Here is a 72,089-nt window from a genome sequence, read left to right on the forward strand (position 1 = left end):
AGGAAAAGATACATAGGGTGCCAATTAGCACCGAAAGCATAAAGCAAAGGGGGAACACTCATTATGAAAGCTAGACATAATGATACACTAACAATTATGACTAACACTACTAGATGTACATAATATACTAAAGATACTAACACTAATATACTAACATCACTAATATACAATAATATACTAACACTCTCCATGGTTACAATACAAGCCTTTATGGTTATGGTTATGTGTCTATGTTTGACAGTTTATCATTTGGACCTGTTCATTTCAGATAAAATATCAGTCTAAAAAATAAAAATAGTAAATGCAAAAATATTCCAATTTAATTTTTTTTTTTTTGAAACTATGGAATTTCCTTTATCCCTCATTTCTTTTACCACTTCAACACCTTCAATTGCTTCCACCACTCTCTCCCACATTTTTCCCTGTCACCACTAGCTTTTTTTCACCTCATGGTTACTCATTACCATTATCCTTCTCCATATTTCCCGCCAACTCTAGGCCTTGTCCTTCCCAATCTTCAATCATTGTTTCTCCAATCTGTAGGCACCCCGTCCTATCTCAACCCTTCAAGTCTCTCCCACTCGAGAAGCCGACTTTGCAAATGTGAACTATATCAATTACAACTATAGTGTCAGATTCAAATGAAAATTGTGTTAGTTTTCATTTGCACCTTACAGAGTTCACACCTTTGGGATGACAGTATGGGGTTATGAGATGAAGGAATTGGGTAGAGCTGGGCATATGTCGAGTTGGTCGGATTTAGGCCACGCCAATATTACATAATAAGAGATTTTATATCTATTCAAGTCTGATCTAGCCGTAACATTTGGCCTCTACATCTATCTAAGCCCGATCAAAAAATAATTATAAATTCTAAATCCATCCATCAGGCTATATGTTAAAAAAAAAAAATTAAAACATTTCATAATTAAATTTAATCACACATTACATTTCTTAAATAAATGTATTGATATCATTATAAATTGAAAGATTTTGTGTATAAATTGAAGAATTTCTTAAATAAATTCAATCACACATCACTACAAATATGAGTTTCAATAAAATCAGCAATGATAAAGTTTATATCTCAACAAAAAAAATATATATTTTAATGAATTATAATTAATTAATTTAATAGAGGGCTAGGCTAGGCTGGATTTGGTTGAAAATATAAATCTCAAATTCAGTCCATTAATACATGGTGTTTGGCAAGTTTTTCTCCTAGGTTTTTTTTTGATTTTTTCCACTAAAAGACAAAAATTTTGCATAACCAAAAAAAACACATCGAAAAAAAATATCACATCTAATCACATAATCATTTCGCTTTTTCTCTCATAAATATCACATCCAACCATAAAAAAACCCAAATATCTTCCCAAACACTAAAAAAAATTTCTCTAATAATATCCTATAACTAAAAAAGCCTACATAAAAACTCACTTTTCAAATACCTTATCAGGTTGAAAATATTAGCCCAATCCGACCTTTTGGACTAAAGCAATTTTTCCAAGCCCTACAAATATAGGGTTGCGACGAACAGACTGGATGGGTCAAAGGGCCGATGCCTGCCCGTAAAGTTGGGGAGTTGGGATTGTTGCAGTATCTAAGTTCTTGGGAAGGGAGGTTGTGGGGTAGGATAAGGTGGAAATGAGAAGAGCTAGGTAAGATGAGAGAGTGACAACCTGGTAAGGGCTTGGGGTTTAAGCCCCTAGGTCATGGGTTCAACTCTTCTCTGGGCCAATCTCCTGGGTGTAGCAACTGTTAGGAGGTTGACCTCAAGGATGCCTTATCAGCTATTTGGTGTGGGTTTAATTCTCCTCCGCTGTGCGATTCCTGACTTAAGCGGAGCTTGCCTTGGGAGGTCGGGACAAGCTTCCTGGTTCTAGTCTCTTACTTGGAACGGACAACAGGACACCCTGGTGATCTCCTCAAAGGGGCGCTGCCTTGGACCTGCGGGAGAGTGAGAGGATTTTCCTGTAACAAAAAAAAAAAAAAAAAAGATGAGAGAGTGACAAAGAAGATGATAAATGGTAGTAATATGGTGGCAATAGTAAAAATGAGTCGAAAGACTATGCGAGTAGGAAGAATTAAAAATTGTTGAATAACCTTAATATACCATATAACATTCCCCACTAATGCTGTGTTTGGTTGGGGAATTTGGAGAGGGATTTGTAAAGGGAAAGGAAAAAGGTGTATGAAACTATGTAAAATGTAAGTATATTTTATTCACATTTTACCTAACTTTTCCCTTTCCCTATCCAATTCTCTCCTCAAATCCCCCTACCAAACACAACGTAAGGGAAAAAAAATATAACACATTGAAGTAAATTACTTATTGTCTTTTAATTAGTTAATAAGATGAGTCAATATTATTTTAACGGTAAAAACTTTTAATATGTTGAAATCACAAAGCACAATTTAAACAATACAACATAGTAGATCAAGATTACTCAATAATTACTTAGAGCATCTCTAAGGAGATAGTTAAACAGGATTTGTTAGGCATTTTAGTTAATGTAAGTCTAATTTTGAGCTCCAATGAGCTAGCTATTGGGTTAGCTACTTTACCACCTTATTTTTTTGGTGGCTACAATTGAAGAGCTCCAGAGGCTCTCCAAACAATTATGTATGTATATATTTTAGATTTTTGTATATTTATGTCTTGAATTTTGGATTTTGGATTTTATATTATATATATATATATATATATGTGTGTGTGTGTGCATGTAGCAATTTTATATGTTTTTTCAATTCTGTTTGATGAATTACGGAATAACTTATTTTGTATTTTATATTTTTTTTCTTCTCATTCTGTAAGTTTTGTATGTTTGTATGAGCAAATTTATTATTATTACAAATTTATATTAGTAAAATATCAACAATTATTATTTTTTTATTTTAAAAATTAATTAAGTTAGTTTAAAGGGTGAATTACACTAATAGTCCCTATAGTTTGGAGTTTGTGTCATTTTGGTTCATGACTTTTCAATTATGACACATTTGACCCTGAATTTTGAATCTTGTTCCAAATAAGGACAATTGAAGATATCATTAGATTTTTCAAAGACAAAATCATTAATTTGATAAAATATAAACTAATTTGACAAAAATAAATGTCAAACAAATATTTTTGAATTTTTAAAAATTATTTCTACCCACTAAAAATAAAATTATGTAAAATTGATAAATATTTTAGACATTTATTTATTTATTTTACCAAATTAATTTTTATTATGTGTTTGATGATGATCATATAAAATTAATTTTTAAAAATTAATCATGTAATTTTTATTAATTTTTATCAATTTTACATAATTTTATCATTGGTGGATAAAAATAATTTTTAAAAAATAAAAAATATTTTTTTGACATTTATTTTTGTCAAATTAATTTATATTTTATTAAATTGACAATTTTGCTCTTGAAATTAAACAATGGTATCTTTAATTGTTCTTATTTGGAACAAGATTCAAAATTTAGGGTCAAATGTATCACAATTGAAAAGTCATAGACCAAAGTCAAACTATAGAGATAGTTAGTATAATTTGCCTTAGTTTAAATGATTAGTTAAAATAAAAAGCGTGATTAGAGAACACAATAGCTAAAGTAATTAAGTAAAATAAAAAATATATTTTTTTTATACCTTAATTAGTGAAAAATAAAAAGCATCATTGAAACTGCTCTTAGCAAGAACATACATTTTGATTTCAATAAATAAATATAAATGGCACACTACATATTTTTATATAAATTTTTATTTCTTTATTGTTTTTATACGAATTTGTAAATGGTCACTTTTCATTTTTTGTGTGGAAGTAGTACTTGCACAAAATCTCTCTCCCCAGTGGCCCACTCCCCACCATCCTCCTAGTCGTCCCCAACCATCTCTTTCAAAAGTCTCACCGTAATTTGCAAGTAAGAACTTCCATTCGTTGGTAGTTCCGCTGACTCCGTCCTCCACCACCCTCCTCTCTCTCTCTCTCTCTCTCTCTCTCTCTCTCTCATCGTCTCTTTTACGTCATAACCACAATGCAATCCACAACAAACCCAAATGGTAGACGATAAGCAAAGTCAAGCCCCTCTCTCTCAATCTTAACTCTTAAGTAATTCTACTTCTCTCTCTCTCTCTCCCCCATTTCTCTGCTTTCTCAGAACGCAAACAAAAATTCGAAACCAGAGCTCGTTAATGGTGACGACCCACATGGCGATTCTCTGGAATTTGCTCGTAGCTTCGTGGGTTTTGTCGATTGTCTTGGTGTGCACTGTAGATGCTCGATTCGTGGTCGAAAAGGAGAGTATCAGTGTACTCTCCCCTTTGGAGCTTCGCTCGAAGCGTGACGGTGCGATTGGGAACTTTGGAGTTCCTGTGTATGGAGGATCTATGGTGGGCGCTGTTGTTTACCCTGATAAGGGCTTTTCTGGTTGTAATCCCTTCGATGGTGATAAACCCTTCAAGTCAAAGTTTCGTCTTCCAGTTATTCTGCTTCTCGATCGTGGAGGTAAATTAATAACCTATATATATATACAGCTTTTTTTTAAATGTAAATATAGTAGCTTCTTTTATGAATTTGATTGATGGGTTGAATTGACATGGCCTTTGAATTGTTGGGTAGTTGTTTGTTATTGTTTTTATGTTTAGATTTGGCTTCTCTCCTGTTCTTATTGGATTGGATTGGATTGGAGGGTCCTGTCCCGACTCTGTTGGATGTACTGTGGGTCCACCTTGGTCATTCGAATTATTCACTGGTTGTGTAGATTGATCGAGCATGTAGCGAAATGATCATTCATGTAAAAAAAAAAAATCAGATTAGATGATTTGACATCAGTAGTAACATGATCGGAATGCTTTTTAGTCTCAGATAAATGTGATTGAATAATGTATTATCTATATTCAGTCAATATGATTTTTTATATGAATTAATAGATATAAAAAATGATGTTTCCAAGATGGGTAGGAGTTAGTTTTTCTTGTCTCACTTTGTTAACCAAGTATATCATTTGGGAATAGATGGGTATTTATTATCTCAGGGAATTAGTTTTTGGATAATTTTTATTTTTTGGCACTAATACTACCTACTCAGAATTTTAATACAAATATCAATGTGTGGTTTAGATTCATTTACCACAATACACCAATTAAATCTCAGTCACACTTCTCCAATCATGTAATTTTTAGAGTTTTTCTTATTTTTGGTATGTGAAGAAGCCGTTGGACAGTTCTTGATGCCTAGATGTTGCTACTCTGTTCTATACTCTGTTTCACCCTTTTTGTCCCCTTCTCACTAACTGCTTAATTGAATGAAAGCAGAATTTGGGTTTGTTTCTGTCTTTTGTGGGTGTCTTAATTTCTCAATCCAATTAATTGGGACAAAAGTCCTTTGTTTCTTACTTTCTTGCTTATGTGGTGAAGATCCGTTTATTTTAAGCTAGTTTTGTGAGGAATTGACAGCTGTATCTCATGTTCATCTCTCTCTCTCTCTCTCTCTCTCTCTCTCTCTTCCTCCAGCTTGTACCATTGACTTTTTTTGTGGAATCACATTTTTTAATTGCTCTGCTCATTGGAATATTAAATGTATAATGTAGCTAGTAGATCATATTCTGCAACGGGGGGTTGTGTGGTTTTTCCTTGGTGATAAATTTGTAATTTTGAGATGAATGCAAATTAATTGCTTCTTCCTTACACTTTAAATTGTTTAAAAAGATCTGGAGATATTATAGAGGAAAAAATGAAAAATGCCAATCTGGAGATAATATAAGAAAAAATCATTGGATTAACAAATATGATTTCCTTTTGTCCTTCGAAAATGAGAATTTAGAAAGAAAGTTGTTGATTTATTTATTTATTTTTATTTTAATAATTTCTTACACTCTCCAAACTTCATTTCCAAATGAATCACAGAATGAATGGTCTACATATTGTAGCTTCATGCCCAGTTCATTTTTTCCGTTCTCAACCCTCACTTGGCATTTGCAGCATGAGTAATTTATATAATTTTCTTGCCTTTTCCAGTGGATTAAAGGTCTCTTTTAATAGTGAAATTTCACATCAATCCATTATATTTTCTCTGATAACTATTGTTGTGGCTCATATTACAATCTTGTTGATAGAGTAGAGATTGCTATGACGGTCTGTTCTGTTTTGATAATTCAATAATATCAATTAGTATTTCGTATCACAAAAAATTGTAGTTTGGAGGGGTGATCATTGGTTCAATGGTTAAGACTTGGCCTAATAACCTTGGGTTATATGTTCAAGTCTTGGGACCACCACTTTGTGCATTATGCCAAAGGTTAGGTGTGTACTCAATCTTTTTCCTCCCAAACACACATTAATGTGTACTAATTGGGGCTTTTTTTCTTTTTATTTTTAAAGAATTGTAGTTTGGACATTCTAAATGACTTCCTTTTCTTGTTCTGCCTTGCAATGTTAGACTGCTACTTTGCCAAGAAGGTATGGAATGGGCAACAGGCTGGTGCTGCAGCAGTTCTGGTGGCTGATAGCGTAAACGAACCTCTGATAACTATGGATTCTCCTGAGGAGAGCTCCGAGGCAGATGGATACATAGAAAAGATTGAGATTCCATCGGCTTTAATAGAACGGGCCTTTGGTGAAAGCTTGAAGGCTGCATTAAAGAAAGGTGATGAAGGTGTCGTGATAAAACTAGACTGGTCAGAGTCAATGCCCCACCCAGATGAGAGGGTTGAGTATGAGCTGTGGACTAACAGCAACGATGAGTGTGGAATTCGCTGCGATGAGCAAATGAATTTCGTTAAAGATTTCAAAGGCCACGCTCAGATTCTTGAGAAGGGTGGTTTCGCACAGTTCACACCTCACTATATAACTTGGTATTGTCCTCGACCTTTTATCCTTAGCAGTCAGTGCAAGTCACAGTGTATAAACCACGGACGATACTGTGCACCTGATCCGGAGCAGGATTTTGGAGTGGGGTATCAAGGGAAGGATGTGGTGTATGAGAATTTAAGGCAGCTGTGTGTCCATAGAGTTGCCAATGAAACAAACCGGTCTTGGGTTTGGTGGGATTACGTGACAGATTTCCATATCAGGTGTTCGATGAAGAAAAAGAGATATAGCAAAGAATGTGCCGAAGATGTCATGAAATCGCTTGGTAAGTGATATCTCAAGAAATCATTTTGCATACAATTAAGTTTGTTTTTTGTTCTCTTAAGAAATTCTTAATGTTTGATTCTGATCCACCAGATCTGCCAATTGAGAAGATAAAGACATGCATGGGAAACCCAGAAGCCGATGTAGTAAATGAAGTCCTAAAGTTGGAGCAAGAGCTCCAGGTTCGTGCTTTCTCCGATTCTCTGTTTAACCACATTAAAGTTTTTTTTTTTTTTAAACTACTTTTTTTACTAGTGCATTTTCTGTTTGTACTTCTCTCGTGATGCAAAATTTAGTTAAATGATTTCAGTTGCTGTACTAGATGAACTTATTATTTGTGCTCTGATTTTTAAAATCTAGGTTGGACGAGGTTCTCGTGGTGACGTTACCATCTTGCCAACACTGGTCATAAATAACGTTCAGTACCGAGGTTCGTTGGATAATACACAATTCTGATCTATTATAGAATTATGCTATGGTTCCTTAATATCTCAATTAAGACATAGTTTTGCACTTTGGCTTTCCATATTAGTAGTATCAGAAAGATCTAACAGCCAAATATATATATATATATATATGTTTAATTACATGAAAGCTACATTGAATGAGGTATGGTGAGCTTATGGAAGGAAATTCTTCATTTTATGATAATCAGATTTTAATGCACTATGTTTATGATATTTCTAATGGTAAAGTTTTTGTTGGATAAATAGTTGTTAAAATCATACGATTCACAATTTGAATATTGCGGTTTGAGTTGATTCAAGCCTAGATTTGAGTTGATTCAAGCCTTCATTAATAGGAATTGGTTGGGTTAATTAACAAAGGCCTTGAATTGGTGGTGGGTGAATTGATGAACCGATTGACCAAATCATGATTCTGTCAAATGCTTCTTTATCAATTTGTAGTCTTTTTTTCTTTCTTCTTGCTCTTGTTCTTTTGTTGGAAAACGGTATTTTAAAGCCTTTTAAGGCTTTTAAGATTGTTCTGTACCATTTTTCCCCTCTCTTTCCCCTTTATTCAAATTTAGCTTTGGCTTCTTGTATGATGGACCTTGAATGCTTTTTCCATGTAATTTTCTTACTTTCTTTTAATTGTTTTCTTTTAAGTGAATTAATGCACACAATTCATGTTTTCCTACCTATTCAAGAAAGTTCACTGAATTTTACAATTCATAATTTGGAAACAGAGAATTTTCATTCACAATTCATATCTCGATTCAATGACCAACCTGGATGTCTTTGTTGAGGTAGAAATGAATGTTGTTGTTTTTCACACTACCCCAACAGCTAAAACACAGGGGCTTTGGAAATTGGAATCCATTTTGTTGTACTTTTCTCATGAACTACATAACTTGATCAATATAGTTTGGTATTGCTTAGTATTCTTAATACAATCTGTATTTCAATTTTTACCTACTGTCTTCTAAAGTACTTTTTCTGTCTTTCCTGAAGGAAAATTGGAGAGGACGGCTGTGCTGAAGGCTGTATGTGCTGGATATAAGGAGACCACAGAGCCTCGAATTTGTTTGAGTGCAGGTTTGTGTCGTTGCATTCTTTTCTAGTCTGTCCGATATGAGTAGGGCATGAAATTGTTGAAATTGAAATGCATTGATGCCCATTCTTATCGTCAAGTTGATGTTTTAATAGATCTTGAGACCAATGAGTGTCTCGAAAAGAATGGTGGCTGTTGGCAAGACACAAATGCTAATGTAACTGCTTGCAAGGTATGCAGAGTGGATAAGAACTATTTAATAGAAGCCACGTTTGACAGAGTATGATTTTAGAAGCACTTTTAGAGTTTCGATCTATTACTTACACGGGGATTTTGTCTTCCTCTAGGACACGTTTAGGGGAAGAGTTTGCGAGTGTCCTTTGGCAAATGGTGTGCAGTATAAAGGAGATGGTTATACATCCTGTGAAGGTAATATTCCCATGCAAGAAATGCTTATATATTTATATATATGTATTTATGTATGTATAACTTTTTAAAATACAAACTTCCTGCAAAAAAAACTTTCTAAACTCCTAGAATAACATAACTAATTGTAACCAAGGCTAACAAACTACTCAAATAGCCGCATGTTATATACTAGTGACTCATGTAATGGACTTTGTCATTCCTTTCTTGTTGCTCCTGTGTCAAAATGCCCAAAAATACATCACTCTTATCTTATGTATGGTATGTATTTCATGTGATCAATCATCGAATGTTACACCTGTTAAATTGTTTTCATTAGTTGTTTGAAAGTTTAATATGTTGTATTTTCATAAATAAAAAAATAAAAAAAACCAATACGTTGTGTGAACCAAAATCTATTACTCCATTAAATTATATGTCTATCTTATGAGTGCATTGTCTTGACTGCAATGAAAATTTACTCATATTCCAACAAGTCTCTCATTCAATGAAATCACAATTCGCATTGCTCCTTTCAGGATAAGAATGATACATTCTTTCTTTCTTTTTTTTTCTTTTTTTTTAATGGTTTGAAATTTTTTAACCTTTTTTTTTTCTTAATTAACAGCTATGGGACCTGGAAGGTGTACACTAAACAGTGGAGGTTGCTGGTCAGATACTAGAGACGGAAAAACATTCTCAGCTTGCTCAGTTCCGTAACGTTATCCATTCATTTTTTATTGTGCTAAACATGACTGTTGCTTTTTTCATTTCATTCTCTTTTCTTTTTGAGGTTTTCTTATCTTGCTAAAATATTGTGTTTATACAAAATAGGAGTCTGATCTCACTGGCTGTCGCTGTCCAAAAGGTTTTCGCGGGGATGGTCATACATGTGAAGGTGATTTTCTTTGTTCCATTGGGATTGTGAGACTCTTAAGAACATCATACAATCTCGTACATACACAATTCTAGATGTTTTGGTATTCTAAATCTAAAATCCATAATTTTTGTGTTATTTTAATTGTACAACAGACATTAACGAATGCAAGGAACGTCTAGCATGTCAGTGTGATGGCTGCACCTGTAAGGACACGTGGGGTGGATATGACTGCAAGTGTGGTGGTAACAAGTTGTATATAACAGATCAAGACACATGTATTGGTAAGAGAAAACATTTCATTGTCAATTTTGAATTTTTTGTGTTTCTTCCAAGTAACATTCACCCACTTTGGTTTAGTTTTCAGAATCTGTTTTCTGTTTTTTTTCCCAGAAATATTTTCAAAATTTTAAACCATTGCATTCCAATTAGAGATGTTGGCAAAAGGTCAAATTGAAAATTTTGTAGACAAACATTTGAAGATCATCTACCATTTCACCAAATTTTCCCCAAAAAATGATTTTAGTTACGTATTCATATTTTAGAAATGAACATTAATAGTTGGTGTTTTGATCCTTGTTCTTGTTAATCCATTGCACAGAAAGAAGTTCATCGAAATTCGGATGGTTCATTGCCTTCTTGGTCATAGCGTCTGTAGCAGGTGCTGGTATTGCTGGTTATATATTCTACAAATACAGGCTCAGGGTATGTCTGGTGAAAATTCAACAATCAAATGTGCGTTCAATTCATACATAGGCAATGATGATCAGTAACACATTTATCTAAAATCTTTCTTCTTATTTGCAGTCTTATATGGACTCAGAGATAATGGCTATTATGTCACAGTACATGCCGCTTGACAACCAGCACAATAATCAAGTCGTCCACCACGATGCTGAACCTCTACGCCAAGGTTCATCCGTGTAAGGAAGGTAGTTAATCGCTCTCTTTGTTGTGCAATTCAGTGTGGGTTTGGCTATTGTTTTTTTTTCCCCATCTTTAGTGATCTTTATAAAAAAAAAAAAAAAAAAAAAATCAAAAAAATAACTTTTCAATTTTAGGTCCTACGCCTTGATAGATCCTACGTCTTTATTGAGATTTTTTTTAAAATATTTTTTTTTTTAAAAACACACTTTTTGGGTCCTTCTAGACCAAACGAGTCTAAAAAGTAACATCTTTGACACAAATAATAAAATAAAATAAAATTGCTAAAGATAAAAAAGCAAGAAATAATGTTGTTTTTTAAAACAGAGTCCGTGTCTTTTTTAGGTACGTAACAGGGTCAGGGTCATTTTGCTAGTCTCGTCTCATGATGGAAACGCATATGCGGTTAATTTCTGTAGGAACAGAAGTTCAAGTAATCACTGCTGAAAGAAAAGCTTGAATGGGGAGGGTTGGATTTCCATGGTTGAGGAATTTCGCATCCATCAATGGACTCTGGTGAGGATGGCAGTGTCAAGGATTTATACACAGGATTTCTTCAAAAGACACTTCATTTCTTTCTTCTCTTCTTCTTCTTCTTCTTCCTCTTCCCATTTTCCCCCTTTTTTTTATTAAAAAAAAATTCCCTTGTGTAAATAAAATAATTGAGATGTAAATGAAGGCTTGTAGTTGAGAATTTATAGCAAAAAGAAAATAATAATGTTGAGGATTTGTGACAATATAAAAATCAAACTAAACCTTAAGTTCTATTATGTGTACGAATAAATCTAGAAAAATGAAAGAGGATATGTTGAATAAGATGCCATAGTCTCTTTGGCTCATGATTTTTAGTTTATCTCTGTGCACTTTGTGAAGGTTAATTAATATTGTACGCTTCACCACATAGTCACATATCTAGCAAGGATTTTATGCTAATTTGTTGTGAGCCGTGAATGTTGGTTGTTTTGTCAAATCACTGAAATATGTGTCTCTATTTACACATCACATTTTATCTCAAAACACACCAGTACTTAATTCACACAATTTAATAAATAATAAATTTGTTCAATACACTTCACAATGTTTCATTTTGACCCTTAATTACGCACTCCACCACCGCTGCTGTTGCCGCCACCGCTTGCAACCCAACTCCATCGATGGCGCTAGCACAGGCCCTTTTCCCTTCCTCTCTCTTCTTCAAGCCACCATTGCGATTTGTCCTGCAACCTCCTCCACTTCAGATATAGGATTTCAGAGAGTAGAGATTTAGGGTTTCAGAGGTGAAGGGAAAGAGTAGTGGGGGAAGGGAATCGGAGGAAGGGGACTGGAGAGGGGAGCTGACGGGAGAGATGTTGTAAGGGTGGCGTCGAGGGGTGGGGAGGATGGCACGAAGCTGGTGGGGGTGACGGTGTCATCAGTGGCACTGGCTAGAGTTTGCAGTGGCACCATAGATCTTTCACCTCCTCCGCATCGCCACCAAAACCCCTTTTCACAAAAAGCATGAGAGAGAGGAAGAGAGAGAGAGGGCGCGCGCGCGAGAGGTGCGATTTACCGGAAGGGAAGATTGCGAAATCTAAGTTATAAGAGAGTGCTTGCAAAGGAGGGAGAAAGTGAGAGAGGCGTTAGTGGCTGCGGGAGGATGTGGGAAAGGGGTTGACAACGGCAGGAGGTGGGGAAGTCACTAGCGGCGGCAGCGGCGGAGGAGTTACTGGTTAGGGTTTCGGAGAAGAGAGAAAAGAGAGAACGTAGAAGAGGATATTTTGATAATTCTTTTTATGGACATAATAGTAATTAATTTTTTTAAAAAAAATGGTGTTGGATGAATAAATTGGTGGTGTGGTGTGTGAATAGAGATACCCTTGAAATATGTGTTAGAATTTTCTTGTTTGTACTTAAATTTTTCTTTCACAAATTTGACTTTTTATAAAGAATATATAAGAAATGGCTAGTTGTACTATTGTAACAACATTATTAAAAAATTTCACACTATCAAAATTTGACTTTGATTATCTATTTTATTATTTTAGCATTTGGATATATGCTTTAAAATTTTTAATTATTGCATTTTTCATAATTACAATACTAGCATTACTAACAAATATTTTCCTCAAATCATTTCTAGTAAAAAGTACCAGATTTTGCATTGCAAGAAAATTTAAATTGTTTTTGTATAAACTGTCTTAGACTAAAAAATTAGCCCCCAAATTTTTTATTTTATTTTATTCTCTTTTTCATTCCTTTAATTCATTTTGTTCGTAAATATTTTATTGTACAGTATTTTTATTAGACAGAGATGATTACATCATAATAAAGACTCTCCTCATGCTTGGGTTGGTGAGAAACTGTGTGTAATATTTGTAGTGATAAATCTGAAACAATACATTGACAGCGATTGTATCATATTAATACAAAAAAAAAAGGTACTTATTAGATCGTTAATTTGCAAAATAAATAACTAAAAAAAATAAAAAAATCACTATAATTAGTAATCAAATTTAAATACAAGAAAGCAAACTTGTAAAAGTTCCTAGACAATGTAAATGCTAAAAGAAAACCTTCCTAAAATGTGAAAAATGTGAAATTGATATTATAAACAAATCACTTTGGCCAGAACCAAGGTTAGACTAATTGCAATCCAGCATGGACCTTTCAAAACAAATTTGATAATGTTAAGCTAGGCATGTATTTTAAGGTTTTGACATACTACTGTTTAAATTCTGTTAGCCATTGATAAAGTGCAAATTTTTTTTGTCATATATTAAAATTGCATTGAAAAAGCATGTAAAAAATATGTAAAAATATGAGAACTTTTAAAAATATTTAAAAAATATGTCAAGGTTATGATTATTTATTTGTTTTTACGATAGAATGAATTATCATTAGATTGACTCATAAAACAAACAAAAGATAAAAGAAAAAAAAGAGAGGAGAGATGTCGCACTTACTATTTGTGAGGTTTAAAAACAAATATTAAATCTCACAATGTTGAAATAATTATATTGATTTCTTTTTAGCAAGAGTAATAAAATAAACAAAATTAATGCCAATTGTGTATAAACACAAGAATAATTAAGAATAAATTACACAATTTACTGTAAAATGGTTGACAATATTATTTATTATTCATATAACTAACGAACAATTAACGGTATGTTTTACGTGAATTAAAACTTACGAGAAAAAAAAATTTGTAATATAATGCCCTATTTGGGAAGGAGTTTTTTTCTTTATTTTTTGGGCTAAAATAACACTAAAAGACAAAATAAGCCAAAATAATTAATAAAATAAATATCATATCAAATCCATAATTATTTCATTTTTTCTCTCATAAATATCACATCTAACTACAAAAAAATCCAACTATAGCGATCTCGGTTTTCCCCTTTCTTTATTTTATTGTATTCCGGACTCGGTTTCGTGGATGTATTGTTGTCGTATTCTCTTTTCCATCCTTTACTCTTTGTATTCGAGTTTTAGGTTGTGTTGGACGTGTTTCGAACAGGTTGGTTGAACTTTAGTCCCATTCCTTGTTGCCCAAAATTTTGGTGTTACGCTCAAGCGGGTCTTTTTGCACTTGAGCGGGTTTCGATTTTTGGTTGTCCGCTCGAGCGGACCGTTTCACGCTCGAGCGGAGTTTACACACTTCCAGCATTTTGTGTCTCTGCAAAACTTCTGTAGATGCGTTTTTTACGCTCGAGCGGATTAACTTACGCTCGAGCGGGTATCTTGGAGCTCAAGCGGGCTGTCTTTTGCGCTCGAGCGGGTGTGTTTTGCTTTTGTGTCTTGGCGCTCGAGCGGGTATTCTTGCGCTCGAGCAGGTCCAGTTTTTGTGCTTGAAGTTCGAGCGTCCTATTCTCCGCTCAAGCGGACCTGTCTGTATATCATACGGGACTTCACCTTTTTAGATCACTTTTTGATTTCCTTTCTCTCTCTTACTTTTTCAAAACTCCATTGGAGAGCTTCTCTCTCTAAAAACACAACTTCTCTCTAGGGTTTGATTTAGTAGGAGTGACCTCCTACCCTTTGGCCTCTGTAAATAGTGTAAAGCTTGGTGTGGGCTTTCTATCCATCCGAAAAAGTTGGAGTTTGGAGCATTTCTGAGTTTTGCTCCTCTTCTCCTTGGGTTCTCCATTTGAGGTAGGGATTTCCTTATTCTTTTACAATGCTTCATCTATAGATAGACATGTGGTAGTTTTGTATTGCATGAAAATCATGTCCATGTTGGGTTTGTTTAAAAATCATGAGAGGGAACCTAGGGTTGGTTGATTGGGAATGGATTTATTGTCATTGGTTATTCTTTGGACTAATGGGGAAGTAAAATAGCATGTTGTTGTTGAAATAAAGAAAAGCCCTAATTTGTATTTGATTTGAATAATTAAAAGAGGGGTTTTGTCCTTTGGGCCAATACTTCTGTATTTTGGGTCTCGAATGAGATTATTGTTGTTTGTTATTGTTATTTGAGCCTTTTTGGTCAATATTGAGAAAGATGGAGGAAAAACCCTAATTTAATGTTATGAATTAAATTGCATAGTTGGTTTGGAAAGATATGAAGGAATGGCATTGGGTTTTATTAAATTAAAGGAATGGTATTGGTTTTTTTTTTTTTGTGAAATGGGAAAAATGTTTTTGGAATAAGTGATGGAACATGTTGAACCTGAAAATGGGAGAATAAGTGTGAGAATTGAATCATTGTATCATGAGTGTTGAATACACATAGTTGGGGAAATTTAATTCGAAATTATCATGCCTGTGGCATTGTTGGATGTAAGATCTCATGAGAGTTGAGTCTTTATAATAGGAGTATTAAAATCTTGCATCTAGAGGTTTTGTCCTTGGTCATCGGTGGAGGATGACATGATTGTGTTGAATTGTCGTGTATGCATTACACCCGTGTTGGTTGAACGTTGTGTATAATGAAGTGCTATGATACATTATATATGTATACTTGTTAGGGAGAAGAGAGGGGTTGTACTCCAGTGTGTGGGAGGAGATAGGGGATGTACTCCACACACATATGTGTTCATATACTTTAACACATTACTTTTGTATCTGGATAGTCGATGTGTATGGATTACACTTGTTGGTTGTGATTCATTGTATTGAGATGGTTGGTATCATATACTGTGCTTAGAATGAGGGGTACCATTACCTTCCAGCTTGCGCCTGGAAAATGTGGACGAGGTACCATTACCTTCTAGCTTGTGTCTGGAGAATGTGGACTGGATGCTGTTTCCTTTCAGCTTATGTCTGAGGAACTTGGCTTATGATTTGTTGTAGGTGTATCTTTAGCTTACCATGCTTATGGCAGGTAGGGCAGAATTTTGTTGTTGTTACCTCAGTGTATCTGAGTGTATCATGAATTGAGATAGTTACTGTATTGGAGGGCCGAGTTGCCTCATCCGTTGACTATATACATGTTGATGATTTGTTATCTCCCTTTATTAAAGGCATACATGTATAGATATGAATGTATTGGAAAGAAACCAAAATGTCATTTTGTCTTTTGGAAAGTGTGAAGGAAACCGAGTATTTTGAAAATGTGTTTTGAAAAAGGCACAGTCTGTTGTATGTTTGGAAAACGGAAGAAAGTGATGGGCTTAGTGAAATTATTTCTTAAGAAGTTGTTAATGTCATGAAAGATTGGGAATGAGGGATAATGAAAAGAAAAGAAAGATGAACCACTTATAGCGTTGAATGAAATGGCAGTTTTTGAGAAAAGTCATACATATGTATATTTGTAAAAACTGTCACCTTACTATTCTAGTATGAGATTGGGTAGTCATGATTATAGCTATCTGTATGTTGTTATTGCTAAAGATCATGTTGAGATCCCTACTGGACTATATGTTCATCCCAGGTTGTTGAATTTTTTTTCAGGTGTTAAGCAGGATGTGCTACAAGATTGGGATCTTTTTATCTATTGGCCACGGGCCTTCTTTGTGTTGGCGGAATGCCATATATGTAAAAGGGTTATACCATTCTTCTTGAATCTTTAATGATGTAAGCCCAAAGTCAATTTATTTAAATATGCTCATGTTGTACTCACTTTGCATACAAATGAGAGAATTATTATTCACTTCTACGAGTTGAATATATGAGTTTGTTTCCGCATGTTATCTCTGAAATTAAATTAAGCTAATGAATTTGGTAATACTTCGAGTAATAAAAAGTGGGGCGTGACACCAACCCTATTTCCAAACACAATTATTTTAGTCAAACTAAAATAATTAAAAAGTCAAATAACCTACTAAAATAGTCAATGTTCAATGTATTTTTAAGGATCATTTTTTTATAAATCCTCTTTCTAAGTGTTTTATTCCATCTAACTCATATTCTTTTTAAATATTCTGTTAAGTCTTGTTTAATGTAATATGACCAAATCATCTTTTTCTAATTTTTTGTACATGTTTTTATTTTGAAACTGATACATAACAATAGTCTCTCATTTTATGGAAAAAAAAAAAAAATATCCCATTCATTCTAAAGAGAAAATCTTTCTCTTATTTCAAGGAGAAAATAGAAAATCTCTTCCTTATTCTAAAAATAAAATATTTCTTTTATTCCATGGAGAAAATATTCTCCTTAATCTAAAGAGAAAATCTCTCCCCGCATTCTATAGAGAAAATCTCAAATTATGAACATTGAACCTTTTTATAATTTGAAAATTTAAAAAATAATGCAAAAAAATAAAATATGAATGAAAATCAAAATGTAATGTGAATGTTCACAGTAAACAATAAACATACAACTTTTAAAAAAAACAAAACACATACTAAAATATAATGTGTATATTCACAATAAACAACAAACATACAACTAACCTTTGAAAAAATAAAATTCATATCAAAATACAGTGTAAATATTCACAATTTATAATTAACATACAACTTGCCTTAGAAAAATAATTCATGCCAATGTAAACATTTACACTGCAACGTGAAAATATAAAATAAAATTGAAAAAAGTGAAAATCGACTATTTCAATTGTTTAATGATAACAAAAATGATTGTTCAAGTAAAAGCATAGTAACAAAAACAACAAACATACAATTAATTTTTAAAAAAACAAAACTTATATTAAAATACAATGTAAATGTTCACAATTTACAATTAATATACAACTAGTTAAAAAAAAAAAAAAACTCATACCAATGTGAACATTCGCACTATAACGTAAAAATATAAAATAAAATTAAAAAAAATGAAAATCGACTATTTCGATTGTCCAATGGTCACAATAATGATTATTCAATTAACAAGTAAAGTAAAAAAAACAAAAAAACAAAAAACAAAATATAACTAACTTTCGAAAAAACTTCAGAAAAAACTAATACCAAAATACAATGTGAATATTCACAATTTACAATTAACATACAACTAACCTGAAAAAAACTAAATTCATACTACTGTGAACATTCACATTGCAACATGAAACAAAATTGAAAGGAAAAAAAAGAAGAAGATTATTTCAATTGTTTAATGGTAACAAAAAAATATTGTTCGAACAATAAGTATAATAACAAATAACCAATAATATGTGAACATTCACATCTTACAAAATATATAATCATGTCAATATCTATATTCCAACACTTATTTATAAGACTTTCAAACAATATGAAATGTAAACATTCACATTGATTGACAAAAAAATAAAAACAATGGCATCAATAGAATTAGAAATCCAAAAAAAAAAAAAAAAAATCAATCACTCTAAAAACAAAAAATATCACCCACATCCTCATCTTCATTATCATCTTTATTATTATTGCTATCATTACCAATTTATGGAATTTCATCATTTCACCAATTCAAAACAAACTAAACTAAACCCACCTTTAAAGAATATGTTTGTAGCAAAATTAATTGGATATAAACAAAATTTCGACTTACAACAATGGAGAAATATAGACTTTCGAAGAGAGAGCAACAATGGACGAACACAAAACTTTGAACACAAAGTGACAATGGAGGAACACAAAGTTTCACCTCAACAATGGAGGAACATAATATTATTTCACCACCATGTATAAACTAAAGTTTCCAAACCCTATTAAATAGAGAGTTTCGAAACCCTAGCACAATGAAACAATACCACAAATATGAATGAAACTAATTAAAGAGAAAAACGTTAATAATGGTAACTACCAAAATAAAGGTAGCAATAAAAAAGAAATGTGTATATCTTTTTTGAGTGAATTACTTGAAACACTACAAAAAAAAATTGATTTTTTGCGACGGTAAAATTTCGTCGCAAATACCCGAAACGCCGTCTCAAAAGGTTTTTTGCGACGGTAACTGGTTTTTTGCGACGGCAAGTAGGGGGTCACAACAAAGGGGGTTGCAAAAGGGTTTTAGCGACGGCATAACGCCGCCACCTTTATTTTGCGACGGCAAAAATGCCTTTTTGCGACGGAAAAATTCTGTCGCCATTAACGCGTGAAAATCTGAGTTTTTTTGAGACGGCACTATGTTGCCATCGCTAAAAAGGTTATTTGCGACGGCAAAAATACCGTCGCTAAAGGTTATTTGAGACAGCACCTGACGCCGTCGCTAAAGTACTATTGGCGACGACAATAACACCATCGCTAAAGGTCTTCCTTTTCAACCAATTCCCCTATCTTTTGCGACAGCATTACTACCGTCGCAAAAAACCCTAGTTCCATTTTCTTTTTGAGACGGTGTGTGTGGTGCCGTCTAAAAAAAAAAAACTGTAATAAAATTATTTAAAATATGAAAATAACCTGTATTAAATGAAAAATAACAAAAAAAAAAATCGATAATTACATAATAATATAAATACATACATAAACAAAAGTTGACACATAATGAAAATTCATAATGTTGTTCCATTTATAACAATACATAAATAAAAATTCATAACAATAAAAATTATCCCTCTACATAATGTTGCATAATACATACATAATGTTGTTCACAAATCAAAAAAACGTAAATCAAAAACAAAAGTTTTCGTCATGATTCTTCCGTGGGTTACAAAAACAAAAGTTGGTCATAATCTTTACACGCCCGCATTCCACAAGAAGCAAACTGCTATTTAGGAAATATCTGAAAATAACAAAATAAAAATAATTAATGACAACATAATTGTGTTAATATTTTAATTACAGAAAAACATAAAAAATTAACTACTATATAATTACAAAGATAGTTTAGTAAATAATTTTGGCTAGACGGAAATCCGGCCCTAACTCTCAAATCGAAAACCCGATTGGAGTCCCGTCTTCTCCCACAAGTCTCTCTTGCCTAGGCGGTCGTGTGTGCCAAGTTTCGTGCTAAACCGACGTCATTTGGTGATTTTGGGAGATCAACACCTCGAATTCAAGTTTCTTAAGGAACTAGTTTGCCTAAATCGAAATCTGGCTCTAACTCCCAAACTGGGAACCCGATTGGAGTCCCGTTTTCTCCCACAAGTCTCTCGTGCCTAGGCGATTGTCTGTGCCAAGTTTCGTGCTAAACCAATGCCGTTTGGTGATTTTGGGGCGTTAACATTTCGAATTCAAGTTTCTTAAGGAACTAGTTTGCCTAAAGTGAAATCCGACTCTAACTCCCAATTTGGGAACCCGATTCGAGCCCCGTCTTCTCCCACAAATCTTTCATGCCTAGGCGGTCGTGTGTGCCAAGTTTCGTGTTAAACCGACTTCGTTTGGTGATTTTGGGGCATTAACACCTCGAATTCAAGTTTTTTAAGGAACTAGTTTGCCTAAAGTGAAATCCGGCTCTAACTCCTAATCCGGGAACCCGATTCGAGTCCCGTTTTCTCTAACAACTCTCTCGTGCCTAGGCGGTCGTGTGTGCCAAGTTTCGTGCTAAACCAATGCTGTTTGGTGATTTTGGGACGTTAACACCTTGAATTCAAGTTTCTTAAGGAACTGGTTTGCCTAGATTGAAATCCGACTCTAACTCCCAAACCGGGAATTCGATTCGAACCCCGTTTTCTCCCACACGTCTCTCGTGCCTAGGAGGTCGTGTATGCCAAGTTTCGTGTTAAACCGACGTCGTTTGGTGATTTTGGGGCGTTAACACCTCGAATTCAAGTTTCATAAGGAACTAGTTTGCCTAAAGTGAAATCCGGCTTTAACTCTCAATCCGGGAACCCGATTCGAGTCCCGTCTTCTCCCATAACTCTTTCGTGCCTAGGAAGTCGTGTGTGCCAAGTTTCGTGCTAAACCGACGCCGTTTGGTGATTTTGGGGCGTCAACACCTCGAATTCAAGTTTCTTAAGGAACTAGTTTGTCTAGACCGAAATCCGACTCTAACTCCAAAACCGGAACCCAATTGGAGTCCTGTCTTCTCCCCCAAGTCTCTCGTGCCTAGGCGGTCGTGTGTGCCAAGTTTCGTACTAAACCGACATCGTTTGGTGATTTTGGGGTGTCAACACCTCGAATTCAAGTTTCTTAAGGAACTAGTTTGCCTAGACCGAAATCCGACTCTAACTCCCAAACCGGGAACCCGATTGGAGCCTCGTCTTCTCCCACAAGTCTCTCATGCCTAGCTGGTCGTGTGTGCCGTGTTTTGTGCTAAACCGACGCCGTTTGGTGATTTTGGGCCGTCAACACCTTGAATTCAAGTTTCTTAAGGAGTAGTTTGCCTAGAGTGATATTCGACTTTAACTTCCAAACCGGGAACCCGATTCGAGCCCCTTCTTCTCCCACAAGTCTGTCGTGCCTAGGTGGTCGTGTGTGCCAAGTTTCATGCTAAATTCGACTCTAACTCCCAATCCGGGAACTCGATTTGAGTCACGTCTTCTCCCACAAGTCTCTTAACTTAGAATATAAAGAATGCAAAGATACATTTTAGCTTAGAATGCAAAGATACATTTTATACCTAATCTTCTGGAGGTGGTGTATATAGATTCTCGTCTTTTGCAGATTCCCTAAATGTCCAGTGGCCACTCGATGCATCAGGAACCTATGATAGTCAATGCATAATGTGCTAATCATATTCGAATTTCATACATAATGTTGTGTGAAAATTGAACTATCAAACAATTTAATTTATATCGAAACTGTCTGTTGGGATTCACACTCGCCCCATGTGACACAAAGGCCATCATCTCAGCTCTCATCTGCTGTAAATGTATAGAGAACTCTGCTCGCAGCTCCTCCCTTAACTCATCCCTTAGCTCCGCACGAACCTACTGGGTGATCTGAATAATAGTCGATGGTTGGGGTGTTGACTGTGATGGCCCAGCACCATCTTTATACACCGCTCTCCGAGGCACAGTTCTCCCGTATGTGCGATAATATCCATGTCCGTCATGACCTATCAACTCATGGAAAATGGCATTCCTAGCCTCCAAAGTCCGACAATCCTCAGGTAGCATGGAGAGTTGACGATTAAACTCATCGTGTATTGAATAAGACATACAAGTATATGCCAAATTAAGATGGTTGACACACAAAAAATAAAAAATAAACTTTAAATACAATCAAAGGTGTTTGGAAACTACCAAGGTCTGGATAACCTCTGGGTCATCTTCTCTACGTGTTATAAGCCAAACATTCATCTTATCAGTAAACTCCCCCTTATTGGTCATCTACATTTTTTTAGAAATATAAAAATTAGAATCCAAATAATTTACAAATATACAATGTTTATTTTATATACAAAAATAAAACAATAAAATATAAACCTCATGACATATCTGAGCGAAAGTAGTACGCCCTGTGGTATGAGCTATGCCGTGAGCTCGCCGATTTTTAGCGTTCCTAGTTGCAATTTTCTATAACAGGTTCAACAAATGTAAGTATATAAATATGATTTGTATGTTTACATATCATACATATAACTTATTTGTATACCTCAGCATCGGAAGTACGCCAATACTCCACAAGTTCTTCACACTAGCTTGGCACAATGTGCAAAGGAACATCATCCTTCAGATTAGGATCAGAACTTCTAGGCTTGAAATACTTAGCCTTAATCTTATTCTTGTGATCCTTCCATATCCTGTTGCATTTTTTCATGCTGATTGGCTTGTACTCCTCTGGACATATATTCAAATTATCCTATAAAACACAATTTCAAAGTTTAAATAATAATAACACAATTTTGGAATTTGAATTTTTGGACTAAAATATACTTTTACCTTCACATCCTTCCAGATAGCATCAACAATATCATCAAGCACATTGTTCTAGTCAAGAAAAGTAAGAGGAACAATGTTACCATTCCGCACAATAATGCCAAGTTGAGTAGTTAACTTAGACACGTTATCCCCTATTGGGCAGTAATTTTCATCAAATTGTATGTCCAGCTTTGTATCAGTACCCCACTCCCTAATGCCTTTGGCACATCCTCTATCACGCCTAGTCGAGGTTGATAAATAACTAACATGACCTGCGAGATACAATAACAATAAACAATATGCAATGATAATAAACAAATGCAAATTTAAATAATGTGAATACAAATCGAATTCTTATACCTGAGGTGGGCTGTGAAGAAGTTGAAGGGTCTGCAAAATACAATGAGAATAAACAAGTTATATATAATGAGAATAAATAAATGTATGTTTAAATAATTTTCATACAAATCAAAGCAAATTTATATACCTACGGATGGCTTATAAGCTGATGACTGTAGTCGGGATGATAGCTGCTGTGGTGTCACTGATGGTGGACGCACCAATGGTAGGCGTGGAGGCTGAGTACATGGTAGCTGTTGTGGTGCCACTGATGGTGGTCGATGCGGTGGTACTAATGGCCCCTCTGATGGTGGTCACTGGGATGCCTCCTCTAATGGTGGTGCCAGTAATAGTGGTCGCTGCGATGGCTGGTCAGATGGTGGCGGCACTAATGGCCCCTCCAATGGTGGCCGATGTGATGCCTCCTCTGATGGTGGTGCTACTGATGTCCTGTTATGTACCACATCGGACATCATGCGCCGGGGATGATCAGGCTTCCTCTTCCTTCCCATAATAATTTGCAAGTAATATAACATTAATTGACATTAGAAACATAGACAATGGTTTGTCATCAACTATAATATGACATTAATTGAACTAATACAATTACAAAGACAAAGTAAATTAAGAAACTGATGATTAACTACAACTTTTGCCTTAATTGAATTACTGATGTTGATTAAATATCAGCCTATTTGAACATCAACTGTTTCCCCTTCTGCAGCTTCCCTCACCCAACCAACTTCTTCATCACGAAGCATTATATTTTCTTCCAATTGTTGGCTCATATATGGCTCGATTTGTGGATTAGTCGAACTCATATCAAATAAACCTCTTTGAGACATCTTCACCGCCACTTGCCAGTCAGGTTGTAACGGGTCTGCAACATACCAAACTTGCTCTACTTAGGACGCCAAGATGAAAGGTTCATTGGTAATTCGATCATCTCGGTACAAGAAATTATTGAAGTTCACCAACGTGAAATTGAAGACATTTTCTTTCTTTTCGTGAATGTTGTCGATCCAGTCACACTTAAACAACACATGTTTCTTCTCATTGGAATATCATATCTCAACAATATCTTTCAATTGTCCATAATAGTACATAGACCCCACACGAGGATTCTTGTCTTTCCGACTAGCATAACTTATGGTATCTGCCTTCAAAGCTACACTATAATTTTGTGTGGCTCGACGATCATCCATGGCCTTTACTCGATACCGAAACCCATTCAGTATATACCCGTTGAACCTCCTTGCCAGGTTATGAGGACCATTTGCCAATTGAATAATCTCTTCAGAAAATATGACATCAGTAGTCCTTCGCAAAGTTTGGACCTATTTAAAACAAAAATGTAAAATTTAAAATGTAGTTCGACTTAAGTAACTAGAATCTGTAGACTTAAATACATACATGTTCCTTGAACCAAATGTGAAAAGTTTCAAAATGTTCACGCCGAAGCTGATGATCGTCGACACGAGGCATTTTGAGCTTAAGTACTTCAAGGTGTTTGCTGTGTAGATTGAAAATTTATCAATACAAAAAATTTGGTTCAATATTCAATAAAACATAATAAAATATTGAATGAGTGACTTAACCTACTTTATGAATGGTTGAACCGCACTTGTATTGAATAAGATGTACCGCTGAGCTTGTACCCAAGAAGTATTATCAAAATAAAAGCTTATGTTTTCACCAATAGCATGACCCAAATTATCATCACCACTATAGTTCCTCACGGGTCGACTAGATTTGGTTTCCACATCATTGAGATATTGTGCACAAAAATTCATACATTCTTCCATAAGATATCCTTTAGCAATTGATCCTTCAGGATGAGCTCTATTACGCACAAATTGCTTCAAAGTAAGAAGATACCTCTCAATTGGATACATCCATTGAAACTGAATCGCTCCACCCAATAATGCTTCATCAGCTAGATGTATAGGCAAGTGCTTCATTATATCAAAAAAATTCGGAGGAAATATTTTCTCTAGATGACAAAGTGTTACAGCGATACAATCTTGAATATATTGCAAATCCGTCGCACGATTCACTTTGGAACACAATTGTCTAAAGAAATTGCTCAATTCAATTAAGGGTTCAATTACATTCTTCGGTAATGATCTTCGAATAGTCAATGGAATAAGTTGTTGCATTAGAATATGACTATCGTGGCTCTTAAGACCCCCAATACTTCTATTATGTGAGCGCACACGACGTGATATATTGGATGAATACCCGTCGGGAACTCTTACTTCCCTCAACACTTTCAAGAACAAATCTTTCTCATCCTTGGTCATCGTGAATTGTGCTAGTGGTAAATAGGTTTTATTCAACCCTCTTAACTGCAAATGTATGGGTTTTCTAATATTCATATCTTATAAATCACGCCAAGCATTATCACTATCCTTCGATTTTCCTGCAACCCCTAATATTGTCCACAACACATTGTCACAAACATTCTTCTCTATATGCATCACATCGAGGTTGTGTCTTATTAGATTGTGCTCCCAATATGGTAATTCATAAAAGATACTCTTTTTCTTCCAGCTATGGGTGCGATGTCCAGCTTTCTCCTTCTTTACTTGTCTTCTATGCCTCTCCTTAAGGTCATCCCTCTTGTATTGGGTTAAAATACCCTCAGATTCTAATTGTAGCAACATCTCAGTTCCAGACAACAATTTTGGTTTGAGTTTGACTTCCCGACTACCATCAAATGATACTTTATCCTTTCGGAATTTATGGCCACTAGGTAAAAATTTGCGATGACCCAAGTATGATTGTTTCCTACTATGCTTCAACCAACACGATGTAGTTTCTTTATTACAACAAGGACATGCATATTTGCCTTTAGTGCTCCATCCTGACAAGTTTGCGTATGCAGAAAAATAACTAATTGTCCACAGTAAAGCTGCATACATTTGAAACATTTGATTTGTTGATACATCAAATGTTGACACACCCTCATTCCATAGTTCTTTCAACTCCTCAATCAACGGTTGCATATACACATCAATCTTGTGACCAAGTCTTTTCGGGCCGTCAATAAGTACGGATAAAATTAGAAATGGTTGCTTCATGCACATCCATGGCGGCAAGTTATATGAAATGAGCGCAACAGGCCAAGTGCTATGAACTATGTTCATCATCCTGAATGGGTTAAAACCATCAGATGCTAAGCCAAGTCTTACACTTCGGCAATCATTACTAAAGTCAATATTCTGATGGTCAAAATCTTTCCATGCAAGGGAGTCAGCAGGATGCCTAAAGACACCATCATTAGTTCGTTCCTCTGCATGCTATCTCATTAACTTGGCCGTCTTAGATGACATAAACAACCTCTGCAACCTTGGTTTTAAAGGAAAATACCTCATCTGTTTTGCAGCTATTCGTTTGCCACCTTTGTTAGGACCATTTGAACCACCATCACCATTTGATTTCCATCTAGAACTGTTGCATATGACACATTTATCAAGATTGGCGTCCTCATTTCGAAACAACATGCAACTGTTGGGACATACATCCCACGTCTCATACGTGAAGCCCAAATCTGTTGTGACCTTTTAAGCTTTATAATATGAGTTCGAGAGTTTCACACCCAACGGGAACGCTTCATTCAATAACTCAAGCAACATGTCAACAGACTTGTCTGTTCACTGATTAAGCACCTTCAAATGTAGAAGTGGAACAATGAATGACAAAGATGTGAACTTCTGATAACCCGGATACAATTCACTTTGTGCATCTTGAAAAAGTTTGAAATACTTTGCAGTCTTTGCATTTGGACCGAGCTGGGGTTCAGATGCATGGGGATCAAGTCCCTGTGGTTCATTACTCTCAACACTTGTACCAGCATGTGGATTTTCCATAGCTGCTTGTATCATTCCAATCATATCATCCCTAATGTCTAAATTAGCTAATGTTTCATTCTCTCGATTACCATGCAGAGATACGTAAGATTCCCCATGATTAATCCAATGTTTGTATTTTTTTAAAAAACCATCAAAATCAGATGCTCCCGTACACCCTCTCGTACAAGATGGTATCGATTCTCACATATCCTACACGGACAACTGATCATCGAACCTTCAACCCTATTGGTGTAGGCAAGCACAAGGAATTCATCAATCCCATTAATGTGTTCGCTCGGCATCCTATTTGGCAAATCAATCCAACTCTTATCCATCATCGGTACTTCCTTCAAATATCGCTTCTGCACACATCCACAAAAATATCTCATCAAAGTAACTCCAAATATAATACCTACGTATTCATGCACTATGATACCTATCCATCTAATTGCTCTCAAATAAGTAGGTGGTCTTATCCCAGTTAGTTATTTACCGATTTGATGGGAGAACATAAAAAATGAAATACTTATACAACAACACGTGGGACATAAAAATGCTGCAATACACCAAGTATTCCATCACTAATTCAACATGTCTAGAATATCAAGAGGTGCACAGAACATCATAGGCTTTAAGAGCCAGGAAAAAAAAAATGCAGACAAAAATAATTACACCCTCATCTCTTAAAACAAGTAGTACACTTCCATTACATAGCAATGAATATAGCTATCCATTAAATTTTTAAGGATCTAAAATGAATTGATGTCATGTATCCAGTTTCCTAAGTCTGATAAAATTAATTTGTCATTTGCAGTAACAGGTTGGATCTAACACATTTATGACTTTTATATATTCTTTAGAAAAATTCACTTTGCCTTCTTACATGCTTGTACCACTTTACCTGAACTATCAATTTTAATAATTACCCCTTTAAACTATTGCCATTAGTTCAATCTAGTTAAAATCAATTAGTCAATTAGACTTAGGTCGGTTTCTCTTGTCTCATCTATTTCTATTTCTATTTCCATTAGTTCAATCTAGTCAAAATCAAATGGTTCTACACCCACAATCACACCTTTTATGAATGTTAGGCCAAAAAAAAAAAAAAAAAACCAATAGTTCAGACAAATAATCAAACACATAGAACACAGGGATGAAATATACTGTGCCCAATAAGATTACAGAGCTGACCTTCTCAACTCAATCGCATACCTCACAACAGGCCAAAACAAGGATCATTTCCAAAATTCTAACACATTTCAATATGTAAAAAAACCCCAATAAAAATAGGGGAAAAAAGAATAGAAAATTAATTTTCTAACACATTTCAATAGGGAAATTCTAATAGTTTCAGAATTATAAATAGTATTTTTCATAAATCTATAATTAATATTTTTGTCACATGCAACACTAAATAATTTACATGAATCAAAATTATATGAATAAATTACATGAATAATGCAATACTAAATAATGTGGAGACATATATAATACATATTTACATCATATATAATACATATTTAAAGTTAAAGTCCAGGTTTACATCATATATATGTATATAATTTACATCAAATAATGCAACACTAAATAATTTACATGAAATTCAGACGCAAATTTGGCAGAAAAATAATGTGGAGAATTCAAAGTTAAAGCTTTAATGTCAGATCAGGCGAAGACAAATTTGTTCTTGGTGCTGGAGCCATAGCTACAAAATTTATGTTCGAATTTTGTCTAGACCCAAAACCCAAATAGCTACAAAATTTATGTTCGAATTATTTTTTCTAGTTTTTTTTTTTTTTTTTTTTTTTTTTTTGTAATAGAGGTTAATACATTTGAAAATAATCAAAAAAATATAAATGGCTGGTATTTCTGATTCACTTTTTTAGTAACTTCTGGTTTTTTTTAGTTTGAAAGTCATGTTGTTAAACGAAATTTTACACTTTAATTTATGTATATCATATATATATATATATATATCACTACAAAAAAATTGCCGGAAACTTCCAGGCCAAAACAACTCTGTTTCATCGTGTTCCACAAACATTGGCAACCCGAAATAGCTTTGTTCAAACCTCGGCCCACCAAATATGTATATATATATAGAAAGAGAGAGAGAGAGAGAGCATACGCTGAGTGAGTGAGAAAGGAGTGCTTGAGATTGACTGAGCTCGTGTGAGAGAAAGATAGAGACGCCGCACCACTGCTAGCCGTAATACGCCGTCGTTGCACCACCGCAAGCCGTCGTCGACAACGATTGAGCCTGGTCACCGTTCGTCGCTTTTCACTTATTTAGGGATTTTGGGGGAAAAAAATATGCTTCAAAGATTTAGGGATTTTGGATCGAAATCATCGAGCACCAAACAATAGGAGAAGCGGGACAATTTTGTTTATTACTTTTTGTGACGGTACATTTACACCGTCGCAAATGATAAATAAAAATAGATAAAAATGACGCCGTTTTATTTTGCAACGGACATTTGCCGTCGCAAGTTGTCCAATATTTGCAACCGCAAACTTCTGCCGTCTCAAAAAATTTCTTTTTACGACGGTATATAGTGCTGTCGCAAATACTTTCGTATTTATCACACTTTTTGTCTAGGTCTATTACCGACGGTACAACTGCCGTCGCAAAAACTATTTATTTGCGACGGTTTAAACTGCCGTCGCAAAAGGTCATTTTTTGCGATGGGGACCGCGCCGTCGCAAAACGTTCTATGTTTTATAATCCCTTTTCTTGTAGTGAAAGTTTTATTTAAAAGATGATAAGTCTATTTAATCCCACAACCTTTTGAATACTCTCAAAAGTCCACTACGTATTTTTCTTCTTCATTCTTCTCTATGTTCGTTTTTCTCTACCTCTTTCTCTTCCTGATTTTCGGTGACCGGCGATCATACCTTACTTACTCTCTTTCTCTTTCTAATATATAATCAGCGACGACTGATGACCATCATTGTTTGGGGTTCACTGACAACCACTGACCATCGATTTCTTACTTCACCTTTACCAACGATGAAAGAGATGAGTTTTCCGCAAAGAATATTAATAGATCTACTCAGATCTGATGTAGATCTACATCAGATTTGAGTAAATCTACATGAGATTTGAATAGATTTAAACTAAAAATAGTTGCCGAAGTACAATATTCTCTCTATATATGTTTCTCTCATTCAATTTCTCAATTTTTTTACCTTTTCTCTGCTACACACTTATATTTTCCTATCTTAATGGAGAAAATTTTCAAATTCTAAATAAGTTGTTTTTAAGTTTTAGTTACAAGCGGTGAAAACTGTGAAATTTTATAGTTTCAATTTTTTTTGGTACTGAAATGAATCATGCTTTAAAACTGTAAAATTTTACAATTTTCATAACATTTTTTAGAACTGTAAAATTTTACAGTTTCATAATATGTTTTCTAGTTTGATTAATAAGAATAAATACTTAATAGAATCATACTTTGAAACTGTAACACTTTACAATTTCAAAACTTATTTTTCAGTTTGATCAATATTGAAAATTATTTGCTTAAACCCTACAAAAATTGAAAAATAATATATACTTTTTTCCATTGTTGTTTGTTGTTGTTATTTTTTTTTCCCTTTCAGTTTTTCAATATTTTTTGCTATGATTTTTCACTATAATTTCTCTATTTTTTTTTCGACAATATTCTAGACATTCCGGTGAGTCTCTGATGATATTCTTGACGTTCAACGAACATTCTGGCGACTTCCAGTGACGTTCAGAACACTCTGGCGAACTTCCGACGATACTCCAACAACTTCCTGATAATATTGAATATTCTGGCAAATCTTCAGTAACCGTTTGACGGAAGTCTGACGATTGTGAGATGTAGCAACGTTTTAAAGTTATAAAAAAAAAAGATTTTTTAGTAACAATTAAAAATATGTAGGATTAATTGGTGCAAATGTTTTATTTTGAGACTAGATGGATTTTGAACTTTGTGTATGGAACTTAGAGTGCGCCATCTTTTTTTTCTATGTAATACATATTCAACAATAGATATAAGGGTATAATAGTTCAACAAATAATATAAATCAAAAAAAATATAAATATATAAGACTAATTAAATTATAATTTTTTTTTAACGAACTTATTGAGATAGAACATCTGTAAATAAGATTTATCAATAAATTTTTTTTTTTCAAACTTTCCAGCGAGGTTTGTGCAATTTATCAAGAATAAAAACAAAACGAATCGGGTCACATTAACCCGCTTCAATGGACAAGTAACCGGATTCAGCAACTATTCGGACCCCAAATAACCGCCCTAATCTCCCCTACCCGCTTCTCTGTCCTCCTTCTCTAAACTCCTCTGCCGCAAAACTCTCCCTCTCTCTCTCTCTCTGCACATTCAATCTCCGACTCTCTTCAGACCTAAAGACCAATGTGAGTATTCGCATCTTCATCTCCAATTCACTTCAAGTTCTCTTTTTTCTTGAAGATTCAAACCTATTTTTACAATTTCCAAACTCAAATTCACTTTTTTATTTTTGGTTTGGCTTAAAGGTCTCGAATATGCGTGAAGAATTTGCCAAAGTACGTAGCTGAGGATCGGCTCAGAGAATTATTTTCTCAGAAAGGAGAAGTTACGGATGCCAAGCTCATGCGAACCAAGTATCAAACCCTTTATACATATATATGTGTATATGTGTGTTTCCTTGCTTCAATAGAATGCTCTAATTTTTTTTTTTTTTGGGTTTCTCAGAGATGGTAAGAGTAGGCAGTTTGGGTTTGTGGGTTATCGAACTGTGCAAGAAGCTGAAGAAGCTCTCAAGTATTTCAACAATTCATATATGGATACTTACAGAATTACTTGTGAGGTGTGTGTGTACACTCAATTTAGTCCTGGTTCTTATATAAAAATCAGAACTTTTTACCACAATTTTGCTACAATCTTATAGCTTAGAGGAAAAAAACCCATCTGTTAGCTTAAGTGGTATTTGAGAAACAATGATGAAAATATATATATATATATACCTTATAGTTTGTTACCAGATTTTAGGCCCTGTTTGATTAGTAGGATTAATAGTGAGAGGATTAACAATCCATGAGATTAGTGAATGATTGGTTAACTAGCTGAATTATTGAAATAAATAATTCCCTTTCATTCATGTTAATTGTGTGTGTCAATTTCCGATCACACTGCCAATCAAGCACTCAGCTGGAGAATACTGGCAGAATAGATTAAGCTCGAACGATCTGTCACAAAAAGAAGAGATTCCGGCGGTGGTTCGTCCACCCGGGGTCACTCCGACGATCAAGCCAGTTACCTTTCAAAGATAGCAAAAGTGCTTAACTCACTATTCAGAGCATAAAAAGCATACCTTAGACCCATAGGGGTGCCTCTCTTTTATAGCCAACACTTACCTAATCCCAATAGAAGCCTAGCTTCAATGGACTTAGGATTACTGCTAATCTTGGACTCCCAGTAGGATTGGAATAAACTTTCTAAGAGTCTTATCTTTATCTAAACTAAAGTTCTCTCCCATTCTAGGACTCTTGTCCCTTATCCGTTTATCCCAGATTCCGGTTTCTCTGCAGATAATCTCGGCCTAGGGAAGAGATCATTTCGGTGTCATGACCAAGACACGTGACACCTCGGTGTCACCTCGGCCACGTGCTGTCATTTAAAAATTATGTCCCGACGCCCTAGGTTTTATTACCTCGACATCCTGAGGTGATGGAACCAAGGTTTTGAAAAGCGGTTGCGGTCGCTGTAACGGTGGCGGTGCCGCGGTTGCGGTTGCGGGGTGTAAAGGCCGTAGCGTAACGGTTGCGGTAACCGGAACCGTGAATTTTTTTATTTTTCGCACAATTTGAAAAAAACTTACCGATACGCATATTTTTTTTCCATAATCATATTTATTGGGGTTTAAAATAAATATTGATCAATTTTTATAAATTTTTAAGTATGATTCAATATATTTCATATTTTTAAATCATTATAAACTGAGTTTTTTACATTTTATTTTACTAATTAATGACTTTATATGTCATAAATCCATATTACACTTGTGGTAAAAAAAAAATTATTAGAGTTAGACGTATAAATTTATTTTTTAATTATTATACTTGTAGAAGCATATGCAAATTTTAACTTGAATAGTTTTTAAAAAATAAATTAGACATGCTAATATAATCATATAAAAATTAAAAAATAAATTATAAAGAATTTTTTTGGGGGGGTTTGGATTAGTTGAATATTCATTCTCTTTTGGGATAACCTATAAATAAAAATAAAATAAACTAATAAAAATTGACATGTGTAAAATATCTATTAATATATAATTATAGGTGTTTATGTTTTCTAGATATTTTCTAAAAAAATCAATCACTAATTATTATATATAAGATAAACCAAGACAAAAGTAAGAGAATAAATAAGAGTCTAAATATATATATATATATATATATATATATATATTTTAATCAAGCCAAATCGATAATGACCACATTATTATTATGATTTTCAAATAATATATAGATAGATACATACAAACAAAATGGTTGACTGATAGTAGCTGAATAGAATATTATAGGTCTTACAGTTTCAACAAATCAATAACATATTATTCATCTTCCCTCTTCTCTCTCTATCTCCTTTTCCCTATTTTCAGTTTTTTTTTTTTTTTTTTTTTAATGTTTTTTTTAAAGAAGCAGTTCAGAACCGTTACGTAACGGTACGTAACAGGCCGTTACGGCCGTTACGGCACCGTTACGACCGCTATAGCGGCCGCTACGGCCAACACACCTGTGAATCTCAATCACACTGCAAAAGCGGCCGTAACGGGTGGCGGTAACCACCACAACCGTTACGTAACGGCGTTACGTAACGGTTGCGGCCGCTTTTTAAAACCTTGGATGGAACGTATATCATTCCTTTCATTTAGCACATCGGCTAAGTTCGCTTTATCTTTCATTATCGAGATCATCATTCGTCGGCTCAAATATGACCAAGACTTAGTCTGTTTTCATCAATGCCTTAGAACCAAAAAACCAAGTTTTGTTCAAGTTTCACAACCAAGATCGTCCTCCTAGCCGAGGTCTTGCTCCATTAAATTAAGAACTCTAAGAGTTTCATCACGCGTATGAGCTGTTATGCACAACAACTCAACCGTTTTTGCCACGCGTCTTTCCCCTACTGAGCCGTGCTTGACACGCGCCATTAAGTCGCATCGCACTTGCATGTTCCATCTGACAAACACGTCGTCCTAGGCACACTAAATGCGGTTTTGCTGCCATTTCGTGTGTTTGATCAAAATCACTTCTCTCTCTCTGTTTTTTCACTTTTGCATCTTCGTCTTCGTGCAAGCTTTCTCTCTCTAACTTTCTCTAATCCTCCTATTGCTTCAAGCTCTAAAGGTCTCTGCAATCACCGACGTTCACCTCCTCCGACGAGGTTTTTGCTGATCCTTTCTGTTTGCTGCAATCATCTGACTCCGGCGTACTCAACACCGGCTTCATTTTTCTTCTGTGAGTCACTATTTCCTCCTTTATCAGTCTGTGTTTTTCTTTGTACCTTGTACTTTTTCTTACTTTTTGAAACAATGCAAGCTTTAATTTGGCCGACATGCCATTTTTGTAATCTAAACAATCATTCTCTAATGTCAGGCCGAGGTGCCTTCTTTCCTTATCTGAATGCATATACAACTTTTTTCCCTTTCAAGTGCTTTGAATGTTTGTCTTCTTTTTACTCTTGCATGATTCTATACTTAGAATAATTTGCATGTCTTCAATGTACACCTTAACTATGCAACCTCCTCGGGGTGGAATACCTTGGTTAAACCACTATCCATTTATTTCGGCAAGTACATAGGTACTTCTTTTCAATACAACATTGGCTTAACTTTAAGAAAAATTTCAACAAGCGTTTAAACCAATCTTCCTTTAACATAACCTCGGATTCACTTCAACTTGTAAATTTTTCATAAAATTTCAACTAGTGTTAAACATGACCGCAGTTTAACTTCAACTTGTAAATTTTTCTTAAATTTCAACAAGTGTTAAACATGACCTCAGTTTAACTTCAACTTGTAAATTTTTCTTTAAAATTTCAACAAGTGTTAAATCGATTTAGGCTTAAAAATTCCAACTCCCAAGCATCATTCTCCAGCCCTCTGCCCCCTAATGTGAACTTAAGTTCCACTTGGGTTCTCATTAAGCATGTGGCTCTAACCTCGTTGCTGAAGTCTATATTTAAACAGAGACTAGCCGATGTTCTCAACCTTGGTTTTTCTGTTAATTTTTCCCAAGTGCACTTAGTTTCAATCTGTGTTTGACTCTGCCGATATGGCAAGTCCAGGTTAATTCAACTTAGTTCAACTCTATTATATGCAAGTAGAAACTCTGCCATATAATAGGTCTAAGTTATTCGTCATGTTTCAATCAGAAACATCGCCAACTTAGTTCAACTCTATTATATGCAAGTAGGAACTCTGCCATATAATAAGTCTAAGTTATTCGTTATGTTTCAATCAGAAGTATCGCCAACTTAGTTCAACTCTATTATATGCAAGTAGGAACTCTGCCATATAATAAGTCTAAGTTATTCGTCATGTTTCAATCAGAAACATCGTCATAGGACTGGTCGGTCCTATCGTACAGATTTCAAATTCACAAAAATCAAACTAGCACTTTATTATTACTTCAGTCGATATGCCCCATTGCCGGCAACCGAGATGATTTTATTTGGGCCAAGTTTGGCCTCCCTATTATCCGTCTTATTGTCGACAACCTTTCTCAGGATGAGGTCCCTAACCTTGAACTCTCTTGGGCCAACCTTCTTGTTGTAAGCCCTAGCAAGTTGTTGTTGGTATGCTCTCAGCCGAATTGCTGTTCTCTAGCACGTAGCAGGTGGATTTCAACAACATTTTCACGCTTTTTTAGATAGGTTTCAACTTCTTTTTGCATGTAAGGCCAAAAGAATCTCTGCGATATTGCTCTATAGGCAAGGGATCTGCCCCCTGCATGGCTTCCACCTACTTCTTTGTGGACCTTATATAAAAAGTCTTTAACTTAGGCTAAGCTTTTCTCTTCTCGGACTTAATCATCTAGGCCGAGATCTTGTTTTCTGGAATCTGGAATCTGCTCACTTAGGTTGGAGGGATCAGTTGTGACTGCCTGTGCAGCCCTTAATCTTGTCTCTTGCTTGCTGTATCCAGTGTTACCCTGGTCTCGCTTTGGCAAGCCGTTTCTCTTTTCTTGTGTTGACGCCTTTGTCCCCGGCGTGTCTTCCTCGGCCCTTGCATACTTCTCTATTCTATCCATGAGTTCCTCCATACTCTTTGGCAGTGTCTTTGCCAGTGATTTTCGTAGCAGACAGTCATCTTTCAGGCCGTTCTTAAAGGACACAACCGCCACCTCTTGGTTGCATCCTGGTATTCGGTTGAACACCTCGTAATACCTCTTGGCATAAGTCCTAAGGCTTTCATCCTTACTGATTCTCAGGGCCATCAGGGAGTCCACCCTTAATGGTTGTAGTTTGTTTGTCACAAACTTGGCCATGAACATCTCGGGTAGGCCTTTCCAGGTTTTCATAGTTCCTTTCAGCAACTTGTGAAACCAGTCTGATGCAATTTCCCTAAAGGACGAGGGGAACACCTTGCGGAGCAATGGCTCATTCCCGGTGTATAATGCCATCGAGTTCAGGTACAAGCCGACGTGAAAGTTCAGGTCCGACTTACCGTCGTATATCTGGAATCTCGGCATGTGGAACCTTTTCGGGGCCTCAAATTTGTCCAACTCTACCGAGAACGGCGTCCTCGGCTTGACCGGAGAGGTCACCTCGGTATCTTGTCGCTTTCTCTGGAGGTAATCCCTCAGATTCTCCTTGGTTCGTCCAGGAGCTCAGCTATCTCCAGATTTCAGCCTCTTTGGTGCACTACCTCCACTGTCATTGTGAGTCCTTTTGGACCTCCCTCCATTGGTCGTGTCGAAACAGAGTTCCTTCCCCTGAACATCCCGATGTTCTTTGGTGTAGGTTTCTTTTGTTCGACGTGTCTTTTGGGATTCTCCATGCACGACCTCCCGCGAAAACCGGTGAGAATGTCCCTTGGTCCCACCATGCTGAGGGACTGTAGGAACCGTTTTCTGCCCCCCTTTCTGGGCACCTTTCTTGGCCGCTAGAATCGGCGTATCTTGTAGCAAGAACGATGGCTGCATGACGTTGTTCCGCATCATGAAATTGACAACCGTCTACAGGTTCGCCAATTTGTCCGCCATTCCCTTCATCTCGTCGTCCCTTCGCAGGCATCTATCTTTCTATACTTGGAGGTCGTCCTCGTTATAATACCCGCTCCGGTCCGATTTCTTCGATACGCCGCCCTCCTGGCCGATATCTTTTCCTCCGTGATTCTTATCACGAGTCTCTTCATTGCAGTTGTCTTCTTCGACGTCAAGGTCAATATGTTTCCCACTCTCAGTAGGGGTGTCGTCCCCAACCTTCTCTTTCTGTCCGTCGTTAGCCATCTATTCTCATTTTTTTCCTACAGACGGCGCCAAATTATGTGTGTCAATTTCCAACCACACTGCCAATCAAACACTCAGTTGGAAAACACTGGCAGAATAGATTAAGCCTGAACAACTTGGCAGAATAGATTAAGCCCGAACGACTTGTCACAAAAAGAAGAGATTCCGGCGGTGGTTCGTCCACCTGGGGACACTCCAACGATCAAGTCAGTTATCTCTCAAAGATAGCAAAAGTGCTTAATTCACTATCCAAAGCATAAAAAGCATACCTTAGACCCATGGGGGTGTCTCTCTTTTATAGCCAACACTTACCTAATCCCAATAGAAGCCTAACTTCAATGGACTTAGGATTATTGCTAATCTTGGACTCCCAGTAGGATTGAGATAAACTCTCTAAGAGTCTTATCTATATCCAAACTGAAGTTTTCTCCCATTCTAGGACTCCTGTCCCTTATCCGCTTATCCCGGATTCCGGTTTCTTTGCAGATAACCTCGGCCTAGGGAAGAGATCATCTCGGTGTCATGACCAAGACACGTGACACCTCGGCCGACACTTCGGTGTCACCTCGGCCACGTGTTGTCATTCAAAAATTATGTCCCTACATTAATATATAATCCCAATTATATGTTTGTTTTGCATTATTAATTGTAGGATTAAAAAATCTGCCATTTTGTTGGATAAAATGTCCTATCAGAATCTAACCCTGATAATAAAAATTGCAACCAAACATTGGAATGTGAGTACCGTGGATTAATAGTCCCAATCCATGCTATAATCTGCCCAATCAAACAAGTCCTCAAGTGTGGTGGCAATTTTCATAGACAAAATGAAGTGGTGAGGGAAATGCATTGTGTGCTCTGATCCTATCTCAAGCATAAAAATACTGCATTAGATAGGACGTATGGAATTTATGCCAAAATGGGCTTTGGAAAAACATAAATAGGTAGCTCTCTTTCAATTCAATTGGAACTAAGATATTCATTGAGCATCCCTAGCCTCTCTAGAGTTCTCAAGACCTAGGAAACCTAACTTATATGTACTAAGAGAAGTATTTGGTTTTAATTCATTTGTAAAAATGGGAAGGTTTTATGTGAGGATTGGTGTTCCTGGGATGTTTTAGTTCATGTGATTTATTTTATTATTGCGGTATTGAGTGGTATGCTTATCATGAATTGATTTATATTGAACTGGAAAACTGAATTAATAATCCACTGCTTGAGTTATTTTTAATTAGTAGTTAGTAATAACAGTTTGGCCTAATCAATCCGTCTAGGCACAAACTGTCTGCCTATGCCCTTTTCATAGTTGAATACCCACACCATTGCAAATTTGCAATTACGAAGACATGTCCAAAAATAATGGTTTTTTTCTTCAAATTGGGAATCGAATTAATTTTAGTAGCTTTCTGTATCTAGTAGATTGGATGCTTGATTTACAGGGGATAGGCGTGCAGATTAAGTCATGCTTACGGCACATTAAGCATGACTTAATACACCCCAATTGCTTGCTTCTTTTGATTAAGTCTGCAAAATCGCTTTGATGCCTGTCCATATAAAATGATTTCATTTTTGAAGCATGAGAACTAGCAATATCCATTTGCGTACTTTGAATATGATAATATTACAAAGCTCATTGCGCTTTAGATGATGGTTCTAAGATAGTATGTTGGAAGTAATCCTAATTTTTTTATCACCAGATTGCTCGTAAAGTGGGGGATCCAGATATTCCTCGTCCATGGAGTCGGTATTCCTTGAAGAAGCAAGAGACAGTAACTGAGGAGGTGAAGAAAGTTGGTCCCAAAAGTGTGGGCATTGCAAGTTCTAAGGAAGAAAAAAAGATTAGTACAATGGACAGTGGAAGTGATGACCCTCAGCTTCAGGAGTTCCTGCAGGTAATGCAGCCCCGTGTCAAGTCAAAATTGTGGGCGAATGACATATTGACAGCTCCCATTAATGAGCAAAATGGAAAAGGTGGTGACAAGAACACTAAAATAAAAAAGGTAGGCAAACAGAAATTGGCTCAAGTGCTGGATGAGCTAGATGAAACTGATAAAAGTGAAAATGGGTCATTAGATGCTCAGGTAGCTGAAAAATCAAATAAGATGGCTCGTGATGAAGTTATCTCAGATATGGATTACTTCAAAAGTAGAGTACAGACAGAGTGGTCAGATTCAGAAAGTAGTGATGACAAGGATGATGGTGACGATAGTGACGAAGATGGTGTGGGAAACATTTCTCTGAAGAAAAGTGATGTGCGCCGAGATGTTCAGAAAGTAGATCCTAAGGTACAGCATGATTCCTTTGAAAGAGAAGCTTCTGAACAGAAGTTTGAAGAGGACTCTTATGAAGATTCTGAGCATGAGATGATTGATTCGGGTGATCCATCGTCGAGTTTGAAAGATGATGAAAAAGAAATTTCAGAGATTAGTCGTCTTTTTGTCCGTAACCTTCCATATACTGCAACGTATGCTTCTATGTTCCTCCTTTTGTAGTGCATATTCTGCAACACATTTTTCCTATGCAGTGAAATGAATTGATTTAAGATGCTGTTACCATTGCTAATTGTATATTCTGATTTGTCTTCCAATCCAGTGAGGATGAGCTGGAAGAGCATTTTAGCAAAATCGGCAATGTTTCCCAGGTTCATCTCGTTGTTGATAAAGATACAAAGCGGTCAAAAGGATTTGCTTATGTAGTTTACACGCTTCCAGAATCTGTAGCTAGGTATTTGTTTATGTGCTTAAGCTTCTAGTTTTGTACCTTGTAACGTCCTCCCACTTCAGTCGTAGAAGTTTGCTCTGAGGTGCTCTACTTATATAGTATAATTCCCCTGATTATCATTCCTTAGATTTTGAGGCTTGCATGATGCGGATTCCTAACATTGTTTTTGATTACGAGGGTTGCTAGGTTCATACATAAAAGATAATTACGATGGTTAATAATTAATAAATAATCTTTGCTTACAATGTTATTGGTTGTTGAGGTTGTTCAGTGTCTAGGGACGGAATATGAGGCTCTTAAGTTGTTATATATGTTCTTATTTCCTGCAGTCTTTTGAGTTCGGGCCTCCTATTATGCTGTGCAAACAGCTCTGGGTCTTGATAATTTGCTGACATTTTTTCTTTGGGTGAAAATTCCGTGAGGTTCACCAAAAAAGTGGTGGTTTACAGACGTCATTCAGGGTGCATGTTTTGCACTCACGCGTCAACTGGTGAAGGCATAAGTATTAGAAAACACAAATTAAAGGAACTTCTAGAATAAAAAATCAAAGCATGCTTTTGATTTTGAAGCGAAAAGTTCCTTTTGATTTGAAGAGAATCTCAGGAAAGGACACAAGTTAGAATTTCCTCATTGCCTCATCCTTTTAATTCAAAATCAAGAGTTTCTTTTGGTTTTTCAATTTACAAAAATGCTCTGTAGTGATGTGACGCGTGCCTTGGATGTTGTCTCCATACCCGGCCCTCATCTTCAAATCCAAGAGTTTGTGGACATTGTTAAATTTAAATCCTATTTCCTTGGCTTTCCTCGCTTTTGCCTTCTTTTATTTTTTGGGATTATTCTATTGAAAGAATAATTGATATGTGGTTTCTTATTCAGAGCATTAGAAGAGTTGGACAATTCAATTTTTCAAGGGAGATTATTGCATATTATGCCAGCAAAGCAAAAAAATAACTCTGAGAAACAAGAGTAAGTAACATTGAGATTTTTTTCTCATTTGTTTTTCAGTTTGCATGGTTCGTGACTGTATAGTTTCATTTCAATTAAATGATCTGTTGCTATTTGACTTTCGCTCACTTTATAGGATCAATGCTTCTGCAAATGTATCTTCAAAAACACTTAAGCAACGGAGGGAGGATGAGCGGAAGGCATCTGAAGCCAGTGGAAATACACAAGCATGGAACAGTTTGTTCATGCGCCCAGATACGGTACATTTCAAGTCTTTTATTATAGTATTGGATATAATTTTATTAAAAATATTGTTCTATTCCGCTTCCAATAATTGAATACAATTGCAGGGTGTTGCTGATTAATAATTGTTGATTCAAAGTGTCACTTATATCCTTCTTTCTTTATCACAACAATTTGGACTTGAAACAAAATACGAATTTGAATGTTCTCATTTGTGGACTGGTGTCTATACTTGGTTGTTACTGTAGCTAAGGTCAGCAAATGGGCACATTTTGTAGTATTTTGACTTTGCATGTTCAATGCTATCAAGCACAATTGAAAAATCTGTAGCTCTTATTTGACTCTGCTTAATTGCTTCTATGCACTTTCCTCATGTCATGCTCTGCTTTTCTCATTTTCATTTTGTCTTTTGTTTGTAAATAGGTGGTTGAAAACATTGCTAGAAAATTTGGTGTAAGTAAAAGTGATCTACTTGACCGAGAAGCTGATGATCTTGCTGTCCGTATTGCTTTGGGAGAAACTCAAGTAATTGCAGAGACAAAAAAAGCTCTTGTAAATTCAGGAGTTAACATAGCCTCATTAGAAGAATTTGCTAGTGGGAGAACTGATGGTGCGAAGAGAAGTAACCATGTTATATTAGTGAAGAACTTGCCTTACGGTTCTTCTGAAAGTGAAATGGCTAAGATGTTTGGCAAATTTGGGAGCTTGGACAAAATTATTCTCCCTCCAACACGAACATTGGCTTTGGTATGCATTTTGCCTGTCATGCTATCATTCTAATTGTTATGGGTTGAAAATTGCATATTCAACACAGCTTTTATTTAGCTTTTGTTATTAGTTCCTTTAATTTGTTAGCTCTCTGAGTTTCTAGCCTTCGTATCTTCTGTTGGGAAACTGGTCATCCTCTAAATCCAGGTTATGTACATTCTTATCTGTTTTGACACATTATTCTTTCTCAGCATGGTATCGCCCTTTTGGGAACTAGGCTTTTCATCACAACATTCCTAGGGTTTCTGTTTTTTTTTTTTTTAATGGGGAGATGAACAATGGGTTATCTTTAAGGATGGATCAACTTGGAGGTTGTTTTGGTTGTTCGTAATTAGAAAAGTGGAAGCCTTCTGAGTATGTGAGGGTATTCTGGGAAGTGCATGAATGCAATGTAAGCTAGATCTTTGTTTTGATGCTTACAAGGTGACAAGCAAAGGGAAAGAGAAATGAATCCATGAAAGTTAGATATTAGATCATTAGGTTTTTGGCTGGAATGCCTGGAATGGTCCATGCTTGGCCTTTGTTTGTCCTAATGTGAATAAGTTATGTTGTGTGGTAGCCCTCTAGAATTTAAAAGCCCTTGGTATAATTTCCTTCTCATTTTTTGTTTCAGTTTAGTTAAATTGGGTGAAGGATTTTCTTCTCCTTGTGTCTTGAAAATTTATGTTCCTTTCATATGTTTCTTTTTTTTCTTTTTCATTATAATTTGTAATGTAAGATCATTTAAGTAAATAATTGCAGTAACCAGCGGCACCAATTGAAATTACTTGTATTGATTGTTAAACTGTAATATCTGAATTTTCTTAATATTTTTATTGATCATGACGTTTCAGGTTGTTTTCCTTGAACCAGCTGAGGCACGTGCAGCTTTCAGAGGTTTAGCATACAAACGTTACAAGTAAGTTCGTCTTTGTTTCTCTTTTGGTCATTAATAATGTTTCGCATTAGCAATTTCAATTGGTAAGCTATAGTGGTAGTTGAAAATGTTTTGTCATGTCAGTATCCTAGCTCATCAGAGATAGCAATCGGTCTGGTTTGTCTTAGGTTGGCAAGGATCCCAAGTATCCAACCCGGCACCTCATTATTATTTAATTATCTTTGAGAATTGATTACTTTATTGTTTCTCAAATCGAATGTCTAATAGATCCCCATTTCTTATGCAATTTATCATTAAAATTTTGTTACTACCTATTTCATCATGGGTATTTCTTACTTAGGTGAAATGGTATTGGAAGTTGAATCGTGTTTCTTCATTTTAACATAGGGACGCTCCACTGTATTTGGAATGGGCACCTGGTGATATTCTTAGTCAAAATTTCACTTTTGTTGATGATGCAAAAAATACTGTCATTGTTGGTGAGCATGAGGCCAAGAGGGTATTATTAGAGCAACATGTGGAAGGAATAGCAGATGCTGACATTGATCCTGAAAGAATTGAGGTTTGATAATTCACATTAGTTTGTTTCGTATTTTCCCATGTTTTAGTCTTTTACTGAATAAGTTTTCTTGATTAGATGTTATGTCATTTTTTTTAATCAGTGAGAAAGGAAGTGTTTCTCATTATCTGTCATTGGCTTTTATAAATAGAAAAGAAAGCAAGACTTGTTAGACACTCCTCAAAATATGTCATTAGTTTCCATAACCCTCATACAACTGAAAAAAGGAAAGAAAAAAATGACAGTACAAAGGTCCAACACTCAGAACACCCTAGGAAAATAAAAATAAAATCACACCCAACCCCTGCAATGCCTCAATGATGTGCCATTTCCGCAAAAAAAAAAAAGAGTGTTTTCTCATTATCTGTCATTGGTTTCCATAAATCACCATTTGCGTTCCCAATTATTGCAGTAGATTGAACTTCCAGATATTTATCTCTAAACTTTCTCCTATCCATGAACATAACAAAAAAGGTGTTAGCCGCGAAATGAAGTCTATTTTAGCTCCCTTTCCTTTTTAGAAGTTTTTAATCTTTAATTTTTTATCTTATCTTCCTAAATCTCATCTCTCCTGAATAGTTGAACTGATGAGATCTCTCTTCTGAAGGCTAGTACAGGTTTCAATCTTCTTCTCCACCTTCATCTTCCTAATTACTTGACCAACCTGTTCATGACTCAAGCTATCTGTGTTATCATTTGTCACAGTAAACATTTATACTCCACCACTTTTGAAATACACTTCTTAATTATTAATAATGAGAAGTGATAGTAAATGATAGTATAGCTTTGCAACTGCTACGTAATGGATCTATAGTTTGTAGGCCTTTGGTATTTCTGTTCTTTGACAACGTTCATATTGAATATATGCTGTTGCTTGAGTTATTCCGGCCTTTTATGTGCATGCTCTGAAGTACCTGCTACTGTTCTATGGAGTATATAGCCATCCTAATTTCGTGTTCGCTGTTATGTTGTCCTTTGTGCTGCAGTCACGTTCATTATTTGTGAAGAACCTCAACTTTAAAACATCTGATGAGGCACTGCGAAAGTATTTTAGTGAACAAATCAAAGAGGGAAAAGTCCTTAGTGTCCGGGTAATTTCTACTTCCAAGCACCTTTACCACATTATTATTGAGCTTCAATTTTTTCTGTAGTCACCGTTCTGTTCTGTCCATGTGCAGGTGAAGAAGCACTTGAAAAATGGAAAGAATGTCTCAATGGGTTTTGGTTTCTTAGAGCTTGATTCTGTTGAAACGGCAGCAAATGTTTGCAGGGATTTACAGGTAATATATCCTGCTTAATGAACATCATTTGCATAAGATTTGACCCAACACTCCTTCTCTTCCAGGGAACTGTTTTGGATGGGCATGCTCTCATTTTGCAACTTTGTCATGCTAAGAAGGATGACCAAGTACGGAAAAATGTTGACAAGGATCGGAGTTCAACAAAATTAATTGTGAGAAATGTAGCTTTTGAGGCAACAGAGAAAGATCTCAGACAGCTGTTCAGCCCATTTGGCCAGGTAAATTTCAGTTATTGCATAATATAAGTGGCTGTAAGTAGTAATAATTAGCCCTTTGTTGGTTTAACATCAATAATATTAATGGTCAAGATTAGCGGGATACAATTTAGTTGGGAAGCTATAGTAGTGTAGATCTTCTAAGCAACCCATGAAGATCGAAGTGCAAGTGCTGGAAAATAACATTCACAAACGGGCACCCTACTAGTAGTTTTAGGCCATGATTGGTTGCTGGGGCTAAATTTTGGGGATATATAATCCATTCTTCTCCCATGTTTGTTTTAATTGGATAAATAAAAGTACTAACGGTGTTATCTTACTTATTATACTAAGAGGAAATCGTACAAATGTTGTATACTTGTTTTCCTCCCATTTCGTACTTGCATACAGCCAACAAACATAGTACAAAAGAACATACAACCACAATACTTAACATTAGCATTTTTGTGTACTAAAAGCATATCTGAAATATAAACACATATTTCTTGTTACTGTGCAGATTAAAAGCTTGAGGTTGCCAATGAGGTTTGGAAACCACAGAGGCTTTGCTTTTGTGGAGTATGTTACAAAGCAAGAGGCACATAATGCACTTCAAGCTCTTTCAAACACTCATCTGTACGGTCGCCATCTGGTATGTGTATTTTTATCCAAAACTTCAAACATGTTTACCTCCCCACCTACCATATCTATAACTGCCTTGTAATTTTCAGGTTCTTGAAAGAGCAAAGGAAGGTGAGACCTTGGAAGAATTACGGGCTAGAACAGCTGCTCAGTTTAGTGATGGGCAAGATGGGTTAGGTTCAACCAAGTTATCAAAGAAAAGGAAACACATGGCCGTCTTGGATGAAGGGAGCGTTAAATTTGAAAGGATTGCTAATTAATGTTTCAAAATATTTTCATGTATTATATGAGTTATGTTTCTCATGTGTCCTTATATAATATATGTTTTTTGTTTTTTGCTTTCCCCTTATTTTATATGTTGAGTTGGCCCCATTTTTCCATGTTGGGTGCTGGTAGAATGTAAGTGGATCATGTATGAGTCAGCTGAAATGTTAAAAATTGAGTTCTATGTTTCCATGGCCCTGAGCTTTTCTTTCCCTTTAATTTTCCTTGCTGGTGGCTAAATTACTTTTTTTGATTTCAAATTGAACAAACAAGTTTTGGTGGGGGAGTAAGTCTACATACAAGGAAAGTTGAAAGGAGATTGTCATTCATCTAAAAAAATCAAGTTAATCGGATGTCGGTAGTTACATTATCGTATCACATTTATTTTAAAAAATAGATAGCAAGAATGATTTTGTTACAAAACTTTATTGTTTTTCTACTGTGATTGTAAATGAAAACAGTGAATTTCATAAATGACTTTAGGCATTGATAGTAAGTCAATATAACAACCATATATCAAATGAAACGCGACAAACCTTGACAGACATACAACATAAGACACTAAGACGTGCAAATTCTTGAGGAGGCAGCAGGAGTTGAGTATGGTTTATTGCATATTAAATCATACATATTTTTAAAGAGGCATCAACTTGGAAAAAAAAAAGCACTTAGAAGATGAAATATATGATATAGATTTGAACTTGGTGTAGTATGATTCACACCCAGATTAAATGTAGTTCATATATTTCATTATCGACATTATTCTAGCAATTGGGTGGATTGGGGAGTTTGCACTTGGCTGGGAGCTGCAGGGCAAGGTTCGGGTCGATTCCGAGGGAAGGCAGCAACTTGGAGTTCTTGTAGGAGCAAAGGCATTGCATGTTAGCATGGGATAGTGCGGAGCAACATGTGGCCGAAGGCGGAGTTGGGTTTGGAGGAGTCACCGATGGCTTGCACGCTGTCAGACCGTCCATCGACACGTTGCATATGGTCTGGGCATTGGTAATGGCCACCAACAACAGAACCACAATTGCTACCTTCTGATACGCTTCCATTTCTCTCTCTCAGACACAAAATGTTGCTGTTTTTTTATTTGAAAGCATGCAAAGACTCGTTGTTTATATAGGGGAAAGGGGTTGTGGAGAGAGAGTGTCGGCAATGTTCAGAGCGTGAAGCAACAGCTTGAGCTGTTCTTGTATGGGAAAATTATTGAGGGAACTACATGCAAATGGAAAAATTATTGGAGGAACTACATGCAGGTGGGAGTAAGAAAAAAATATTACTAACACATGGAGGAGTGCAGAGTACAACTTTTCATTTGCATCCCATATGTTTGTAATTTTTTTCTCAAACTCCCATCTGCATATGGTTCTCCAAAAATTATTAGTCTAAAGAAAAAAAACAGAAAAAAGAAAAAGAAGGCATCCGTGAATGTGCTTTGGCATTTTATACCTGCCACTATATTTATACTGTGTCATCACGGGCTTTAGCGTTTGTGGCTTAGAAGAGACCACTGAATCTGTAGATTTTCTTTTCATTTGGGTTTACTTTTGTGCACATCTATCTAGCTCCCTCTGATTCTCTCTCTCTCTCTCTCTCTCTCTCTCTCTCTCTCTGTGTCCTTCTTACTCATTGGGTTTTAACTTTTAAGCATGAGTTGGATAAATGGAAACTTATTATGACATCTCTTAGATATATGGGTTGTGTACATGATATTTTTTTTTTTTTTGGGATACCAAGAACACTCCCAAGGCAGGACCCTTAGGATCCACCCTTATAAGCCAAACTGGGAGAAGCTAGCCGATCTACCTAAACTGTCGGACTTCCACTTGAGTAGTAGGGAATTCGAACCCTGATCAGTAAGGAGAGGAGCATACTCCATTACCAACTAGAATGACCCCTTGGTGGTATGTACATGATATTGATTGTTGAACTTCTACATGTATATGTCAAGCTTAAGAAAAGGAAAATTAAATTGGGTTCAAGAAATCTCTTTCTTGTTGACATTATTCCTTATTTTTCTGAAGTGCACATTTGATAACTTGTTGGGTGATAATTTGGTTGTAGCTTCATCCATTTCTTAAAAAATTGACGTTGGCAGCTTGATAGTAATTATCACCTAAAAAATTATTTGGGTCATTTATTTATTTATTTCAACACATATTTAGAGTGCACAAGTGCAATTCTGAACAGTGTAGAACACTGTTACTCTTAATGGATTTATCATATAAGTGGTGTTAAGAGAGTTCAAGAAGTGTCGCCGAAGTGTCTGATATTATAAATTTGAAATTTTAATTAAGACGTGTTGAAGAAGTGTCAGACACGCTTTTAAAAGTGTCTACAAAGTGTCGTGTTAGACACTACATGCCTCCTCCATAGAGGTGTCTGTACCTCTTAGGGCTCAATCTTGTACACATCTAGTATACAAAATCTAATCATTATTTAGGTTATTTATAATTTATTTATTTAATGAGTTTTGTGTTATTTTGTTTTTTTAAGCATTACAATTTGACATAACAAACTGAAAGTTATGAGGCGAGGCAACTTCAATGAAGAAAAGCCGAGAATGTTTTGGTAACTAAAAGGATGAGGCTTGTTTAACTAGGTTACAATGATTACAATGAGGTTCCAATGATAGCCTTGTTGACAATGAGGTTACAATGATAAGCTTGTTTGATAAATGAGATAGGTTACAATGAGGTTTTGATTAACTGAAAGAAAAATGTTCCTTGTTCGAATTAGGCACAAAGGATTAGACAAAGGACGAGCCTTAATTGGAAGCCTGAAGAGCATGCTGGCCAAAGTGGCCGTTGAAGGAGTGACTTTGGAGAGGGCAAGAATATTTGGACATGTACTTAACCCAACTGGGCAGAGATCTCCACACAAGATTTTATGCAAGAAGCTTGTTGGTGAGAAAGTTGCACAATGGTATCCATATGACATTAACAAAGATGAAATCCCTCCCTTCCTCTCTCACACACGCACTTTCACATACACGTTCGCATACAAAATTCTGGCAGTCTCTTCAATCAGATGTTTTCGCTGGAACTCTATTAACCCAAAAAAAAAAAAACGAAATTATGTATGCTTTTTCCACTTATACTGATTGAATAAACGGTACCTGAATTTCTTTTCTACTACATTTTTCTACTTACATTTTTTGTATCTATATAGATTATCTGTGTAGTGCCAATCCAACAGAAGTCCTTATTAAAAAAATATATTATTTCGGTTGAATTTCTTTTGTTTTTTAAAATTCACATTATATTTGACAACAGTGTGTGCAAGCATGCACATGTATAGCACAACTCCACCTTGATTGTTTTGTATACACTAGTCCTTTTTTTTTTTTTTTTTTTTGTGGTGTGGTTTCCCTATTTTATGTTTCTTCTTGCCTAACAAGAGTTTGTTTATGCGTCTTTTGTGAAACTATAATGATGTTCTTGCTGAAGAATCAGAAGCTTGCAGGCCTAGTTTGAAGCAAAGTTGTTTTGTGGAACCATTTTGTACATATTGCAGTTGGGTATCTTTATTAAGATTGATTATACATCATTTAAGTGTAGGGGAGTGAAAATAGTTGAAAATATTAAAAAAAGGGACGGACTGTTGATATCAGCTCCATCTTACTAGGCGAGTCTTCAGTTACATCTTATCAATTTTTATCATACTAGAGGAGTCTCTGAAAAAAAAAGGTTGACGTAAGTTGACAATATGGATTGAGCAAAATAGTTTTAAATTTAATTTTCTCTTTATAAAAGTAATTTTCTTTCCATTTTTCATGAGTTATGTCTCAAAGAAAATAGACAATGAGTATTTGACGATCGCATTAGGATTTGGTACAAATTTTTTCTTGCATTTTGAAATTTGATACAAATTTTCTGGATAAGGTTGAAATGAGAAAGAAAGGATAAAAACAAAAGTTGTGTTTGGTAGAGCTTTAGAATTATGATTTGAGAATAGATTTGTATTTTGAATTTGTGAGTTTTAGAATTATGATTTAAGTGTGGAAAATTTGTTTGGTTATGAATTTTAAAAAGAATTTAAATTGAGTGATGTGACATATAATATTAAAAAATTGGTGTTTCGAAAAGTAGATGTGGAATTAATTTTCTAAAACTGTAATCAAATAACACACTCAAAATAAGGGACAAAATTAAACTTTAAAAGCTGTACCAAAGAGAGCCTTGCTCGCGGAAACTAGAGGAGGCGTAGTGCTAATCCCTCTAATGCTTTAAACAAAAATGTGTTTATGCATTGTGAAAATAATACTTACAGAAGTGAAATTACTCGCTTCTAAATCGTATGATTGTACTTTGTGCAGGGCCTTATCGAAGCTTGAAATGTTGAACTGTCGTGGAAAGGGACTGCCGAAGAAGGGCCAAGGAAAGAGTGCTGCCAAACGCAACAAATAGGTATATGTCTCTCTGCGGACTACAGATGGTGTTGGATTGGATCATTAGTGTTCTTCTGTAGAACTTAGTTGCTACCTTTCTTTTTGTTGATCTTGACAACCTTTAGTATTTTGATGTTTCTGTAGAATATACTTGGTTAATATTTCCTTGAATGAAATCAGTAATTTAGAAAGAAGAAAAAAAAAAGTGGTACTCTGCATTAGTAGTAAGAAAAAAATTTAAAATTCCAACCCCCCCCCCCCCCCTTCCTTTAATTCTCAAAGCTTCTGTCCCTCTGCCCCAAAATGGGGTTGCCCAATTTGTTAATCGGTTAATTTTGTTACTTTGTTATTTATTTTATTTTTCTATGAGAGTTAAGTAATGTCAACCAAGTTGAGTAGTTAATAATTTTAAAATTTTGAAGATGGGTTTAAGTTTGTACTTTTGAAACCAATCACAAATTAGTTGTAATCGAGTTGAATTTAAACAATTTAATTTCTAATGTTATCAAGTTGGTTGATAAGTTATTCAAATTAAAAATTATTAAATTTGAAATGTATTTAAACATAACTTAAAAATCAATCACAAACAAATTCCTTAACGAGTTGAATATTGTAAATTTATAATCTTTATAGTTTTAGTTATATATCAATTTTGTTTTAATTTTTATATTATGTTAATTTAATTCTTTAATAATATTCATTAAGAAAATAAATTTAAAAAAATACGTTGAAATAAATTTTTTTATTTCGAATTAGACTTGAACCATCAATCATAAGAGTAAAGAGATTATTATTCTCCTTAATTTGAATTCAATTTCTAAAAATTTGATACAATTAGAACTAAAACCATCAAATTAACTATAATTTGCCAGAAAAAAAAAGAAGATAAATTACAAATATACCTTCTGAAATTTGTTTTTCTAAGATTATATTTTATCCTTTTAAGTTTCTAATCACATAATAAATGATTATTTTTATTAACAAATTGTGAAATTAATTAATAGTTTTTAATGATATCATAAATATATTTTAACTAGTAATAATTTAGATAATTTTATTATTATATAAAAGAGTAGTAAAGAATTTTAATTTTTTAATTAATTGAGAGGGAAAAATATGGTCTGGATTGAGCCATGGTAATACCAGGCAAATTGTGGACCGAACACATTTGGGCCGTGGTATCCCAGGTCCACCCAGAAGTGATTTTTGCTCGGCAATGGCAAGGGCATGTGGAACCGAGCTACTTCACCTTGTTGGCACGGAGGCCGGTCAAGTGAGGGTTCCACGGTTTATGCATTGCGCGGTTGGAAAGCACGCATCCATAGCTCGGCGTAAAGGCTCATGCCTGAAGCTCGGCAGGAAGGACTTTGGTTGACCGGTATGACTAATCTCAAGCTTGGCTTCGCCGGAACGCAGTAGAGCATGGCTGGAAAGGAGCTCGGTTGTGGGGGGCACTTGGGTATGAATCGCAGCATGGCCGTTGACAGCCAAGATGTTGAAGCCCGGCTGTCGAGCTCCCAGAAGAGTGGGCTGGCAGTCGGGTTAGGTGATGTTCAGCAAGATTTGTGCTGACAGATAGGGTAGCAAAACCACGTGTCGAGAGATCACTGGGAGTAGATTTGGAGCGCAGAAGGTATATAAGCAAGTCTACGCCCCCCATGCTGGACACACGAACATTTGGTAAGAGGAATACTTACACTCGACTCTCTCCTCACTCTCTCTATCCTCAGGTGTGTGCTAACTTGATCGTCGAAGGGGTTTTCCGGTCATACACTGCCGGGTAGCTCACTGTTGTTGTGCACGCAGGTGATCGGATAGAAACGGAACTTAGAAGAAAGGAGTGCGGGCTTGCCTGAATATTTGCTCCCCGCACAATTGGCGCCGTCTGTGGGAAGACTGTAGACAAAACCTTGTCTTCCAGGCTCGTTTGATCACCATCCATGGCGAACAACGAAGAGATTCCGCTGTCCGCCGTCGACGGAGTTACCCCAGAGTCGGGCAGACGGAGAGAAGGGCATCCCACCATCGTTCCTCCGATGGCGGACCTGGAGACTTCTCCAGGAGGACATTCAAGAGATGCGCGGGATAAGCGCGGAAGAAGTTATGGTCATTCACGGAGTCCAGACGGTCATCGGCAGCGGAGAGAATCACATGCTAGACGTCTGGAACACAAGTTAAGGGACTAGGACGCCGTCATCCGACGAATGGCGGCGGAGATGGAGGAGCTGAAGCGGCATGTTAAAGGGAAGGGTGTAGCTGGAGTGAGAGACCACAGTGAGCGCACTCAAACCTGCCGTTCAGGCAGTCAGAGTCAGCGACACACCGCGTCCATTTCCATCACCAGAAATTACAAGGTTAGTGTTTCCGACCTGCATGAAGACAAGTCCAGCGCGCAAGATAGCACTTATCGACCCTTACGTCTGGCGACGACGTCGAGGTATTCTTATTCCGCTCGTTCGAAGGATTTGCGGGCAGTCTTAAAGGAACGAGCTCGCCGGTAGGAGGCTCAGAGGGTGCCGGCGTTCCAGCGGCTATCCTATGGGGTTCACGCCAGCAAGGAGGTCAGAATGCCTCCACCCCTCCAAGCGGCGCCACTCCTTCTAGATACAGACTTGGCAAGGCTGAGTGCCACCCCTTTCTCCTTGGAGATAGAAACTACACCGCTTCCGGCAGGCTTCCACCAGCCTAAATTCACACTCTACGATGGGAAAATCGATCCCTACATGCATGTGAGTCACTTCCGACAGGTCATGGCCGGGCATAGGCAGAATGACGCACTTATGTGCCTCATCTTCCCGTCAAGTTTAGGCGAACTGGGCTTGAAAAGGTTCGAGAGGTTACCGGAGGGGAGCATAGAAAGGTGGCATCAGTTGGCCGAGGCCTTTGTGACGCGCTTCAAAACCAACACGAAAACACCAAAGGAAGTTAACCACCTACTAAGTGTCAAAATGGAGCCGTGCGACACATTGAAGGCATACAACTCCAGATATTGGGAGACCTTCAATGAGATTTTGGATTGCTCGGTCAACCTTGCAATCATACAATACAAGCGTGGTCTCCCAATCGGACATAGACTACGGGACTCGCTTACCATGCACCAGCCGATATCCATGGGCTAGCTAATGCAACGCATCAATGAGCACATCCGAGTGGAGGATGATGCGTCAGCATCTACCGTGAAAGCAACTCCGGTAGCAACAGACAAGCAGTCAGCTGGCAAAGTGCAAGCGGTCGGGCAGGAGTCCGACCGATCCAGCGACCGCGCTGAGGAATCGGACCGTGGAACTAATCGCAAAAATCAGGGTAGGGGACGTCGGAATGACCGGGATGACTACCCCCGAGATGACGTAACTGATGCTAACAGAAGGTTGAAAGCAAGGACAGGCATCACCACGGTCTTTAAGATTCAAATCTATCGCATACTTAGTGAAATCCGTGACGAGGAGTATGTCCGGTTTCCTACTAAGTTAGACGACGGACAGAAGGGCTTCAATCCGCGGTACCGTTCCACGTTTCACCGGGAGCGAGGCCATCAGACAGAGGATTGTTTGCCTTTGAGGCAACACTTGGAAGAGCTAGTCGCAGCAGGACACTTGGACCTTTACATTGATGGGGCGTGAAGGCCAATCAAGCTCCGGTTGACCCGCGGGGACCGGATGACCGAGATGCGCCTCCCCAAGGGGTTATTAATGTCATCCACGGAATAGTGGAACCGACGCGTGTATGCGAGCTTCGAGGAATGATCAAGAAGGCATAACACATGAGGGAAGTTTTGTCGGTTCAGCCTGCGATCAAAAAGGGGAAGACCGAAGAGTAAGACGTGATCAGTTTCTCCTCAAGAGACCTAGAGCGCATTCAGACGCCGCACAACGATGCCCTAGTGGTAACACTCCGCGTCAAAGAATTTGATGTCAAACGGATCTTGATCGATCAAGGAAGCTTGGTCGAGATCATGTACTACGACGCTTTCAAACAGCTCCAGATCCGGGATACAAATTTGGTCCCGGCAACTTCGCTATTGGTTGGTTTCAACTCACAACCGGAGTGGCCTTTGGGAAAAATTATCCTGCCGGTCAAAGCGGGATCCGTGGTCAAACAGGTGGAGTTCTGGGTGTTGCAGGTGCCATCCACTTACAATTTGATCCTTGGAAGGGGATGGCTTCACGCTATGCAAGCCGTAGCGTCAACCTACCACCAGGTGGTGAGATTCCCCTCGGTTATGGGGGCAATTGAGGAGGTTTGGAGCGATCAAGTCATGTCGAAGCAATGCTTCGTGGTGGTTAACGGGAGCCGAGCTGCTAAAGGCTTCGTTCAAATGATTGAGGGACCGGAAGACCGGGGAGTCCTTGACGACGTGGGCACCAAGGCCGATGACAAAGCTGCCGAGGAGTTGGTGGAAGTGCGCATTGATACAGAGCATCCGAACAAGTTTTTCTTACTCGGCTCAAGCCTTACAACCCAAGAACGGACCGACATGGTTGAGTTTTTAATGGCCAACATAGAAGTTTTTGCATGGTCACCTTACGACATGCCCGGTCTCGATCCGAGTTTTATATGCCATATAGCGATCCCGGGTTTACCCTTGTTGTACGGTGATCCGGACATGTGTCCGTGGATGTTGGTTGTTGTTTATTATCGTGTTTGCATCCTTTGTGCTTTGTATATTGAGTTATGGGATGTGTTGGGTAGGTTTGTTACAGGTTGGTTGTGTTTGGGAGCCTAGTGTTGCTGCCCAGATTTTTGGTCCTTCGCTCGAGCGAGGAGTTTGTCGCTCGAGCGAGAGTAGTGTTGCGTCTGGTTCTGGACCTGAGAGCTGTCTTTCTTGGCTCGAGCGAGCTTCCTTCGCTCGAGCGGTCTGGGTTTTTCTTCGCTCGATCGAGAACTTCTTGGCTCGAGCGAGAGTTTTCTGTGTCTGGTCGCTCGAGCGACCAAGTCTTCGCTCGAGCGAGCGTGTTTTATATCAGCGGACAGCAGCGTCTTAAACATCACTTTTTCAGTCCCTTTCTTTGATTAAACCCTAAATCCGACACCCTCTCTCTCTAAACTTGCACTCTCTCTAAGATTTGATCTCCCTAGGGTGTGAATCTAGCCTAGGGCCTTTGTTAAAAAGATAGAGGGCTGTAACAAGCCCGCGGGGGGACCTCGCTACAGCTCGGACTCGATTTTTCGTAGTCACGGTTCTAAGTCTGAACCAAAGAGTCCAAATCCGGCAAATCGTTTTGAGAAAACAGATTTTTGAAAGAAGTGCCAAACATGGACTGCTTTTCCAGATACAGAGTCGTCACCTAAATATTTTATTTTGGGAAATTTAGGAAACCCTGACTCAGTGCCAAAAGGCCACGTGTCCGTCATCACCAAAGTTGCCTCGGCTCGGGAACTTGGGTACGATTGGGGAAGGTCACTTCGTGAGCACCCCCGCTCGCCCGGTCATAGACCGGCCTCTACTAACCATGATATCAATTTTTGAAAACATTGTGAGTTCTTATTCCGGTTATTAGCCTAGGTTACTATGTGATGCTCACAGCATACAAGTATAGACTGGATCGCCCGAATTGGAACAAAACACTTCTTATTTGTTTATTTGAAAGGTGGTTTGCTACTCGCAAGTAGGCTTAAAATGCAGATTTTGCCACCCGCAGGTGGGCTTAGAAAGGATGGTTTTGCCACTATCTAGTGGGCTTAAAACAAACAGTTGATGATTTATTCCAATCCAAGTAACCCAACCTTCACCCACAGGCATTCAGGCAGATATATCAGATAAGCAAATAGCCTCATGGTAAGCATGCTATTCATGGCAACACTCACACGCATGCAAGGATGCTAAAGCATAAAACTCACCTAGTACTCCAAGCCAAAAAAAGGAAGTTAATCAGAAATCATGCATGATCCTAAGTATACAAAATGTCTAATGCAACACATGCAAAATGCAACTATAGCAGGCTCAGCTATTCTAAACATGGCATATGGAATGCTACAACTATCATGTATTCAATTTGGAATTAAAAGTACAATGCAATTAGTATGATGCGCCGAGCCCGGTGCATGCAATACAGATGAATGAATGCAAACATGCTGTCATACTGTATGCTAATTTAAACATGCCCTAATCTAACCATCATAAGCGGATAAATAAAAGGGAGAAAGACGTGGGGTTGGAAGACATACATCACACTCACGCACACTTATTACAGTTGTGGCCTCACTCGGAGGATCCGAATAAATAATACAGTCCGAATATTACAGTCTAAAATATTACAGAATTCTAATTAATTAATGAATTAACTAGAAAGCAAATAAACTGGCGTGCAAGCCAGGGACTGCCTTGCTTCTGGTGGATGATGCATGTCCGGACTGTCTTGCGCGGAAATCCACCGGAATGCCCCAATTAGCCTCTGTTTACACCTGTTATTCTTGAAAAGCGTGCCAAGTCCCGGAAAGTTGCTGATTCCTGGTTTTGCTGCAACAGAGAGCAGGAAAGGGGCATAGCAATGTATTTGCACAAATATATGCATGTCTCGATCCTCGTGCCACCAATCACGCATACCGAGGCATGATGGCCGAGGAGTCGAAATGCACAACTCAATATAGGATGAATGCACATGAAACTACAGCTAAAACCTAACTCCATCATGGATAATCCGGAGTGTCGGTGACTGGGGAATTGAGACACATTTCGTCACTCGGAGTACGAAACATACCTCGTTTCCCGTGCCCGGGCTAACTCATATTCCGGACATGATGCAATATGCATGATATGCATGAAATGCAACTAAGATACAATCCTAACATATACAATGCTATGGAAATGAAATGCCTCGAAATGCATGCACACGGGCACGCAAACCGAGAAAATACAGAACGCGATCTAAAATACAACCTAGTATGCACTATGATGTGAAAATGAGATGCCTCGAAATGCGTGCACACGGGCACGCAAACTGAGAAAATGACAGAATGCACTGAAAATGAGACGCCTTGAAATGCGTGCGCACGGGCACGCAAACCGAGGCGATGGCGGAATGCAATGAAAATGAGACGCCTTGAAATGCGTGCGCACGGGCACGCAAACCGAGGCGATGACAGACGCAATGCAATGAAAATGAGATGAAAACATGATATGGGCTTATACCAACATGAGTGAGCCTCAGCCACACTCACATAGGATGCCGTCGGATAAAAATGGAGGTGCCTCGAAATGCGTGCACACGGGCACGCAAACCGAGGCGATGCATACGCAATGCAAATGACATGGAAATGACAAATGGGCTTACACCAACATGAGTGAGCCTCAGCCACACTCACATAGGATGCCGTCGGATAAAAATAGAGGTGCCTCGAAATGCGTGCACACGGGCACGCAAACCGAGGCGATGCATACGCAATGCAAATGACATGGAAATGACAAATGGGCTTACACCAACATGAGTGAGCCTCAGCCACACTCATATAGGATGCCGGTGGCAGAAAATGAAGTGCCTCGAAATGCGTGCACACTGGCACGCAAACCGAGGCGATGATAGAATGATATGAAAATGACATGGAAATGACAAATGGGCTTATACCAACATGAGAGAGCCTCAGCCACACTCACATCGGATGCCGATGGCAGAAAATGAAGTGCCTCGAAATGCGTGCACACTGGCACGCAAACCAAGGCGATGATAGAATGTGATGAAACATGGAAAAAATGATATGCAAGCATGCTAATGGAAATTCAGCACTAAAATATGGGGGAAAATAGTCCCGAAATGAAGCGAAATGACATGAAATGCAAGGAAATGTCCCGAAATGCGACATTAGGCACCCGAAATGGCCTATAGCTATGCCAAACATGTACAATATGGACATGCAATGCAAAGACAGAAGCTAGACAGTCCCAAAAGATGCACTTTCATAGTTATAAACATGGCCAAACAGCAAGTATAAGTAAGGGAAAAAATAGCATGTAAGAATAGGGGCCAAAAGAGGGGTAATGAAGCAAGTGGTATAAGCAAAACTCAAACTGAAAAATTTCCTTCTACAACACTGAAGATGGACCAAAAATATGAACATTTACAGTATATGGCAGACCTCAAATCAGTATACAAACATGCTAAAAATGTGATGCAAAACAAGGCTCAAAAGGTGCTATAACATGAAGTATATAAAATAATCACCAAACAGAAACAAAGTGTGAATGAAACATGAAGTATAGGCCAAAATAAGACCACTTTCAGTTCAAACCAAGGTCCAAAAACAGAAGCAAAGAGGGCTACTAATTTATGCAAAAATGGGGCCAAATAGGGGATATAACTACAAGTGACATATGGAAACACCAAACAAGGTTGAGCCCTTCCTCAATGTTGAAGAGGGGCTCAAAATAAGCCTTATATCAGTTTATAACATGCTCAAAAACAGATTGCTCATGGGCCAAAGATAGCATGCAAAATCATGACATACAAGATGATCAATGAAGCAAGTATATTATGGAGGGCTCAAACAAGGTTGAGCCCTTAATGAGAAGTGAAGATGAGCTCAAAATATGGCCCTTTTCAGTTAGGGCCGGAGCTTGAAACCCAAAAGAAATGAGGCTTGGAAATAGATCAAGAAAAAGGGTCAAAAGGATCAAAGTGTAACTTACCCTTGAAGATCCAAGCTTTTGTTGCTTCTTGGGTTGATTTGCAGCTTCTTTAGCCTTCAAGAATCCTCCCTCGTTGCTGGAAATGAGATGGTGGTGGTAGAGCTTGGTGGTGTAGAAGGAATGATGGTTAGGGGGTTAGGGTTTTTTGGAGAATTGAGAGAGAAGAAGATGGAGATGGCTATGGAGCTTTGAAGGATAATTTTTCTAACCCTTGTGAAGAAGGCCACCAGCTGGTTATAAAGGTTCAAAATGGGGTGTAAAGGTGGGGGAGAAGGAGGGCAAAACTCCCCCACAAAATATCCCCCGGATACAGAAAATATCTGGGGGATATTGCCCCACAGCTGGAAAGGGTACAGTACAAGGAAGCAGGCTGGCCTCATACTTTTGCTGGAGGTGGCCGGCCGGCCACACCCCCTAGCCGGCCGGCTAGGGGTCAAAAGGGTCAAGGAGCTTTTCTGGCCGGCCAGATATTGGAGAGGTGCCCCTATGTGTGTACAACACAACCATGTAGTTGAAATTCCAAGAAAGTGGGCCCAAGGGGTTCAACAATGGCTCGGAAAGAGGGGGTCAAAAGGGTCAAGTTGACTTACTGGCCGGCCATGAACTTTTAGGGGCCTCTCAGATGTGTAGATCACAGATATGTGGTTGAAAGTTCAAGAAAAAAGGTCCAAGGGGTTCAACATTAGCCCGGAAGAAAGGGGTCAAAAGGGTCAGGTGACCTTAATGGCCGGCCATGAACTTTTAGGGGCCTCTCAGATGTGTAGATCACAGATATGTGGTTGAAAGTTGGCAACATTAGCTCCAAGGTATTCAACATTAGCCCGGAAGTGCGAAAAACGGGCGCCGGGAGGCTCCGGAAGAGAGATAACTGGTTGCTGCAACAATTGCTGGCCTCCCACCCTTCAGTGACCTTCCCTGTGATAAAACAGAGGTACCTGCCAAAAATAAACGAAAACCGTTGCAAAACGGACGTTCCGGGGCCAAAACACACAGTTCGGGGTCCCGAAAATGGGTTGTTAAGCACCGAAAATGGTATTCGACCTCGAAATGGGTTTCTTAGCCCCCAGTGTCCCTCAAAAGGGATGAAATAAGATGTATGCCAAAAATCAGAGCAATAGGAGATGGTTAAGCGGTCCCGAACCGAGGCACACGGCCTGACGGCTCCGAAAACCGGGAACCGGACTCCGAAGTGGGCAAAATGGCCTACGGCCACCAAAAGTAGCCTACGGACATTGAGAGATGGTCCACGGGACCTCTCTCTTCCCTCAGGAAAAGAAACAGAGAAAACCGAGTCTGGCTCGCAAACCGAGACAAGGCACAGAAAAGGGTTCGGAAGTCCGGAGGCAGGGTTCACGGCCGCGACTCTGAAACTTCTGAACGAGCATATCATGCAACATCACCAAGCGCTCAATTGGTGACGTCTGAGTCTTAAGGTCGGTCAAAAATGGGGTGTCTACAGTTGCCCCTCTTTGACAGAACTCGGAAGTCACAAGTGACGGGAGTGAATGTCAAAGCCCAGAGACAACCCATTTTTGACAAGGCCGAAGATTCAGACAAACATACAAGATAAACAGAGATGTGCCCGCAGGCAGGGGCAAAATGCAAATGATAAGGCAAGAAGCCGAACATAACTTATGATTATGCAAATGAAAGCTGTAATGAAGCATACCATGCAACAGTTTTAAACAAGTGAATACCAATCTAATTACATTTCATGTAGAAAGGATGTAAGAAAATTATGCAATTCTCACTGCGTCTCACGCGGAGAAGGCTAAAAGCGACTACCGAGACTACCCGGAGCCTTACACACAACATCTCTCTGCGTATCACACATAGGAGAGGAAGAAGGTAAACCTTTCAGCGTATCACACGCAAGAGAGGAAAGGTAAACTTCTCAGCGTATCACACGCAAGAGAAGAAAGGCAAATTCCTCAGCGTATCACACGCAAGAGAAAACCTCTCAGCATATCACATGCAAGAGAGAAAAGGGAGATTTCTCATCGTATCACACACAAGAGAAAACCTCTCAGCATATCACATGCAAGAGAGAAAAGATAAATTTCTCAGCGTATCACACGCAAGAGAAAACATCTCAGCATATCACATGCAAGAGAAAACCTCTCAGCATATCACATGCGAGAGAGAAAAGATAAATTTCTCAGCGTATCACACGCAAGAGAAAACCTCTCAGCATATCACATGCAAGAGAAAACCTCTCAGCATATCACATGCGAGAGAAAAAAGATAAATTTCTCAGCGTATCACACGCAAGAGAAAACCTCTCAGCATATCACATGCAAGAGAGAAAAGGTAAGTTTCTCAGCGTATCACACGCAAGAGAAAACCTCTCAGCATATCACATGCAAGAGAGGAAAGATAAATTTCTCAGCGTATCACACGCAAGAGAAAACCTCTCAGCATATCACATGCAAGAGAGAAAAGGTAAGTTTCTCAGCGTATCACACGCAAGAGAAAACCTCTAAGCATATCACATGCAAGAGAGGAAAGATAAATTTCTCAGCGTATCACACGCAAGAGAAAACCTCTCAGCATATCACATGCAAGAGAGGAAAGATAAGAATTGTAAGTGAAAAGGTGCATAACGATGCAGGTGAAGTGTACATAACAATGCAAGTAATGAGCATAACAATGCTAGAAGATGTGCATAACAATGCAAGCAATGAGCATAACAATGCTAGATAGATGTGCATAACAATGCAACGAATGATCATAACAATGCTAGATAGATGCGCATAACAATACAACGAATGAGCATAACAATGCTAGATAAATGGGTGCATAACAATGCAACGAATGAGCATAACAATGCTAGATAAATGTGCATAACAATGCAACGAATGAGCATAACAATGCTAGATAAATGGGTGCATAACAATGCGGGTGGAAGGATGCATAACAACGCCAGTGGAACGCGCGTAACAACACCCGTTTGAAACAAAAATACCGAATAAGGGAATACAAGCCTTAAGTAGACCAAATTCCAAACGCAACCTCCGATTTACCTCTCGGAGGGGTCACGATATATTCCAAAAAGGATACACCTCGTGCATGCCGACTGACGATGAGCCACATATCGAAGATATGAGTTGAAAATTCCGCAGAAACATTTTGAACTGAAAAGAGTGGGTTCTCCTTGCACTTTCTTGATTGTACTTCCAAACCGCAGTTACTACCTTTCCTTCCTGGCCATGTTCACAACTTTCCCTATTCTCCAACGGGGTGACAGGCTAGGTTGATTCAGTATCCAGAATCGAGGCGCATTCACATGCTATCTCAATCTATGGGGCTGCCATACAGATTTCAAGCCGAGGGCATGCCTCTGGGTATTTAAACCAGACTTTGGTCTCAGAAATCCCGAACCTTTATGTTCTAGGCATCGGCCATTCGAACTCTAGTTTCCACCGTCGCAGTTGGTCTCCTAGGAACTCATTGCGAACACGGCCAAGATGCCTCTGGCGGGGAATGGTACTCAGGGAGAGCACTTCTGATTACCATTTTGGCTTGAAGCAGACTTGATCTTGAGCTTGAGGTAGAGGCACACTCATACTTCGGAGCCTTGGCAAGACTTGAAGAGGCACACACGGGATGTAGTCTCGGAACTTACTGAAGTTGAAACAAACTCAGATACCCGACATTTCCTCTTTTGCTTTTGCTTTGTAGTCTGGAACCCATATAGCTTCAAATAGGTCCTAGTTCTATTGTTCCGACATGACCCGGGTTGAACCCTGCGATTTTATGAAAGAACAAATTTTGTTTTGTACAAATGTGGAGAATGGCACAGCACTCTGGGCACAAAAAAGATTTATGGAAATTGGGAAATGAGTTCTTAACCGGGTATTGAGCCTACGACTGCACACAGCAAGACAACTCAACACGGAAATAAAAGGCACACAACCTAGACACATCGGGTAACACTTGAAACGACTCAAAACAAGAATCGAGATAAAACAAAAAGACACGACACTCAAATGTGCACAGGGAGCCTGTTTCACCGGGTAGTGTTTCCCACCCTTTCTTATTTGTGGTTCTCACATCACTCGGCCCTCAAGCTCTGTTTTTTCTGAAAAAGCCCCTTTCTCACTTTTCCTCTCATCGTACATCTCTCTATTCTTCAATCTCTCATTTTTCATCCCTCCCCTAGGTGGTTGATGGATGAACAGGAAGTTGCGGGCTCACGCCCAACATAATCAGCTCGCGGCTATTTCCTTCGGTGACATCTGTCGATGCGCCGGATGAGGGAATGGAGCATCTTGATCCATTCCAATTCGTGCTTCGCACTCGGCTTGATACCTCGCTGCTTGGAGGATGAGAGAGCTTTCAGCCCTTTGTTGTTAACTTCGGTCATCCCTTTTTTTTTTTGGCGGGTAGAGTGGTCTTTCTGGCAAGTATGTTGGCAATGGGGAAAAGACAGGAAGCCTGACTCAACTGTGCCCGTAGTTCATCATTTTGACCATTTTTTAGTTTTAGTTTTCTCCTAAAAAAAATTTTGACCAAAATGAGAGTTAGATTAACATGCTTGTTCAATTTTCTGATTTAAAATCATGCAAGTTAGGCAGTGAGCACTGAGAGTTTTCCTTTTTTGGGTCCAAGAAATGGTCCAGTTTTGAAAATGGAATACTTTTCGAGAAGATTAGTCAACCTCAGTAACAATTCTCAAAAACTATTTTCGCAAACGACCACTGCTCAACGAGCATGGGACCTACTCTTGAGATGCGCAACCTCGGATCCATGGCAATGGAAAATTGCCCCTTGTCTGAAGGACACTGCATGGCAACGGAATGTTGCCCCTTGTTTGAAATGACACTGCGGCGTTTTGAATGGCAACGGAAAGTTGCCCCTTGTTTGGATAGTACCGCAGCGCATTGAATGGCAACGGAAAGTTGCCCCTTGTTTGAATGACACCGCGGTGCATTGTAGTCAGTCCTCAGAGTGACGAACACAACCAAATTCTCGGATACAGAGAAAGCGAAGATGATCAAAACCATTACATGGACGCAGTCGAATTTGAAGTGTTTTACGGCTGGACTTCAGAATGAAGTTGCCTACGTATCCCATAGATGGGAATCAAGCCTTACGTAGTTCGGGGTTAAGGTACACTCGGGTATTAACCTCTCCTTTTTATGCTCTAACTTTTGCCAAGGCGCCTGTTGCAGGTTTTCGACCTTGCGAGCTTTGTTCTTCTTTTCTTTTCAATTCTTTTCATTTCTTTGTCCCTTTTTTTTATTTTATTTTACTTTTTTGTTCTTTTCTTTGCATTTTTTGTATTGCTTCTTTTTTGTATTTTTCTCTTGCTCTAACTTTTGCCTGGGTCGCCCTTCCGGATTTTCGGCCCAGCGAGCCTCTCAAGGGTAAAAGTGTAGCTTTGTCCATGTCAAATGGTTTTGAGATCCTGAAGTCATCTGAATCCAGGGGAATGGCTGATGTTTTGCTTTGTAAGCTTCTTCTGATGAGATCTGATCTTCTTGATCTGACTTTGGCGCCTCTTGTTCGAGGGCTGCTTCAAATCTAGCCACACAGGCCTCACATCGTAGTTGACCGTCGAACCTTCTAATTTCAAGTTCAAGGTTTGGAAGCGAAGGGGTTGAGTCTCGAGGCTGAGAGCGATTCTAGGCTGCACAATCTCAAGAGTGATTCCACACAGGTCTTCGCAAGACCGCGCAAAACATTTTGTTTTTGAAAATTTTTAAGAAAGCGACAAATCACTCACGCTGAAGATAGTGTAGAACCAATCTGGATCAAGCCAGGATCCTTCCCAGTACTCACGCTAACAAGCATGATTTCATTCATTAAGGGCTTGGCACGCCTCTCTTTCTCTCAAATGATCAAAGTTTTGCAAATCCCAAGGAATTCCTTCCTCTTCGTTTTTACTGCAATGTTCAAAAAGAGTTTTGAAAAACTTAGGTCGATGCAATGATTCTGGGGTACAAGAGAGCAGGTGGAATGCACTGCCATTTCATTCAGATTCCATCACATCTAGCACACGGCAGAAGCGAACACAGAAGTGCAAAAATTACTGCTGTTTCATTTAAATCTTTCTGGCACAATTGGCACAAAGCAGGAGCAAGCACAAAGCATAAAAAAACACTGCTGTTTCAAACAAATCTGTTGGTGTTACTGGCTCCCTGGCAGAAACAGACTCAAAACAAAACGAAAAGACAAGCATAAAACAAAATGGTGACGCCCGAGGTAACATCCCCCAGAATCACCCGACTTCTATACAACAGGACTGACTCGATACAACAAGACAGACCCAAAACAAAACGACAAGACTGACTCAATACCCAAGTCAGAAAGCACAAAAACTAGTATTTGCAAAATGTTCAAAACAGTGCGTGCCATACGCCACATCCGGAGTAATCTGAGTGCCGCCTGCAGGTGGTTCATCCCTCGATCATATCACATTATCCCCCACAAGTTCACTGATCAAGTGCCGATAGACTTTGCAGGACTTGGCGCGGGGATGATCCCGTTGTCGATCAGATCTTGTATTTCGTGGCGGAGACGAAAGCACATGTCAGTGTCATGGCCGGCTCGCTGATGGAAGGCACAGTAGTCGGCTGGATTGTGCGAGAGGGGGAGGTTCTTTGGTAATGGCTGCGGCTCCAGGGGCTTCAGATGCCCTTTCTTGATCAAAACCCCAAGAGCCTTTGACAAAGGCATATAAAGTGGGGTGAAAACCTTCTTAGCTTGGGGTGGATATTTGGCCGCTTGTGAGCTACTTCCGGACGTACCGGTGAATGGGGTAGCTGTTTTTGATACGGTGGTAGCCACCATGCCCACATCAGAAGATCTTGCAGCTGCATCACCACTAGTGGTCGCATTCGAACTGCGGGAAAACGCCCTCCTGGGCTGCTCCTTATCCTGGTCAAACAGACCCTGCCTCATTGCATCTTCGATTTGTACCCCCATATCGTGTAAATCTGAGAAAGTGGGAAAGGGGATTACAATCATTCTTTGCATTAGCTTAGGCTGGAGATTGCGCACAATCATCCGAATTTGATCCTTATCAGTAGGCCTTAGAGTCATCATCGAGGCCTTCGCCCTCCACCGGATCACAAAGTCTGAGAAAGATTCCTTGGGCTCTTGCCTTGTCGTTTCGAGATCACGAGTTGTGATCTCGATTTGAGTGTTGTATGAATATTGTGTGACAAAGGCCTCAGCCATCTCATCCCAATTCTTCTTCACTTCATCTTGTAATCTTGCGTACCAATGGGAGGCCACACCCGACAGGGTTCGGCCGAATAGTGAGAGCTTCTGTGGTCGTGTTAGGCCCATCGGCCGCAAGACGTCTGCAAACAGTCGAATATGGACCATGGGGTCGCCGGTCCCGTCAAAGCGGTCGATTTGTGGCATTTTGAACCTATCTGGGAGTGTTACGGCCTCCTCGGTATATCCGTCTCCGATATCCGGCATAGCCTTGGCCCCTTGGGATTTTTTGAAGAGCTTCTCCAGTTTGCTCAATTTCAGAGCTGTATTATCAACCTCGACCTCGAATGGAGAGTCCGGGTGATTGGGTGTATGGGCCTTGGACAGTTGTGGTGGAAGCGGGGGCGGAGCTGGCCCCGTTAGAAGACTTGTGCCCTCTTGCTGGTTCTGGATAGTCGGCACAGTATTCTGGATGTTTGGAGGAGCGTTCCGAACAGCAGGTGTCTGCTCAGGTAATGGAGCCCCTGCCGGAGGAGGGATTTGTTGTGAAGCAGATGCCTCATTCTGCTGTTGCAGTCTAGTAATCAGTTCGGCCTGTTGGGTCATGATTGCGGCCTGCTGTTTGGAAAACTCCTCCTGACGGGCAGCGTCCTGCTGCATGAGTTTCATACTTTCTTGCATCTGGCGCATCATGGCCTCTATCCCTGATGTGTTCTGCCGTTCCATCTGACTGATTGGTATCTATCCCTTGCCTCTGGTGGAGGAACACTGATTGCCCTTGAACTGAATCTCTGACCTAGCAAAGTCTACCAGCACAAGTTCGATGAACCTCGGGGGATATCGGAGCCTTCAGAAGCTATGGTTCCCAGACTACCTAGCAAAAGAGAAAACAGACAGCATCTCAGCCTGATTCCATCTGAACGGATACAAGCATAGTTGAATGAGTGTGCCCTCTACTGAATTCTGCCCCAAAATCCTGCCCTAAACTGAGTCTGATACCCACGGGTAAAGCTGACTCCCAAATACTGATAGTAATGCCCGCAGGCCTGATGCCCAAACTCGCAAACTGGTGCCCGCAGGCCTGACGCCCAAACTCATACACTGATACATGCATTCCTGTAGAGACGCACTCTAAAGCACATAACAGATAAGTGAGAGCCAAAACACCCCTATAAAGGGGTAAGGTTTCCCTGTCCTATTTTGTCAGGAGCTAGGGTTTCACTACGCATGCAGCGGTTTCAAACAACCTATAAACGGGTAAGCAACCTGTCCTAGTATGGAATGGTCACTATGGACTCCGAATATGCACTAGGTCGAATGGTCAAAGAGGGTGCCCCGGTAAAACCGGGGTTTGTGTTCCCATACTGGCAGAGCCCACAACCGGTCAGCCTTATGGTCATGCCTTGACAAGACAAGCCTCCGGCAAACCGTTCAGGAATAGCAGATGGCAAACACGGTGTCCTAGGCGCACCAATGCAAATGCAATGCAAAGAATCACACAAGTGTAGTCAAAAATAGATATCATGAGTTCGAGTCAAGCTCTCTAAGTCCCCAGCAGAGTCGCCAGAAATTGTAACAAGCCCGCGGGGGGACCTCGCTACAGCTCGGACTCGACTTTTCGTAGTCACGGTTCTATGTCTGAACCAAAGAGTCCAAATCCGGCAAATCGTTTTGAGAAAACAGATTTTTGAAAGAAGTGCCAAACATGGACTGCTTTGCCAGATACAGAGTCGCCACCTAAATATTTTATTTTGGGAAATTTAGGAAACCCTGACTCAGTGCCAAAAGGCCACGTGTCCGTCATCACCAAAGTTGCCTCGGCTCGGGAACTTGGGTACGATTGGGGAAGGTCACTTCGTGAGCACCCCCGCTCGCCCGGTCATAGACCGGCCTCTACTAACCATGATATCAATTTTTGAAAACATTGTGAGTTCTTATTCCGGTTATTAGCCTAGGTTACTATGTGATGCTCACAGCATACAAGTATAGACTGGATCGCCCGAATTGGAACAAAACACTTCTTATTTGTTTATTTGAAAGGTGGTTTGCTACTCGCAAGTAGGCTTAAAATGCAGATTTTGCCACCCGCAGGTGGGCTTAGAAAGGATGGTTTTGCCACTATCTAGTGGGCTTAAAACAAACAGTTGATGATTTATTCCAATCCAAGTAACCCAACCTTCACCCACAGGCATTCAGGCAGATATATCAGATAAGCAAATAGCCTCATGGTAAGCATGCTATTCATGGCAACACTCACACGCATGCAAGGATGCTAAAGCATAAAACTCACCTAGTACTCCAAGCCAAAAAAAGGAAGTTAATCAGAAATCATGCATGATCCTAAGTATACAAAATGTCTAATGCAACACATGCAAAATGCAACTATAGCAGGCTCAGCTATTCTAAACATGGCATATGGAATGCTACAACTATCATGTATTCAATTTGGAATTAAAAGTACAATGCAATTAGTATGATGCGCCGAGCCCGGTGCATGCAATACAGATGAATGAATGCAAACATGCTGTCATACTGTATGCTAATTTAAACATGCCCTAATCTAACCATCATAAGCGGATAAATAAAAGGGAGAAAGACGTGGGGTTGGAAGACATACATCACACTCACGCACACTTATTACAGTTGTGGCCTCACTCGGAGGATCCGAATAAATAATACAGTCCGAATATTACAGTCCAAAATATTACAGAATTCTAATTAATTAATGAATTAACTAGAAAGCAAATAAACTGGCGTGCAAGCCAGGGACTGCCTTGCTTCTGGTGGATGATGCATGTCCGGACTGTCTTGCGCGGAAATCTACCGGAATGCCCCAATTAGCCTCTGTTTACACCTGTTATTCTTGAAAAGCGTGCCAAGTCCCGGAAAGTTGCTGATTCCTGGTTTTGCTGCAACAGAGAGCAGGAAAGGGACATAGCAATGTATTTGCACAAATATATGCATGTCTCGATCCTCGTGCCACCAATCACGCATACCGAGGCATGATGGCCGTGGAGTCGAAATGCACAACTCAATATAGGATGAATGCACATGAAACTACAGCTAAAACCTAACTCCATCATGGATAATCCGGAGTGTCGGTGACTGGGGAATTGAGACACATTCCGTCACTCGGAGTACGAAACATACCTCGTTTCCCGTGCCCGGGCTAACTCATATTCCGGACATGATGCAATATGCATGATATGCATGAAATGCAACTAAGATACAATCCTAACATATACAATGCTATGGAAATGAAATGCCTCGAAATGCGTGCACACGGGCACGCAAACCGAGAAAATACAGAACGCGATCTAAAATACAACCTAGTATGCACTATGATGTGAAAATGAGATGCCTCGAAATGCGTGCACACGGGCACGCAAACTGAGAAAATGACAGAATGCACTGAAAATGAGACGCCTTGAAATGCGTGCGCACGGGCACGCAAACCGAGGCGATGGCGGAATGCAATGAAAATGAGACGCCTTGAAATGCGTGTGCACGGCACGCAAACCGAGGCGATGACAGACGCAATGCAATGAAAATGAGATGAAAACATGATATGGGCTTATACCAACATGAGTGAGCCTCAGCCACACTCACATAGGATGCCGTCGGATAAAAATGGAGGTGCCTCGAAATGCGTGCACACGGGCACGCAAACCGAGGCGATGCATACGCAATGCAAATGACATGGAAATGACAAATGGGCTTACACCAACATGAGTGAGCCTCAGCCACACTCACATAGGATGCCGTCGGATAAAAATAGAGGTGCCTCGAAATGCGTGCACACGGGCACGCAAACCGAGGCGATGCATACGCAATGCAAATGACATGGAAATGACAAATGGGCTTACACCAACATGAGTGAGCCTCAGCCACACTCATATAGGATGCCGGTGGCAGAAAATGAAGTGCCTCGAAATGCGTGCACACTGGCACGCAAACCGAGGCGATGATAGAATGATATGAAAATGACATGGAAATGACAAATGGGCTTATACCAACATGAGAGAGCCTCAGCCACACTCACATCGGATGCCGATGGCAGAAAATGAAGTGCCTCGAAATGCGTGCACACTGGCACGCAAACCAAGGCGATGATAGAATGTGATGAAACATGGAAAAAATGATATGCAAGCATGCTAATGGAAATTCAGCACTAAAATATGGGGGGAAATAGTCCCGAAATGAAGCGAAATGACATGAAATGCAAGGAAATGTCCCGAAATGCGACATTAGGCACCCGAAATGGCCTATAGCTATGCCAAACATGTACAATATGGACATGCAATGCAAAGACAGAAGCTAGACAGTCCCAAAAGATGCACTTTCATAGTTATAAACATGGCCAAACAACAAGTATAAGTAAGGGAAAAAATAGCATGTAAGAATAGGGGCCAAAAGAGGGGTAATGAAGCAAGTGGTATAAGCAAAACTCAAACTGAAAAATTTCCTTCTACAACACTGAAGATGGACCAAAAATATGAACATTTACAGTATATGGCAGACCTCAAATCAGTATACAAACATGCTAAAAATGTGATGCAAAACAAGGCTCAAAAGGTGCTATAACATGAAGTATATAAAATAATCACCAAACAGAAAAAAAGTGTGAATGAAACATGAAGTATAGGCCAAAATAAGACCACTTTCAGTTCAAACCAAGGTCCAAAAACAGAAGCAAAGAGGGCTACTAATTTATGCAAAAATGGGGCCAAATAGGGGATATAACTACAAGTGACATATGGAAACACCAAACAAGGTTGAGCCCTTCCTCAATGTTTAAGAGGGGCTCAAAATAAGCCTTATATCAGTTTATAACATGCTCAAAAACAGATTGTTCATGGGCCAAAGATAGCATGCAAAATCATGACATACAAGATGATCAATGAAGCAAGTATATTATGGAGGGCTCAAACAAGGTTGAGCCCTTAATGAGAAGTGAAGATGAGCTCAAAATATGGCCCTTTTCAGTTAGGGACGGAGCTTGAAACCCAAAAGAAATGAGGCTTAGAAATAGATCAAGAAAAAGGGTCAAAAGGATCAAAGTGTAACTTACCCTTGAAGATCCAAGCTTTTGTTGCTTCTTGGGTTGATTTGCAGCTTCTTTAGCCTTCAAGAATCCTCCCTCGTTGTTGGAAATGAGATGGTGGTGGTAGAGCTTGGTGGTGTAGAAGGAATGATGGTTAGGGGGTTAGGGTTTTTTGGAGAATTGAGAGAGAAGAAGATGGAGATGGCTATGGAGCTTTGAAGGATAATTTTTCTAACCCTTGTGAAGAAGGCCACCAGCTGGTTATAAAGGTTCAAAATGGGGTGTAAAGGTGGGGGAGAAGGAGGGCAAAACTCCCCCACAAAATATCCCCCGGATACAGAAAATATCTGGGGGATATTGCCCCACAGCTGGAAAGGGTACAGTGCAAGGAAGCAGGCCGGCCTCATACTTTTGCTGGAGGTGGCCGGCCGGCCACACCCCCTAGCCGGCCGGCTAGGGGTCAAAAGGGTCAAGGAGCTTTTCTGGCCGGCCAGATATTGGAGAGGTGCCCCTATGTGTGTACAACACAACCATGTAGTTGAAATTCCAAGAAAGTGGGCCCAAGGGGTTCAACAATGGCTCGGAAAGAGGGGGTCAAAAGGGTCAAGTTGACTTACTGGCCGGCCATGAACTTTTAGGGGCCTCTCAGATGTGTAGATCACAGATATGTGGTTGAAAGTTCAAGAAAAAAGGTCCAAGGGGTTCAACATTAGCCCGGAAGAAAGGGGTCAAAAGGGTCAGGTGACCTTAATGGCCGGC

General features: G+C 38.4%; 2 protein-coding genes across 3 annotated transcripts; both read left to right on the forward strand.

Moving 5' to 3' along the window:
- The first annotated feature begins 3,785 nt into the window (after positions 1 to 3,785).
- Positions 3,786 to 11,642, forward strand: LOC114281947 (vacuolar-sorting receptor 6). 2 transcript variants are annotated; one of them, XM_028224525.2, is made up of 13 exons: positions 3,786 to 4,499; positions 6,432 to 7,127; positions 7,220 to 7,308; positions 7,487 to 7,556; positions 8,581 to 8,664; positions 8,776 to 8,852; positions 8,968 to 9,049; positions 9,654 to 9,736; positions 9,860 to 9,923; positions 10,058 to 10,186; positions 10,504 to 10,607; positions 10,710 to 10,834; positions 11,246 to 11,642. In XM_028224525.2, the coding sequence occupies exons 1-12, from the start codon at positions 4,187 to 4,189 to the stop codon at positions 10,827 to 10,829; spliced, it is 1,911 nt and encodes a 636-aa protein (XP_028080326.2). In that variant the 5' UTR covers positions 3,786 to 4,186; the 3' UTR covers positions 10,830 to 10,834; positions 11,246 to 11,642. The 2 variants fall into 2 exon arrangements, with proteins under 2 accessions (XP_028080326.2, XP_028080327.2); XM_028224526.2 differs by having other exon boundaries at positions 3,802 to 4,499; positions 11,252 to 11,642.
- A 19,729-nt stretch (positions 11,643 to 31,371) lies between these two features.
- LOC114281941 (nucleotide/nucleic acid binding protein) lies at positions 31,372 to 46,296 on the forward strand. The gene is made up of 15 exons (XM_028224521.2): positions 31,372 to 31,511; positions 31,632 to 31,739; positions 31,831 to 31,945; positions 39,290 to 40,056; positions 40,185 to 40,316; positions 41,190 to 41,279; positions 41,395 to 41,518; positions 41,925 to 42,248; positions 43,103 to 43,167; positions 43,534 to 43,708; positions 44,692 to 44,796; positions 44,884 to 44,985; positions 45,051 to 45,224; positions 45,721 to 45,852; positions 45,932 to 46,296. Coding segments are annotated over exons 1-15 (2,586 nt in total). The 5' UTR covers positions 31,372 to 31,509; the 3' UTR covers positions 46,103 to 46,296.
- The last annotated feature ends 25,793 nt before the right edge of the window (positions 46,297 to 72,089 follow it).

The sequence above is a fragment of the Camellia sinensis genome, chromosome 9 (assembly GCF_055761805.1).
Source record: "Camellia sinensis isolate YWXY chromosome 9, ASM5576180v1, whole genome shotgun sequence".
NCBI lineage: Eukaryota > Viridiplantae > Streptophyta > Magnoliopsida > Ericales > Theaceae > Camellia > Camellia sinensis.

Bases quoted from the DNA above. Each gene is read 5' to 3' on its own strand.
- LOC114281947 (XM_028224525.2), top strand. From the start codon at position 4,187: ATGGTGACGACCCACATGGCGATTCTCTGGAATTTGCTCGTAGCTTCG. The intron at 7,128-7,219 runs GTAAGTGATATC...CTGATCCACCAG, and splicing joins AGATGTCATGAAATCGCTTG to ATCTGCCAATTGAGAAGATA. The intron at 9,737-9,859 runs GTTCCGTAACGT...TATACAAAATAG, and splicing joins AAACATTCTCAGCTTGCTCA to GAGTCTGATCTCACTGGCTG.
- LOC114281941 (XM_028224521.2), top strand. The intron at 42,249-43,102 runs GTATGCATTTTG...ATGACGTTTCAG, and splicing joins CAACACGAACATTGGCTTTG to GTTGTTTTCCTTGAACCAGC. The intron at 45,853-45,931 runs GTATGTGTATTT...TGTAATTTTCAG, and splicing joins ATCTGTACGGTCGCCATCTG to GTTCTTGAAAGAGCAAAGGA.